The following is a 60948-nucleotide window of genomic DNA, read 5'->3' as shown; positions in this document are numbered from 1 at the left end:
GGCGAAATTACTGTTCATTTTCACCTGTAGACGTTGGGAAGATTTTTCCATATATATATATTACAAAAAAAGGGCAATTTTTTTTAATCGGTGAGATGAGTTAAAGTTGGTCGATCTGACCAGCCAAAACTGGTTGAGATAATGAAGATTGAATTCTTTTTATTTCTATTTGTTGTATCTTTGTTTTAACGCCAATCGTTTCCTATTACAATTAGAATGCAAGTCACAATATTGGAGTTATAAGATCGTAGGTTTTAGTCCTATCAGTACCCACCAGAATACCTGAACCTGATAAGCTGGATCTATTCATCTCCAATTGATTGCTCTTTGCTCTAACAATCATGAATTATAGAAAATGATCCAGATATTCTCAATCAGTCTGTTTACTTAAGAAAAACAGGTTACTAATGTGCTACGGGGACCCAGTCTCTTGTCTAACCCCCACTATTGAGTATTGACAACACTTTAAGGGCATTCCCTTCAATCACAAGTGGTTGCAAAATATGCTGCTCATATCTACATGCCTCTCCAATGATATGTAAGGACCAGAATGGTGGAGAATAGCATTTAGCCCCAAGAATCCTAGGTAAAGCTCTCCACATCTTTGAAGCCTCCCTTACTTATTGAGTCAATCTTTTTATGTTTTTTATTTATTTTTTGAGTCTTTTTGTCTATCTTTTTCTGTTTTTTATTTATTTTTTGAGTCTTTTTGTTTACTTAGGGTTATAAGTCGTAAAATTTAGAGTCTTTTATGTTTTTTTATTCAATTAAATTTTTTTATAATAAATGGCCATGATTAGATTAGATGGATGGTAGGATTAAGTCTTGTTTAGGCTTTTCTTATATAAGATAAATGCTCAAGCATCTTATTATGAACTTTTATTCCAAATCCTAGAGCAACATGTGCTTCTTCTTTTATCTCTAGTTTTTACATCTTTCTCTAGTTTTGGATTGTCCCCATCTTCTTTACTAAACCCTAGCCCAAGCTGGTAGGTTTGCACCATGTTGGCATCAGAATCCAACGATTATTAGTAAGGATGGTATTGTAACACTACACTGTAGCAAGTTACGGTAGCACGATATTATAGCGTTGATTTCTGTGGCTTAGTTCAACAACCACGCCTCTAGGAAGAGGAAAAAGAAGAAATGCGGCAACCTTAGAAGCATGTAATACTAGTTCGCGAGGAGGGATTACAAATATGAGGAGATTGGTAGAAACTCTAGCTCTGCCTTTGGCGCAAATGGAAGTGCCATCTCAGGAGGAGGAGATTGAGGTATATGAGTCGGTGACCAAGTTGGTATCAGATAGGTTAGATTCATGGTGTGATCCTAGTCAAGAGTTCAGTGCACAGTTTCATCGACCAAGCACGAAATCGATGATGAGTTTAGTAGGTGTTATGGAACTCTATCTGAGAACAACCATGGAGAAATTTTGTTCTCACCAAATAGTTCTCAAGATCAGCATATTGTGGACTAGGACTCAATACTAGTCTTTGACAAGTACCTGGATAAAGATTTGGATATTGAAAAAGAAGTAGGTGATCATAACTTTAATGGTAATCCAATTTATAAAGAGGATAAAAAAGAAGATCCTACCATTGGAGAGGATTTTGTGGATGCTGCTATTTTTTATGAAGAACAAAGTGGGTCTCAAGGAGTTGTTCCCAAAATATTGGCGGTAACGGGTTTCTTAGTCCCCATAGAAAGTAGCGAGGAGAGTGGTGTTGACGGAGGTAATGATGATGGTGTTCTTATTCGTGGAGTTTTATCTCAATATGGAGAGTCTCATGAGGTGTGCTCTAAGGGTTTGGTGATATTTTCCTTTGAGTTTTTTGCTAGTGAGTTCGATATAGAAGGTAGCCATCGAATGGTTGCTTATGTGATTCATGGTGTTGGAGTTTAGCTCCAACCATTAGTTTGTTTGGAGTGGAGAGCCTCTACATTTAATCACTATGTGCAAATTGAAGGAAATTATGGGGGTAATGCATCATTAATCTTGAGCTGCTTCAAAATTCAGGGTAAAATATTATTCGATGTGTTTAGGACCAAGTGTGTTGTGCTTATGTACTGCAAGTATGGCAATTGTCAATGGACCCAAGACATGGTTAATCAAATGTCTACGGAGAATGCAGTAAAATGATATGCCTTGATCTCAAGTGTCGTCAAGGTAAGACTATTATTTTTTTTTGAGGAAGATAAATGGAAATGCTTACAAATGGAAGCTTCATAGCCATATTCGTACTTCTTCATCATCATCGTAAAAGCCTTTTTTGAACTAATTGGGGTCAAGTACCCAAATCCAGTCCGCTATTTTTCTCTATTAAGGGTCACACCATCCTTAGTCTAGTTCCAACCGTATCTTTTTGGGCTTACCCCTTGCCTTTTTCGAGCATTTCACTTGAACTAACTTGTAGCTCATAATAGGTGTTGTACTGAGTCGGTGCTATGCATGGCCAGACCACCTAAGTCTACTCTCTCTCATCTTATCGCCTATTGGTGCTACATCTAAATTTTTGCGAATGTATTCATTTCAAATTCTATACCTCTTGTCTTGTTACTCATCCATCTCATCATCCTCAACTCCGCTGCACTCATTCTATAGGTAATTGGGTGTATTATTTTTTGACCGCCCAACATTCCATCCCATAGAGCAAAGCTAGTCTCATAATTGTCCTATAGAACTTGCCCTTTAGCATCAACGGTATGCAACGATCACATAAAATTCCGGTTGCATATCTCCACTTCGCCCACCCTACTTTAATTCTATATACGATATTGTCCTCAATGTCTCAGTTTTTTGATTATCAACCCAAGGTATCTAAAATACGCTCTTTTTAGTATTTCCTGACCATCAATCTTAACTACTTCCTCGTCTTCCGATGTTTTAATGTCAAGTATCTCATTTCAAATCGTGGTGATACCTCCTTCGACGAGTCACCGAATTCGAAGGCAAATTCTTTCGAAGAAAAAGGGACTACTGCAACCTAGAATCGTGCTCTCGAGTATCTAGATAAAAGAGGTTCAAAAAGTTAAGTTTAAGATTCCACCAAGTTTGAAAAGGCTAGGTTTGAGATGATTTCTCAAACCTCTTGAATTTTTTGATCTCAAAAAAATTGAGAAATCCAATGAATTTGTTGTCTATTGCTTCCAATGGCCCTGATTCAAGTTTGATGGGCCTCTTTTCCTCTTCTCGTTCTTGCCTTCTTCCCCCCTTATCCTAAACCCACCTATGGTTTCACCCAACTAGCCTTGGTTTAACAATGACCGTCATCTGCTCTTCACTCAAAACTGCTTTTGATTCTAAGTAAAAAGTGCTTTTGGCCATGGAAGTGGTTTTCTTATACCATGTGATTGGAGATTAAACGGTTGGAGAGCTACAATCACAGGAGATTTGTGTGACGGAGAATTTGGAAATGGCGATTAAGGCACTTGGGGATTGTGCAGAGTGGAATTACGGTTTGGATGTAGAGGAAGGGAAGGATCCAACATGAAGCATCAAAGGTTTGTTGATTGGGTATTCAGTGCAGGTGAGGGCTTTATTGGATCATGAAAGCGCTCTAGGTGGTGGTTTCTCAGAAATGAACTAGATTGGTGCCAGGCTGCCAGCAGAATAAAATCCCTCCTTTTTCTAAACGTTTCTTCATTCTCCATCTGAGTCGCCCACTAAAGGATATCCGTCTGTGCCAAGCCGGGGAGGGTTCCGGCTTGGGTTCTTGATGTGGCAAGTGCGTATCTTCATCTATCACCCAAACTACTTTTTGAAGATGTTGAGTTAATAGAAAAGAACAAAAAAAAAAAAAAACAAAGTTTCTATCGCAAATAAATATGTAAGATATGCTACCAAACAATAAAGATAGAAAAGAAAAAAAAAAATTTCTATCGCAAATAAATATGTAAAACATGCTGCCAAACAATAAAGAAGTCTTTAGATTGAGTATTTCTTTTTATAAGAGTGAACTATGGGCGACAATGGATGCATTCGAATAAGCCCTAAGTTCAATCTTTAATGTGTGGTTCCTTATGCTAATCAGTTCTAAATTTGATCTCTGCTATTTTGGTGTTCACTTGTTATCATTTACCTTGAAGTTTGCATGGGGTGATTCTTGCTTGTTTCTATCAGTTCTGTTCTCCTGTTTGAAGTAAAACATTGATTGTAAATGTTATGCTATTTATAATTTATGATAAATATTTTGGCAAGGTGGAATGTTTATCAAATTATACATGTAACGTGTGGAAAGCTGTACGTGCATGGATATTAATCCCAAACTTTCTTCTCATTAGTCTAGGACAAAAACTTATGATGTTTTGGTTTCGACTGGAAGTTTCAACCCTCCAACTTGCATGCACTTGGACATGTTTGGTAAGTTTATAGTTTGAGTCTCATTTTCTTTCTTTCGAATATTCAGAAGCTTCAGCTCTTATATGCATGGTATTTCAGCGAAAGGCTAACAAGAGATACGCAAAATGGAGCACTTATTGCTTTCGACGTTGGTGATTTATTAGCAGCGCTTTCGGATGAAGGTTAGCTTTTTTTTTTCTTCTGCGCATTAAGAAGCCTATTGAGTATATTTATTTATTTATTTGATAACTGAGGCTAGTCAGATTAGGTGGAGCTTTCAGAAGTGTCAAATGTATGATTTTCTTAATATAACAAGACATTACTATTTTCTTCTCTGAATAACATCATTGAAAATATACTGTCAAATGAGTTGAAAATATATCAACTCATCTTTTTAATGCTTCTGCAAGATCCTCCTTATTTTTTAGTCAGTCAGTCTTTCTCATTGGGAATCTTGCCTAAGTGTTTTGGAAAAGTTGGAAGGACCCTTGAATTTCCCTTTGTTTACCTTCATTATCTGAATCCTGTTCTGGGTGAGCACTGTGAGAGACCTGCTAAGTATCATGTCCAAGTGCTGCCACTGCAGAGGCAGGGGTCAATATGTGGTTCTCTCGTAGGATCCATGACCTGATCAAGGTTGAAGAAACGGCATTACATCTCTATAATGGCCATCTGATGTCATGGTTAAATGCCAATGTAATGGTTGTAGTGCCAGTATTTAGAATTAACATGTTTTATAATGGCTTTTAACTGTTGCTGTTGTAAACAGTCGTTATAATGTTGCCTTTTGCAATTTCAAAATTCTTGGACCTGTGAACTAAGAGGCTACCATACTATCTGTCCATCATGGATTGGTTAATCAAGATCAGAGCAGGGCATGATAGTCCTGAGAAGCCCTTTCAGCTCCGGCCATCATTGTTTGCATTGGGTTGCCTTATTCTCTGGGTTCCCCTGGTTAAGGAGGGTTCCCATGGCAAAGGACTGTGTCAATCACCTCTAGAGTCCCATAATTCTGCTCACCTTGCAGGCATCCGCATCTATGTTTATACTCCCTCCTCTTTCACTCCTCTACTACTTCTCCTGTACTCCCTCCCAATTTTTTGTTTATTTATTTTAGTTATTTATTTGCTGGATTAGATTAGATAATTACCAATGGAGGCAACAAATTCATTGACACCGATTTGATAAGAGAAGATCGATATGGCATCAAACTTGACTTTTTATGTTTGTTTTGGATTTACAACATTCGTTATTTTAAATTTTCTATTGTTTGAAAATATCCTGATTTCGTTTCCTTAATATAATTGAATATTATTAGGTAATGTTTATTTCATTATTGTTTTAACATAACTTTTTTCCCACAGAATTGGCAAGAGTTGCCCTGATTTTTTTGGGCTATGTGGTTATTGGTGGTTACATGTCACCTGTCAATGTTGTGTACCAGAAAAAGGTGTTTCCTTAAATATCTTAATTTTATGTGAATGGCTGTGAAAAGCAAGTATTGTTTCAAAGCAATGTAAGTTTCAGAAATTTTCAATATGGCCTTGCATGCATCATGTAATCCTCATAAATATTCTTTGTAAGAGATACACAATCAGGTCCCAAGTTGTAAAGCTTAAGAAAGGAAGAATCTTTATCACCAGTGAAAATGGCAAGGGCAATATTCCATGCTTAGAAGGCATAAAATATCTGAAATACAATCCGACATTATCCCATGCTTTTCGTTTGGGTGATGTTTTCTGAAGATATCAACAAGCTGAAGCAGGTGGGGATCTACAGGAATGGGGTCAAAATCCGGGCAGTAGTGGAAACTAGACAAGATAGTTTGATGGAAGTCTTGGTTTGATGGAAGTTTTGCAGAGAGGAGTTCATGAAAGGTGCAACCTTGGTTGAAACAACCAAAATCCAATGCAATATAAAGTTTTTTCATCCAAGATGTAAAATGCTTCCTAAACCTCCTGTGCAGTTAACCCAAGACTTTAAAAAATTGGGCCAAAGTAATTACATTTTCGCTGAGGTGGGGCAATAAATGAAAAAAATGAGGCATCGTGTTATACTTTTTTTTCTTCCAAATTTTACACTATATTTTCAGACAATAAGAAATTAGAAAGGAGGAAACTATGAAGTGACAATAAAGCAAGATCAATAGTACTGGCTTTTTGCCATTGCAGGGCAGCCTTAGATTTAAAATATTCAACTGCCTACTGCCTAGTAGATTTAACATAAGCAAACTATAACTCTATGTCATGTTGTAGATTTTGAAATGAGTTACTCATGAATAATGGAAGGTTGAAATGGTAGTAACGCAGCTAAACTGACTGGCAATTCGGAAATTAATTGAGAGTAACTTTCAACAAATCATTGGTATATATCCATGTTTGGAAGGTAGGTTGGTTTTTGTATTACTGTAAAGTAGTGATTATTTTTTAAATAGAAATGTTGAAGCATGTTTTAGTCACAACAGCTCTACATATCTTATTTTTCTTGTGTAAAGCTGAATCTTTTAGAAAATCCCTAGCTAGGTGATTTTATATTGGAAAAGTGGAGCATCCAATCTGCCAAATTGTTAGAAATGGGGTTTACCATCTTGTTTATTTATGCTTACAATGCCATCATTTATCTGTCCTCCGACCCATACTTCACTTGTTTTATCATTTCTTTATCTATGGAATCTCGAGTACTTTAGTTGTGTCCTTTTTATATGCAAAGAATTCAAATATGTGATCTGATGTTAAAAGAAGGAAAAATAAGTATTATCTGACATGAGGTCTTTACTAATAAGTCATAGGGGAAATTTCATGGTGGCCTCGGGTCATGATCTCGTGCTCTGAGTTTCTACCATACATATGATGCATTGTGACTGCATATCGCCATTTCTTAATTTATTTGCAAACGGTTCGTTCTGTCTGTGAATCTTGCCTCTAAAGTCAAAGAACGCATCTTATGTTTCTAGAAAGAGTTACCAATAAATAGAAAATGACTTTAGGAGGCAATCCTTTGTTTGCTTTCTTGTTTCCATAAAATTAGAAGTATTCTAACTGGCTGTCCTTTTTAGGGCTAAATATCTGCCGAGCATAGGATCCAGATGTGTGAGCTTGCTTGTCAAAGTTCTCCATTTATAATGGTAGATCCATGGGAGGTCACGGTCCTGTGATTATAGTTTTGCAATTGATTTTATAGTGATGCCCTATATAATTCATAAGTAGCAAGACATAGAGAACTTGTTTATATGAAGATCTGTTTTCTTTTGTGAAAAATATTCCACCCACTACAATATTATGGATGCGAACAATTCTCAATCCTTAGAAAGTCCATCCAAGTTGGGGTTTCTATAAACCTTCCGTGGTTTCTATATGCCCGCAGACTAGGCATAGGCTTCAGAAATTGTTGCCTTTATATCATATGCATTGATCCATATTGCAAGAAGAATGACATTATTGGCAATGTTGCCTATTAATGAATCTGAATGTGAATACAGATATAGAATGACAAAACTGAAAGGGGAGACTATAACTATGCCACAGTATTTTATGTTCCTAAACTTGTGCCTCCATCCTATGTTTTCATTTGCAACTTGCTAAGGTTCATATCATGTGCTCTGGCACATGCTGAGTTTTTTTTTAATTTTTTTTTTTTTTGGTTTTTTTTTTTTTTGGGGTGGGTGTGGGGGGGGGGGGGGGGAAGAGAGAGAGAGAGAGAGAGGGATCTTTTCTTTGGGGTCTTGCTTACAGTGGTGTCACCTAGAGAGAGAATGAGAGGGGTATTCTGGCTTTGAGGTTGTAAAGTTCTGGCTTTGCTGCCATGGCTTCGGTATCTTAGCCACCATCCTCACTTCCATACTCAAAAGTCTCAAACAATGTAGCCATACCCATCCATTGTTGCAGGCGCTTGTAGCCATTTGTAGAGAGGGGGAGGGAGATTGCATGTTCTATGTATATATATTTGAAATTTAGTTTGTAAAATGTTGGCTGTTGGTACTTGATTCCAATTTAATGGTAGCTTAATCCCTACTTGATAGGGCCTCAGTATCACTTGTAGGATACAATGGATTGCATGCTATTAGAACTACGATCCCATATTGGAATCTAGATGCAGTTTACTATGATCCTTGTGTTACAGTATAATAGAATCTGGATCCCATAACTCTTGTGACTGAGATCCCTATCATTTAGAAACTAGATCCCAAAGAAGCTGGGAACTCAAACACAAGATTAATGGAACTTGTTCAAAGCGAGATCCTAAATTCCAAAAAAAACTTGATACCTGGAAGATCCCTTTCCGAGATCTTAGGATAGAAATCTTGGAAGGGATTGCCTATCAAATGAAGCGATCCATAAAACGATGGTTTTACTGTGTATTTGGGGGAAATTTCGACGCCACATCTGAATCATATCTAGCTATCCAGCATGGACACGCGTGCCCCACATTGTATGAAATTTCAGGAGAAGCTATTGGGTATGAAACTACATTTGGTGGAAACCTCGACAAAAGGATGTCAAAAAGCTTGGTGCACAAAGGCTTGAGGATGCTAAAAAAGAAGAAATTGTTTCAAATGATGACAAAAAATTGCACCCACTGAAGCTAACCTTGAGACCAAGGAGGAAATTGTGGCAAATCAAAATGGTGTCTTGGGCCCATGTAGTATCAGAAGACGAAAAGGTCATAGTATTCCATCTTACTCTGACCATCGAAATGAAAGGATGGGGGCTATCCCAAATTTAGAAGAATGGCCAAAGTTTCCAGTTGATACATCAAATGTAAGGCAAATATTTTACCAAAAATAAGGAGGATGTTCCCCGTTGGTAATTCAAAAAGTGGGAAGTATCCATCATTAGATTTTATTTTATTTTTTCCTTACACCCTTAGGTAGAAAAAGTGTTATTGTATCATTTGAAAAAAGTAAAAGTGTTATCTTAAATAATCTAAAATGATTATATTTAGAGGCAAAAATAAAAACCTGTTTACTCCAATGAGAAATTCTTGATGATTATATGCAAACAAAAAAACCAAGGATTTCTTACAAAAATAATTAGGGTATGCTAATTGGGAGGATTATCTATGCAACTATTCTAAGGAACCAAGTAGCGAATTATTTGCTGATATGGGGATGGAATATTAGTTAACAAAAAACTAATTCGACAGAAAGGGCTCACTACAATATGATTAATATCAATTTTCTATTAGCAGGTACAAAGATGTATCCCATCTCAAAAGAAAAGAAAAAGATTCTACATCCTCCATAAAGAAAAAAATATTGGAAGATACTTGGTGACTTAGAATCATAATTACTTTTTTGGTTTTTTACACATTTATAAAGAGACTCATTTTTGTTTCTACTTTTTGTAAAGTAACGGTTAGGTGTCCTAACTTTAATAGAAGGAGAATAAAGTTGTCTCACTTGAGGTGTAAATGTGTCTTGAATTTTTCTATTAATAAGTTATGTACTTTAAAGCCCATGGTGTTGTAAAACGCTATGATATTTTAAGCGTGATATTGGGCCTTTTTGCTTCTATAAATATACAACCCCCTCATTAGAATGTGCTGAATGGGGAAAAAAAAAGGCTTACTAACTTGGTACTTGAGTGAAAAAAAGTGCTTTGGTACCAAGTTGGGTAAGAGAAGAAAACTAAGGTGTGGTGATGTGGCAAAAGAGCCATGCTAAAGAGACACATTGAAGACAATGACTTTATTTTTGTATTCTCGATACAAGGACTCAAACACAAACCAAGGACAATGAGAGGTCTCAAAACACAAGAAAACGGTCGTTTATGGTATTTTTGGCAGAATAATCAAAACACAAAGGAAAACTAGATATTCCCTTTTTGTAAAAAAATAGAAAATATAGATAGGGTATTTTGGATGGCTACACCAAAGGATGAAAGAAAGTTAAGGAGATGAGAGGTTTTAGATTACCTGGAAGGAATTACGTTGGAAAGTTGGCCCCCTAAATGGTTTCTTTGAGATGAAGTAAGTGAGGGGGAACTTCCCTGGCTTGCTTGAAAAGGCTTACTAGGAGTTAGGCTGGCTACCTATTAGTTTCTTCTTAATTGGACTTGGAACCATAAAAGCTATTGGTCTTATGAAATACGTTGCTGCTATCTAGATTAATATGCCAAAATGAATTGATGGACAATCTCACTTGAGAGACTTTGATAGTAAATTCCAACAAATAGGTGAACTTTAAGTTTTTTTTTTCCACTTTGCCCTTTCAAATGAGATTGTTACGTATTTATACAAGTTAAAAAGCCCAATACCACCCTTACACTATGCCATGGATAGTTTACAAAATCACGAGCTTCAAGTAAACAACTTCTAAAAAAGACAAAGACAGTTTACATCTCAAGTGGGACAACGTTATCCAACTTCTACAAAAGTCAAGATATCTCACCTTTACTTTACAAAAAGTAGACATGAAAAGGAAATCTATATAAAAGTAGAAGACACCTAAAAAGTAATTATTTTGAATCATCTAGTATTTTATAGTATTCTTTTTTATGGAGAATGCAAAATCCTTTTGCTTTTTTTGGACTGGGATAAATCCTTCTACCTATTGATAGAAAATCGATAATGATTATGTTATAGTGGGGCTCTTTTTGTCCAACGGGTTCTTGGTTAATTAATAATTTCGAAAAATAATTTTTTGTGCAATAAATTTTATTGTTTGGACATGCCTGCATAAAATCATCTCAGCTAGCGTATTCTAATAACTTATTTAAGAAACCTTGGTTGTTTTGTTTGCATGTGATTGTCTTCTAAACATGGTTAAATCATCAAGAATTTCTTATTGGACTAACCATGCTATTAATTTTGTCTTTAAAGATAACCATCGTAGATTATTTACAATAATACTTATTCGGCTTGAGGATATAAAGGGAAAAACAAAAAAAATCTAACTATGGATAATTTTTACTTTTTAATTACAAACGGGAACATCCTCCTTATATTTTTGGTCAAACATTTGCTTGACATTTGGTGTATCGACTGAAAAATTTAGTCATTCTTCTAATTTTGGGATGGTCCTCATCATTTTCATTCCTTTCGTCAGATCATCTTCTTTGGTCAGATCATCTGGAAGACTATGATTTTTTCTTAGAATTGTTTTTTAGCATGAAATGGTATTGGGAAAGCAAAAATTGCCACCTTGCATAGCTTTGTAACTTTGGGCTGCTGATAAGCTTTTTTTTCGTTAAATTGGCTAAATTGATTGGGTCTGTTCTTAAGATAAGTTTTCTCCAAGCAGACTATAATGAAACTTTTTCTAGTCATCTCATTATTTTCAACTTCTTTTTTTGTGCTGACTAATAATTTAACTCATGCTTCTTTAGTTGCTGCTTGTTTAGACACAATTCTTTCGTGTTTTCCATCTTTTTTAATGAACACAACCGCCCATGTGTCTGCAGAAGCCTCAATACTCAAGACAAATAATTTGTTGTTTATTGGGTGAAGAGGAGGTTTGGACAAACTTTTTCAATTGTTGAACCTCCTTTGTTGCTTCAGCTTTTCATCTGAAAGGATCCTTATTCATATTTTCCAGATCTCTCCCCCCCCACCCCCACCCAATCCTTGAAAGGGCTGAATAAAATCCCGAATATAATGAAGGCACCCTAGAAAACTTTGGCATTGGAGTTTGTCCTGCAATTGGTCAGGGAATTTTCAATCTTTTAAAGAATATTGGGTTGCATTATGGTTTTTCCTTTGAAATACATACTCCAAGAACGTCAACAACATGTAAAACTTTTCTTTGGGCGCAGAGAGGCCAATCCTGTGCTTCTTTACCACTTGTGCAATAATTTTTAAGTGTTGTTCATGTTCCTGCACATTTTCAAAAAAACTCTAAACACCATCTATATGGTTAGCAATAAAATGTACATGTGGCCTAAAAATTGAATCCATTTGCCTTTGAAATTAAGAAGGCACATTCATAAATTCAAAGGGCATAACTAGCCACTCATATAGTCACTTCGCGGTTAAAAAAGTTGTTTTATGATTCTCTTTTCCAAGGATTTTGACTTGATGATACCCCATATTTGCAGTAAAAATTTGAAGATATCTTTTTCTTAGCTACTCTTTAAATTAATCCCTCTTTGTTAGATAAGGGTCACTTAATATGAACTGTCATATTATTGAGGAATATAATTTATCACCGTCTTAGCTTTTTCTTTATTTTCCTCACTGTGATTCCTAACTTGGAAGGACGCACTAGAGTAGTTTGACTGAGAAGACGTGACCAACCCTGTTTTTACGAATTCTTTATTTGGTATTTACATTTCAATTGCATCTTCTTTGTCATGCCTTATTGGCTTGCTCTGAAGTGGCATCTTGTGAGTAGTGTGACTGTGGCTGTTGGGGAATCTCTACCCATTTTTCTAGAAGGTATTTTTCATATTTTTTAGTTCTTTGACTTCCTTTCTTATAGTCAACTGTGAACTCACCTCTACTGACATGCCCTTGACTCGTTTGGTAATCTATAGTTTTCTTGCTCTTTTTCCATCAAATAATTGTTCTTAATATTTTTAATGGAGGGATTCCCATTCATCTTTTGTATATTTGTTTTTTTTCCTTTAATTGTAAATACCAGAATATTTAAACTGTTATGGCCTCATTGCATCCATTTTAGAGTTCCTCGTCCTACCTAGTATCCTCTATCATTAATTTCTATAGAATTTTCTAATATGCATTTTCCTCTGATTTTTAGAGGAACATCTAAGGAAAAGTCTGTGTTTTCTCCTTCCATTCGTGGTTACCGTGAAATCTCCTTAATGAAGTCTGTCCCGATTATCCCATAATTCTTTAGTGCAAAAGTTTATATAAGCAGCAATGTTTACGAAAAGGTCAACTTTCTTCCAAGTTCCTTTTCATTTGTGGAAATTTTAGCTGGCACTGATAAATTATGTTTATACTTGCACCATTTTGCTTATTTGATAAGCTTATCTCTTTTGAACTATTTTTCACGAGGTTTATCAAATAGGTTTCAAGAAGCACCTTTGTGATCACTCTTAAAACTTTGCTTTATTTTGGTGATTTCAATCTCTCGGTCTGAAAATATCAGCAATTCGTCCTCAGAGTTAGAGAAGATAAGAATTCACACCTTCAATTATTTGATAAGAACATGAAGTTTCACAAAGTTCAACTTTTTTCCTTTTTTCTTTTCCTCTTCTTATACTTCATCGGCCCTTGATGCCATTTTAATTTGCCACATACTTTCCTCCTTGGTTGCAACGTCATTTAGCTTGCTATCAGAGTGACTGGGTTGGTTTTCTTCTTTTCCTGTTTAAGTGAGCCCATTTGATTCATTGCTTAGCGCTAGAGAACTGTGGTGGATTCCAGTGTGCTGTATTTCTATGTTTCTCTTTTGGTTTCTTCATGGTGTTCTTTAAGAACTTTGTTTCCATGGAGAGAGCGAATGATATTTGGTGAGAGAAAAACTTGTTACTATTAAGGTACATTTTCTCAAAGGTGTTCCTAAAAGGTCACATCAATTTAGAACATGTGATTATTATGAGTATGAGCTAGAAAAATATGCAATTAGCATATGTGTTCTGAATTAGTTTGGTGAGGATAAGCTTAACTATATTGTTCCCAACAAATCATATCCCAGTATCCATCTAGCGAGATAAAAAAATTAAGTCAATGGAAAACAGATCCTTTTGCTAGATGAAATTATGGAGTGCGATCAATTACTCTCAGGACTTGAACGTGATGTATTACAAATTTACTCTTCTCGAAGCACTTGATAAAGATGGTTAGTTCAGAACAGTTTTCAGATCGATAAATCTGGTGCCTTTTTTGGTTGAGCAGGAGACAACAACAAGATCTTCAAGCAAAAAGCTTGACCGAATAAGCAGTCAATAGTTCAGAAGACAATGAATCCGAAGTAAATTAGATAATGAGGAGTCTGGAGATTGATTAGATGTTGGATAAATCCCTTAGAATTTGATGATGGAGATCAGCCAGAAGCCCAATGGCTAGATGAGCAGAACCAAATATGAAGGTGAGGTAAAAGAAAAAATCAGTTCTAGACATTCCTTTGCTTCCTCTTCAGACATTTCCTCCTCATGTAACCTTAAAAATCCAAGTTCCATATTTAAGCTTCTTAGAACCTCTTCCTTCCATTCTTTTATCCTTGAACAAGAAGGTTTTATTGATAACATGGAAAATGTAAAATTTTTTACGGTTAAAAAGGAAAATATTTATTATTCCTTTTTAGAAGTCTTGTTTATTGAAATCGGTCTATGTTAAAGGCAAATCTGCATATAACAGTTCTAGGTATTTGTCCAATATTTTTGCTAATTTTGAAAAAAGATAAAGTGGAACGATGGATCCACAAAAAAATATTAGTTGGTTCGATAATCCATGAAAATTGAGATATTGAGGAAGATATCGCATATAGAATTTGAGTTGGGTACGCGAAGTGGAAATGTGCAATCGGACTTTTATGTAATCGTTGCGAACCAATGAAGTTGAAGGGTAAGTTCTATAGGATGACTATGAGACCAGCTTTGCTTTATGCGGCAGAATGTTGGGCAGTCAAGAAAAAACATACCTATAGAATGAGTGTAGTTGAAATGAGGAAGTTGAGATGGATGAGGGGCAAGACAAGAAGGGATAAAATTCAAAATGAATACATTCGGGAGAATTTAGGTGTGGCACCAATCGGCGATAAGAAGAGAGAAAATAGACTTAGGTAGGTTGGCCAAGTGCAGCGCAGACCCAGTACGTCACCTGTTAGGAGGTACAAGTTAGTTCAAGTGGAAGGCCCAAAAAGGTCAAGGGGTAGGCCCAAACGGGTATGATTGGAAGCAGTGAAAAAAGATATGGGGACATGTGGCCTCACTGCGGGTGTGACTCTTAATAGAGCAGAATGGCGGACCATGATTCCTGTAGCTAACCTAAGTAGTTGGGAAAAGGCTCTGATGATAATGATATTTATAGGAGATCACACCGCATTTACATTTAAAAAATGAGTTATACTGAATTTGCTAAAGTATATAGAATTCAAAATATTGTACACTTTTTAGAGAAATTTTAAAAAAGAACCTTTGATAGTCTTCTCTGTAACAATTGTAGTTGTTCAATGATCTTTTGCAATGGTGATGGTCCCCGGTTACTACTTGTTATAGATATCAGATGTAGGAAATGTATACAATGAGAGCACCTTTGTTTGGGGCACAGTCCCACAAACCAGCCATCAAATGTCAATAACAGCTGGGGTGTGACGCTCCTCTGCTTTTTTTTAGACAGACTTTAAGCAGGTAAATGACAACCTCAACCATCCTTGTTGAATCTGATGGCTGGGGATAGTGTGGTGGGTGCATCATCATCATCGGAGTCTTTTTTCAACTAATGGGGTGGTGGGTACATATTGGAAGTTAATGCTCTCATTGTACATGCTCCCTTACGTGCAATTGCGTGTGTATGCACAAAAACAAATGCATGCATGCATGCATATGGCTTTTGGCCTCTCAATTTAACTTCAGTATGCTTTGGCTTTGCATTGTTTATCAATAATTTTTTATCCAATTGGAACATGGTATTGGACAGGATTTGAATAGATGGTTTTGATGTAGGGTCCCTCAAAGTAATGCTTTTGTGTGGTTCTGATCTACTCGAGTCTTTTGACATTCCTGGAGCATGGATTTGTGATCAGGTATGTTTCTTCATTTTACAAAGCCTCAATTATTAAGTATAGTATGTTTGTACTTTCTCACTAGTTATCAATTGGTATCATGAATGAAATGTTGGTTTTTAATATTGTTACTTATGGGTTCTCTATTATGGTACTTTTTTAGCATATGGAAAGGTTGGGCTGATCGGTGTTGTCAACTTTGTCCGAGCCTGCTTTGGTTTAGTTGGGGAAATGAGCCCTTTGTGCTTTGTCCTCTGGTTATTGAAAGATATATAAAAAAAAAAAAACTAAGAACTTAACAAAACAAGGAAAAAATTGAGAGTTAAGCATTATAATAAGATTTGATGGGTCAATCCTCTAGAAGTTGCTATGTTTTGAAGAAAATCATTTGAACCCTAAATTTACCTGAAAAATGGATCTTTCTTGAACCCTAAATTTACCTGAAAATGGATCTTTCTTGGACTGTTTAGGTTGAAATTGGGGTTGCTTTGTGAAGGGAGTTGTTTTTTATGATTTGGAACCAGTACATGATACCTTGATGACATGAAAAATTCAAAGAGGAAGGAGAAAGTAAGAATTCAGTGAAGTAAAACTCTCAATGGAACCCGGATTTTGCTCCTCAGTTTCATCCCTAATTGCCTGAAATTGGGAGAGGGAAAAAATAGATGTTCCTGAACCTTAGAATTGTTACTTGCTAGGTTCAGTTTCAGAAAGTTAAGAGGTGGGGTTCCCTTTGCTTTTGCCTTACTGGCTCAAGCCAAAGCCAAACTTCTCAATCTCTTTCCTGAAGCTAAACAATTTTGCTAGCATTGGTCTGTAACAGTGCTAAAAAACTTGCCATTACTTAGGCTTAGCCCCCTGCAGAGCTTGGAATACCTCAAATCATCATCTGAATTACTGTAGCAACTCAGCAAGTTTTTTAGAGACTCAGCAAGTCCACATAAACACGAATCCAATAAAGAAACAGTTTAAAAGGGAGGAGAGGGCTGGGGTAGCAGCAGAAATCTGACCCATTCTTCCATTTTTGCTCTTGTTTAAGCTGAGTTCAATCTCAAAATTCACACCTTGGTCTCGTTTCACATACTCTCTCAATTGGAAAGATCAGTTTTGAGAGAGGAAAAAAATCGAAACACTTGGATTTTCTAAATTTTTGTTTTTCAACCTAGGTTTTGGTGAACGTTGGTTTCCTGCAAAAGTCCTGTCACCTTGAAATTTCTTCCCTGAGCCTATTTTCAAAATCTTAGATTTGCAAGATTTATTTATTTGTATACATACTGAAAGTGTCAGATGTCTCCTAAGAGCCTCACAGTTGCAAGATATGGAGACCCAAATCGTCCACCCCAAAAACCGTGTCGGATCGGTGGATCGGCATGTCAGATCGGAGAATCGGTCGAATCAACAAGTTTTGTTCCAAATGTTTTTCAAAAGATTACTATAAATCTCAAAAAATAGTGTTCTTTTAGTTTCTAAAAGAAATTAGGAGTGGTGTGTTATGTATTTTCATTACTTTGTAAAAATAAGTGAATATTGAGATACTGTTTTCCTCTATGGTTGTCTGTTGAATTATTAATTATAATATAGTATTATAACATTACATTAAAATAATTTAAAAATATTAGAAAAAACTTCCATATTATAAGATTAAAAAATAATTTACCATATAAAGTGAAATTAGTATCACATCAAAGTATCAAACATTTATTAATTCGTGTGATAATTAATTCGGACAAAAATATAAAATTTAGAAACATGAATTTGCAATCACATTTTAATGAAATTAGAAAAACAAATAAATAATAATGAATTTCAATGAATTGTCCATGCAGTAACGAAATTTAATGAATTCTTTTAAAATTTCAAAAATTCAGTTTAAGAATTTTTAATTCTTTTAAAATTGCTATTTCAAAAAATTCTTGTTGAAATTAGCAAAATAAATAAATAAAATTAATTTCAATGAATTGTCCATGCAGTAAAGAACTTTAATGAATTCTTTTAAAATTTCAAAAATTTATTTAAAGAATTTTAAATTCTTTTAAAATTGCTATTTCAAAAAATTCTTTTTAATTTTTTTTTTTTAAAAAAACTACTATTTTCCTAATGTCAATTTTAAGTCAATGATAGTAGTCTCACATCTTAATTTTCCTAATGTCAAAACAGCTCATCAGATTTTAATTTTCCTAATGTCAAATCGCTTGTCACATTTTTATTTTTCTAATTTCAAAACGCACATGTTAATTTAGCTGTATTGATTTCATAAAGTAAAAACGATGGAGATATATCCCACATCGTAGAGTGAAAGGAGCCACAGGTTCATTTGAAGTGTTTAAGGCTCCCGTCATGATAGCCTGCGCGTAAGTGGGGGGTTGGGGCTATAGTGGGATGGACCCCACTCCACGTGATGGTAGCCTTCCCTCATGTTTTTAAAAAATTTCAAAACCATACGTTTAAAAAAATTCAGTTGATGGGGCCTGTGGGTTTAAAGTTGGCGCCCACTATAATTTTTTTTTATATAATTCATAAATTTTATTTTCAAAAATTTCCTGAATTCTCCCCATTTTTTAGGGATATTTTGTGGTCAACTCACCTGATTTGGGCTGAATTTGGTGAGTCTCTAGTGGACTTGCTCTGGGCACCCATCGAGTCCCGGAGAAAATCCTGGTTCTAGACACCAATCTATACTGTTGTTCATGTATTCCCTGTAAAAAGATGGAAAATGAATGATATAATACAACTCATATACATGGCTTGAAAGGTTATGTAATGGATGAAATTTCTCATTATATTTTGCCTCTTCAGGTCAGAATGATATGCCGAGATTATGGAATTGTGTGTATACGTAGAGAAGGAAATGACATTGATAAGATCATTGCTGGAGATGACATTTTGTTTGAAAAATAAGGTGATGTTTCATTGGTTTGCTATGTTTAATTGGCCTTTTTCTTGTACCAAAATAACACTATGGTCGTGGATGAACCAAATTATATTGGCTCGACAAGAGTAAGGTAAATGCTTGCTTAACACAAACACATACATATGAGTGCATACACACACACACAGACTCTGGATTTTGTCTCGTTATAACAGAATTACGGGAAGTTAATGATTGTATCTTGGATGCATTCGTCATTGAAATCTATTCAATACTTATGGACTAGAACTAGATTTATTTCAAGTTATTTTTATCATAAAAATACAATTCAAATACTATCACTTTGACGGCTTTTTCCCCCTTAGCCTTATTGCATAAGACCAATGTTCTCTTTTATGCTTTTTTTGGATCTGCAGGGCGATCATAAAAAAAGGTTCTTCTGTTACAAATTGGATAACAGACGAAGTTATCAATTACATTGATCGGCACCAGCTCTACCGGAATAACGATGAATTGAAGTCATGAATAGTCTTTGGTGGGATGTTGTGTCATATTTGAATAAGCTATTGGTTAGAGTGACAGGAGATTGGTTTGTCATTGAAGCCAGTTTATCTGTACTTGTCAGCTTCAATTAACACAGACCGGCACGGTAGTTTGATGGTCCGTATTCATTCATCATATTGAATGTTAATTTGCTGTTCTGCTGAGAAAATCTCACACACACACATACATACACACACACAAAAATCATTATGGTTTGGGGTTTTTGACCTTTCCATCTCTTCTACTCTTTTCAACTTTCAAAGGTTCAGATTCCTTCTATTTCTGTCAGTCGCCTTTATTTATTCCTATGTTGCCTATTTTCCCTTTTATGTGAATTTGTGAAACACAAGTTTTAGTCACCCAGCTTAGGATTCTCCCTGTAAATAGACAAAATGAAAGGGTAAAGTTGTTCATAGTGTCCAACTGCATAGAAAGACAAGGAATTCTTTAAAGCTCCGTTAAGCAACAATACTAATAGGCATAGCAAAGAAAGAACCCAGCTTTAACTTTGGAAGCATCCCAATTGCTGTGTTGAAGTCCTCATATTTGAGGTGTCCCTGTTTTGGAATTGTGGAAAATACTTTTTTTTTTATTTTTGTAGCCTTTTGGAGTTTCCACTGAGCTTTGCGAATAACTGGGTTAAAGTAAAACTATGCTCTCCTTTGAATGGTTGCTAAGATTGAGCATCATTATCGTTATCTGAGCTTTATCTAAACTATTTGGGATCTACTTGTTGGGTGGAACACCTGTCGCTTTTAAATGTCTGTACTAAATAAATTTAGGTTTCTTAGAACAAATAGGGCCTAAGCATAAAGTTGGATTTGAACTGTTTAAACTACAGTACATGTAGTTTTTATATCAATGAATGGAAAGCTAATTTCCGGAGTTGCGGTCTTGACAGGGTCTTATTATGGAATTTAACAAAAATTTCCATGCAAGTTTAACCTTGATGGAATTTAACCTTAAAATTCCGAAAGGGTCTTAACGTTGATGGAATTTAACGAAAAATTCCGTTAAGATTTTACTATATTTGTGTATGTTTGTATGGAACGTGCATCATTGATGCCTAGGAAGTGGATTGCATTGTTAATAGCCTCTTTATTCCTTTCCTTGGAAAATCTAGGGTTATTGAGATGCATATGATCATAGAAAATTGAGAATGGCCTGGGATCTTGACGGTTTTATCGTCAAGCTTTATGATTTCAAACTCCATTCTCACCAAAGGGTAGGGCTCAAATCCCTATTGAGGTACCACTTTTTTTAGAAAAGAGCTTAGATTTAATTGGTTAGCGCTTGACAATTTGCAATGTTACATTCGAGACTCAATTCCTAACATAGGGGCTCTCTCCCCACTTACCCAAAAAAAAAATATGATTATAAAAAATCTAGGGTCACAATGTTTACTACCATTCAATCCCATGATTGATGGAGAAAAAAAGGACACCGACCAATGGGCCATGTGACATGTTCTGGTGGGCCCAACACAACCTCCATCACCATCCAGCCATTGATTGGACAATGATGCCAATTTTGAACCTCTGTTTCCATTAGTCATATGGATCATGGTATACCATTCCCAAAAATATAGAATAAGCAAAATAAAATGCTCCCCAACCAATGGTAAGCAACCTTATAGGCACGTTTGGCACTGGAATGATGCAGTTCATGTGTCAAGCACATAAACACTTCAATGTAAAATCTTTAAGGGCACGTTTATTTCTCAAGAAATATCAATGTAAAATCTTTAAGGGCATGTTTGGTTTGTGTGAAAATATTTTTTGGGAAATATTAGTTTGTGAAAAATATTTTTACATAAAAAAAATTCCCTTACATGAAAAGTATGGGAATATTTTCACAACAATTAATTACCAATTAGTATGAAAAGATGCACAGATGCTAATCGGTGTGAATATTCCCATAAGTGAAACGAACGTGATCTAAATAAATCAATTCCAAGCTTATCTGCCTGAAATTTAAAAGAAAGTCCAGTGAACCAAACCGTTATTCTTCAAAGTTCTATGTTTCCTATAGCGAGATTTATTTCCTATAGCTATCATCAAAGAGTGTTTGTACTAAGAAAGCACCAATTGTTGAAAGCTGCCAGATTCTATTTGTATGTCTTATCTTCGGCATCAAGGGGTTACAAACCGACCATATGACCTACTAAGTGCCATTATTCAAAATACAGATTTTACAAACCGACCATATGACCTACTTAGTGCCATTATTCAAAATACAGATTTGGGGTCCAATGACAAGCAAGTTACCTATATAAATCTTTCCTTTTGTTGGGATTTGGACCTTCAACGGCGGTGTTTTAGCGGCATTTATGCCTTAACTGCTAAGCCATGAGTCCAAGACCTCAAATCATGTCTCGACAACAATATTGGAGTAGATTTGCAGATGAAACACAATGAGCTTGCTGTCAAGTTTTCTAGAAGTTTAGAATATGAATCAAATATCTTGTTATACAGATGGGAACATAGTTCCATATTCAAAGTGGGAAGGCTTTTGTCTGAGAGAGCTCTCACCCTAAAGATACCCCTAATGTTGGAATTTTTCCAATAGTAGAGAGCTATAGTCCCTTTGAACTGGAATTTTGTATCACTTCAGGCAATTTGGGAGGGAACAATGGCCCCATATGTACAAGCAAGAACTTGCATATTTTTAGTTGGTGGTGGCACAGTACAACTCACAAGAGACCACTGTCCACATTGGTTTGGACACAAGGGGTCCTATGCAACGATGTGTCGCATTTTCATTAGAGAAATTCCACGCGGAACTCGTTGAATCATCAGGCTGCCAGTTTATGCACCAGTATTGATTCTATGGTACATAAAGTGTGACAATCCATGTTGGAGAAGCCTACATGGCGCGTCCCTTTTTTCTTTCTTCTTCGAAACTCCACATAGGTAGTTGGGTAATCTTGAAAAGAATCAGAAGATTAAAAAGCATAACATGAACTTTGACATGTCTGTTTCCTTGCTAGCAACTGGCATGTGCTGCCTAAAATTCAATAAATAAAAGTTAATTAACATAATTAAATTTGTACATATTGTAGAAAAGAACATGGGCGTTTTAAAAATTATGAACTCACTGTAGTAAGGGGAATGTCATGTCATAGATGACATAGTTATCACTTGTGATAATCTTGAGGAAGATAAATATATTTGATGAAAAACCTTTACCCAAAAAAAATTTGAAAGGAAAGTTATTCATATTATGAGAGGAACATTGAATGAAGTGACTGATGATCCCCGTTACCAGCTATGGAGGCACATGAGCCATATCGAATTTAACATCTTTAGAGAATAACACAAGATATTTTAAAGATATGGGATTTGTTTAACCTCAATATTCTAGAAAATAAAGAATCAAATGTGCATTTTGTTTTGGAAACGTCTACCATGTTCGCACTCGCAAGGAGCTCGTGAAGGGTGCATCTATGTGTGTGTGCGCGAGAGAGAGAGAGAGAGAGAGATAGATGTGATAAAATTTATGTTTGTCATAGAGATATTAATGAAGATATTTATCGTTCAAAAAAATATATTGAAGGTATTTAGGAAATAAAATTAATATGTAAATTTTGATTTATTTTTGTAAATTTATATGTATCATTTAAGTCAAGCTATTTTTTCTATTTTTGAGATGATGTGAAAGCTAACAATAGAAGTTTTGATGGAGGTAGTTTAGGATTAAGATTTTGAGCAACAGTTTTTCAAATATTTTTTTCAATAGAATCAATATGTACAATTCATTTATTGTTTAAATCTAATATTTAAAACATAAGCAATTCAAACGAGAGTATTTTTACTTCAAATTTTGGATGATGTGAAACCCAAAACTGGTCAAGGTCAAAAAGCAATAGGGAGCTAAAGTTTAGAAACATGGATGCTTTTGAATGAAATAGGGGTATTTTCAGAAATAGTATGATTGGAACGAAATCACTTTAGAGTTTGACAAAAGACCACCCCAAACCTACATTTAGTATGTTATTGTTTGTGTTTCAAATAGTTTTCTAGCAGCTCCTTAACTGGTGATGTAAAAAACCAACACATGAGAATAGGGGTGGCAAAGGGTCGGGTCGGGTCGGGTCTAGGTCCGGCCCTACTTGGACCCGAAAAAATATAGTGTGAGACCCAGACCTGGACCCGGATCTGAACTTGACCCAAAAATTAAAATGTCTATCTATTTAACCATATTTAAATATATTTTATACAAGGACCCAAAAAATAGTACCAAACTCGGACCCAGACCAGATCCATTCGGACCCAAAGCACGACCTGAATAGTGTTCGGGTCCCAGATTTGAACACGGAACCGACCCTCTGGATCCAATTTTTGGACCCATACTCGAACCCAGAACGGGTCTATCCCTCAGGTCCCTGGTCGAGTTCGGGTCTATTGCCACCTCTAGCTGAGAAGTGTCATTCCTCCACTAGATCTGATGTCAACACCCCAACCATCTAATGCCATGACTGCGGCGGTTGAGGAGTTGCTAGCAAATGTTTGCAACCCAAATGGTATCATAGTATACAGTCCTTTTTGTTTTTGGGAACCTGTGGGCTCCCATACTAAAGGAAGATAGGGTTTTCTGGTCCTCCCACACTATATTCGGTTGCTTGGACAAATATTCCCTTTTTTTGGAGCCAACCATGAAGATGTTTGCTTTGCTTTCCCTACTTGTTCACATGTTTTCACAAGTGACCAAATCTTTGCACTTTTGTCATCAAAGAGATCATGTATGTAGATGTGTTTAAGAGAAGCCTTCTTGTAACTAAACCTAAATTAAGGGGCAATTATTAGAAGATGTGTTACAAAAATAGGGATTCACATTAGGAATTAGTTTATTTAAGGTTCCAGCCAAAATTGTAGAATTAAGGTTGCAATAATCCTCACCATTCATTTTAATTGAACCATGTAGAGTGGGGTATACATTTATCTGTCTAAAAATATGTACCAAATCTACATTGTTCAATTAAAATGAATGGTGTAGATTACATAACCTTAAATTTACCATTAAGGTTGCAGCCTTACACAAACCGCACCCTTTATATTAATAATTGAATCATTGCCAAAAAAAAATTGAACTTATTGGGATATAAATACCTAAATTCTGCATTTCGGGAAGCTGAGTTTGGATGCTTAAAATGTCTATTCATTTTATTAGACTCAATAATGTTAGTCTTAAGCTGATTTAACTAGATTATTTGGTGTTTCAAATCAACTTAAACATAGTTTAGGTTGTTTGGTTTTAAGCCGGAAAGATCTACGAATTATATTGTTCGTGAGCTCACTAGTTCGATTGTACAAAGCCATTGAAACTGATTTTTGCACGCACCCTGATGCCACACCAAAAGTTAGAACGTTAGAGCGATGTTCTAGAATTAAAAGGTTTTAAATTTAATCATATCAAGACAGAATATATGAAATGCAAGTTTAGTAAAATCCTCTCTCTCACTCTCATATTATGTTGGTAGCACATGAACTTTCTCATTTATTTATTTATTTTTCTTTGGGTAGTTAAACGAAAAAGGAGTGACTCATTCACCATAGGAATGAAACTCAAAGCGTCACATTATAATACCCCGCTACCGAAACCGCCAAGCTTAGAGCCCATTATGGAAGTTTCTCCTTTAGATTGCCCTAAGCTCCTCTACATACCTTGTGCCTATCTCTCTCTCACGTGCATTCCAACACGTGCATCTTTTCCTTTCTTTTTGCTCGATCTGTGTGGACCAGTACAAGGGCTTTCTTCCAAAGCATCTCACTTGTAAAGTTCTTCTGTACCTCCTCTCTCTCTTTCTTTCTCTCTGAAGTCCACACTGAGAATATGTTATCAATATTCAAAATACATAATTGTTCAAAAAATAATAATATTCAAAATACATATCATGGTTGAAATAAACGAAATTCATATATGTATAGGAAGAATGTAACTTGAATCCATACTTAGCAATTCGTTTGACAGCGATATATTGATAAGTGGGTAATTAATGTTTAGATGATCGCCTCGGCCAAAGTACTCAGCTCTTAGCAAGTGCATGTCCCCAAAAAAGGGAATGAGAAGTTAAAAATGGGTAAAAATAATAAAATATTTTAAAAATTAGAAAAGTTAAGAGGATTAATAAAAATAACTAGGAGCATGGAAAAAATGGATTTATACTTTGTATATCTCATATAAATTTTAACAAAAAGGAAAAAATATGAAAGTCTCCAAATAATCTAAAAAAATAGCAAAATCTTCTAAATCAATATTTCTAACCAACATACTAGTGTTTTTTAATTTTTATATTTTTAAATTTTTCATATATTTAAGGCACGCTTTAGGCTTGCCAAATTAGGCACCTAATTTGCCAAACTTGCTCCGAGGCCAAGTTATTCGGCTGAGTTCCACAATACTACAATTGTATGGAGTTTAAGGTTAGCAAAAAAAAACTTGTATAAAAAAAAAAAAAAAAGCTAGTTAGGATTTGACTAAAACAGGATGGAGTAAAAAATAATAAATGTGTGTAAATGAGAATGGATAATACTGGAGTAAGGTACACAAATGGAAATCAAGTTGGAATATAAGATCTACAGTTTATAGTTAGAAACGCATGGTATTAATACACCTATTTTGTTATGTTACTCTTCACACGGAGTACTTTATTTAATGTACTTAACAGTTTTTATACACTTTACACAGTTACGTCGTCATGCAATAACTTTTTTGTCTAAGGGTATTTTTTGTAATTAATCAAAAATAGAATAGAACTTTTAATAGCAAAAAAACATTTATTAACCATAGTAATATCACTTATATACATCACACACATGGAGTATTAGTTATTTTTTAGCCCTAATAGAATGCCAATAGGGCAAAAGTATGGGAAAAAGGTGTTTTCTTCATTTTCAAAACATTCAGGACAACCTTTTAACCATTAATTGTATTATGTGGGAAGAAGGTGTTTTCTTCATGGTCAAAACATTCAGGACAACCTTTTTAACCATTAATTGTATTATATGTGAAGAAGGTGTTTTCTTCATTTTCAAAACATTCAGGAGATGCTTTTCTACTTCATTGTGAGGTTTACCAACTGTCATCAATGAAAATTGAAAATTTGAATGTATAATTTTAAAGAGACGCCTTCATTTAATTTTCAACTTCTTTTTCCAGCAGGCATCTGAATATATTTACGCCCATGGTTTGTTCTATTATGTGACTGTTTTAAAAATGTGGTTTGAGCTATAGAGATATTTGAGAAAAAACATGAAAAAATTATGAAAGTTTTTTTAAATAATATTCACCACTCTTGTCAAAAAAAAAAAAGCATAAAAGTTTTCATGCACAATGCCCGGGAGCTAGGAAGAACCGTCGGAATACTAGCGATGCCAATGGGTAAGATGACAGGTGCACAGATAAACAATGGATCATTCTCATTGTTATCATTACACAATGCTCAGAAGCCTCACAAGCTGTATCAAATATGCATGATACCAAAGAATTGGATCTTGAGCTTTACTTCAAGGCTTTTGAATTTTTTGAGGAAGATGTGAAGGCTCATACCTTTTTATCTATGGATATGCAATTTGGGAGAATTTAGGTATGGCATCAATAGGCGATCATATGAGAGAAAGTAGACTTAAGTGGATTAGTCATACGTGGCTCAGACCCAGTACAACACCTGTTAAGAGGTGCTAGTTAGTTCAAGTTGAAAGCTTAAAAAGGGCAAAAGGTACGCCCAAAATAACATAGTTTGAAGTTGTGAGAAAACACATAGAGACTTATGGCCTCACTGAGGGTATGACCCTTAAAAGAGCATAATAGCAGATCAGGAATCATATGATGATGATGGCATGGGAAGGAATTTGCTTAACACAAAAGGTAGTGGCTTTTGAATTTTTAAACCCTAACCCTAGGGTTCAGAGTTAGGGTTTAGGGTTTCAAGTTTAAGGTTTAGGGTCTAAAATGGCTCATGAAAAATAAAGGGCACATGAGCCACTTTTGATTTTAAAATGGCTCATGGAAAATAAATGGTGCACAAGCCACTTAGATTTGAAATCAAGTATTTCAAACACCCCATCTTAACTCTAACCGACAAGGATAATTATGTAAATAATCTCATTGTATGCATTTCCATACTTTATAGTCACTTCCAAGATTTCAATGTTTTCTATGATCCTATTTACAAACATCTGCATCCCGGGCCCATGGTGGTAGGATGACTATGCAAGTTTCTACTTATTATGCCCGTTAAAACACACATACACACACACACAAATGTGAGAAATAACCATTTAATGTATTTCCATTCATCCGATCATAATACAATACAATGATATTTTTATAGAGACTGTACAACCAATACTTAAACTGTAGGATACAGTTTCTATGTAGACAAAGTATACAATTAGATACTGGCAGGTCTAGGATACAATTTCTATGTAGAGAGTTGCCATATTTGTTCACACTTTCCCCCAAACTCGAGATGATTTGAGAGAAATCTTGGAAAGTTTGAAAACAAACTGGGAGAAAGGATGCGGGGGATGAGACTTAGTAAAGATATCGACGAGTTGTACTACAATAAGCACATATGGTAAGGAAATTGTGCTTGCGACATATTCTTGTCGGGCATAGTGGCAATCAACTTCAATATGTTTCGTGTGATCATGAAATTCTGGATTTTTAGAAATATAAATGGCACTCTTATTGTCACAATAAAGCGGAGTAAGAGTGGAGATAGTGACACCCATGTCTGCGAGCAGCCAACGAAGCCAAACAGTCTCGGTGGTGGTTTGTACCATAGCCCGGTATTCAACTTCCGTAGTTGAATGAGCAATTTGTTTATGTTTCTTGCTTTTCCAAGATATTAGAGAATCACCGAGAAAAATACAGAATCATGTGGTAGATTTGCGATCACTAGGATTTTCGACAAAATTGGAATTTGTATATGCCTGCAGCTCAAGTGAGGTAGAAGATGAGAAGAATAAGGTATGGTGATGGGTACCCCTTATATAACGAATGATACGCAAAACAGCAGTAAGATGCACAAAACGAGGGGCATTAAAAAACTGACTAACCATATGTACGGCATAAGCAATATCGGGGCGTGAAATGGTTAGATATATCAGTTTCCCAATCAGTTGCCTATAAAAGGTTGGGTCAAGAAGAGCTTTACCCTCAGTAACCCAAAATTTGGCGTTGACCTCAAGAGGGGTATCAAACTTTTTTGTATCATTATGGAGTCGAGTTTTAGAAACAATCTCGGAAGCATATTTGAGCTGTGACAACAGATAGCTACGAGGAGAATAAACAACTTCGAGTCCAAGGAAATACCGCAAGAAACCTAAATCTTTAATTTCAAATGCGCTATTGAGCTTCTGTTTGATTTTCTGAATTGTGCCCATATCATTGCCAGAGATAATCAAGTTGTAGATGTATAGTAACAAAAGAACCCGTTCAGCTGAAGTTTCAGACACAAAGAGCGTTGGATCATGATGACTTTGTCAAAAGCCAACCGAAAGAACTTCATTACGAAATTTCTCAAACCAAGCATGAAGTACTTGTTTGAGTCCATATAATGGCCGTCAAAGTTTACACATGCGGTTGTGAGGATCCACAACGCCAGGAGGTAACTTCATATAAACGTTTGTATCAAGACCACCATTGAGAAAAATATTTTTTACAACCAATTGATAGAGAGGCCATTGATGAACAAAAGCCACTGAGATCAGTGTACAAACTGTAGTCATATGAGCAATTAGAGCAAAAGTCTCTACAAAGTCCATGCCATATTGTTGATTGTAACCTTTTGCCACCAGTCGGGCTTTGTATCGTTCTAGACTGCATTGGTTTTAATTTTATATGCTCATCGATAACTTATAGTAGTTTTTCCTTTCAGGAGAGGTACCAGGTCTCAAGCATGCATACGTTCGAGAACGTTCAACTCATCAGTCATGGCTTATTGCCACTCAAGTTGACTTGCAGCGTCTTTGTAGGTCTGAGGTTCAGAAAAAGAATGAACAGAGGCAAGGAATACTTAGTGTTGAGGTAAGAAGGTTTCATAATCAACAAGTCATGAAGGTGGAATAGATACTAGAGTGCTCCGTCTAAGAGCAGGGAGCAGCAAAGGATCAGCAGGTGTAGGGTTCTGATAAGGAATGTCAGCATGAGATGATGGAGTTTCTTCCTATACTTTAGAGGGAGTGACACAGGTGGAATAACCAGAGGAATGAGGAACAAAAGCATAGAAGGGGACCAAAAAGAAAGGCGAGAAGGTGGAGAATTATTGTTATTAGCAAAAAAATGAATGTGCTCAGAAAACACCATATGTCGGGACACCCAAAGTCTTTTGGTCACAGGGTCCTAACATCTATATCTTTTTTTATGATCAGGGTAACCAATAAAGCAACATTTGATCGACTTTGGAGACAACTTATATCTCTTAGTTGGAGGTAACAAAACAAAACAATTGCAGCTAAATACATGTAGGAGGGAATAATAGGGTGACCGTATAAACAATTTTTGAAAAGGTGTTTCACCAGATAAAATGGAAGATAGCATGATATTGATGAGGAAGACTAAGGTACGCACAGCTTCTGCCCAAAATTCTTTTGAGACAGATGTAGAAAAAAGAAGGGATCTTGTAGTTTCTAATATATGACGATTTTTACGTTCAACAATGTCATTTTATTCTGGTATATAAGGACATGTTTTGTGGTGTTGAATGTTGTGATTAACTAAAAATTGTTGAAGCAACCCACTGACATATTCCCCTCCAGAATCTGAGCGCATGGCTTTGATTTTACTAGAGAATTAAGTTTCGACATACGAATAAAACTGAGTGAAGATTTTAAAAAGTTCAATGCGAGTATTCATAAAGAAAACCTATGTATAACGAGTATGATCATCAATAAAGGTTACAAAATAGCGAAACCCTCCTTTAGATATAATAGGTGCAGGATCCCACACATCAGTATGAATAAGATCGAACATAAAAGGAGAAACAGAAGTACTTCGAGAAAAAGGTAAAGCATGAGACTTAGGAATTTTGCAAATTGCACAATGTTAGACATCAATAAAATTTCTATTTTTAACAGTACCAAGCACATTGAGGGAAATAAATATTGTAAACGAGAAGCAAAGATATGACCAAGATATTGATGCCACAAAGATGTATCATCGACAGTAGATACAACACAGACATAAGAGTTTGACATATGCAGATAGTCCAGGTAGTACAAATTACCAATTTTACGCTCAGTCTCAATCAATTGCTCTGACTGCTGATCTTGTATGTAACAAGAAGATGGAGAAAAAACAACATTATAATTGGAACGGGTAATTTGACCAACAGATAATAAATTCATAGCAAGAGAATGAACATGGTAAACGTTGGAAATGATGAATTGACTATAAGGTCAGAGGTAAGGGATATAGAGCCCATTTTTTATACTTTCATAGTGGCCCCACTAGTAGTATAAATAGTATCAGAAAAGGCTTATAATCAACTAGAATTGACTCATTGAAGGTCATATGGTGAGAAGCGCCTAAGTCAAGCAGCCAAGAGGTAGAAACAGAGTTTCTTGAAAAGGAGGGAGTGTGTTCTGAGGCCAGTTGTGACCGGGAAAACATAGACTGTACTTGTTCTAGGGTAAATGTCAACGATAGTGAAGCAAAAGTAGGACTGGGACCTCCAATTTGAGTTAGTGTGTGTTTGATCAATGGTGACTTGTATCAGCAGCACTAGTAAAGACGAGTTTCTTCTTGTTTGGGCAGGTGTACTTGAAATGTCCCAGTTTTTTACAATAGTTACATCTGACTGATTGCATGGTCTTGGCAGGAAGATAAGACGAATTGCGCTGATTCTGTTTAAGCATATTGGACTTCCGAGGTCGGATTGCCACAAAATGGTATCTCCTTTAAAACTTGAGTTAAGAGATTTGCTATTGGTTTCTTCTGCAATTAAGCTTAGAAAGAGCTTGATTTAGAGTAGGGAGAGAGCTTATGTGGACCAGGCCATTTCTGACACTCTTAAATTCTGGACGGAGTGCCATTAAGAATTCAATAACTTGAGAGTCCTCCCGAGATTTGGTGATTATTTCTGCCCTAGGACCATGTTCAATTGCAAGTTCAATCATTGCTAGAGCATCCCAAAGTGATTTCATAGTGGAGTAAAAATCCTGAATTGCCTGCTCACCCTGTCTGAGGGAGCGAAATTCCTGTACCAACTGGTACTTTCGTGCTCAGTTAGTCTGATTATAAATTTCCTCAAGAAATTTTCATGCTTCTCGAGCAGTTTTGAAAATGCTTAAATTGACCCCTATATTAGTTTCAAATGAGCCCATTAATCATACTATAATTCGCGCATTATTTATGCCCCATTCTTCTATTTTTCCAGGCTCATCAGGTTTCTTCTGGGTTCATCTATGTATCCAAGGAGGCCTTTTCTATGAATGACATTCCGCATAAAAGAGGCCCAAAAAGTATAGTTGGTGCCATTGAGTTTAACGGGTACAAGTTGAAAAGACTCAAATTTTTCCATTTAAAAAAAAATGAATGAGAGAGAGAGGTTAACGAAGATAGGTGAAGGAGTGAAGGCAAAGAGATAAGAGACAAAGAGAGAGACCAAGAGAGAGGGATAGAGAATAAAAGATTAAAAAAAATATATATATATATATATAGTGGGTCACCAAGAAATAATGGGACCACCAATTTTATTTATTTTTTTTTTTTTTAACCAAGGCTCTTTGACCTGTGAGAAATAACCATTTATTGTATTTCCATTCATCCGATCATATTACAATACAATGATATTTTTATAGAGACTGTACAATCAATACTTACTAAAACTGGATGACACAGTTTCTATGTAGACAAAGTATACAATTAGACACTGACAGGTCTAGGATACAGTTTCTATGTAGAGAGTTGCCAAGTATGTTTCCATATCTGTTCACAAGAGAGAGAGAGAGAGTTTCCAAAAAAAAAAAGTGTATGTGTTATAATAGGAAAAAATACAATAAGACAATTTAACTTAGGTACAAAAAGGTTACAATCAATCTTGGCCATCAGATATTGAATCAACTCATTAACAAAGAGTTATCATAGAAATATATAATGAGACAATTTAACTTTGGTACAATAAGGTTACAATCAATTTCAACCATTGGATGTTGAATCGGCTCATTGACAAGACTCATGTTGACGACTATAGATGATTGCGGCCTCCTTATGACAAGTGAAATAATCATATATTATAGCATAACATCTCTTTTGCCCTTGCGGGTTCATTACCGTACACTTACTCTCTCAGACAGAGGACGTACTTAGGAAGAGTTTCTCGATCTAAAGTTTGGTAACCACCTGATGATCACTACATGATTATTTTCAAAATAAAAGATGTGGATTTTGAGCTCTCTAATATTTAGATCTCACTTTCTAAAAATTGGATAGTCTCTATTCCATCTTGAGACATTATTTTTCTCAAGCCCATATAGAGCGCAATTTAAAAAATATATATATAAAATGAATCGATTTTAGTCTATAAGTTGAAAAGGTCACATCAACAAATTTTGAAGTCCTAAAATTACTCCTGTATTGAGTTTTATTCTAAGGAGTAAATGGACAGTATACTCCTGTAGGAGCACACATTCTTTGGGTACACTCCCACTTATTGCAAAATACCCAAATTTCCGTGCTCCTACCCAAGTATATTGTTTATTTACTCCCCCGAGGAAAACCCAATCTAGCTGGAGTTACTTTTAAAACCTCAAATATTGGGGAAGTAACCTCTTCAAACCATGGACAAATCTCAACAAAAAATTCACATCGCATTATGAATGTGCTTGAAAATATATTTTCTTAATATTGAGTAAACCTCACAGCAAGGGATGGAGTCAAGGCACATGCGGTCAAGGTAGATGATGCCACAATATGATGTCTTGAGTTTCTACTACGGGCAGGGAACCCTTTCCCCACTGAGCTATCGAAAAGAAAAAGAGTATACCTCCTGATAAGGCCTTTTTTCATAGGAAAAACTATCAAAGATTAACAATTTAATACTTATATTCTTTGATTTAATTTTAAAACGGCTATAAATGACACACAACCTTGAGTTACGATAGTTTCATCTGAAAGAAAGACCTATGTGATCTTTTATCGGAGAATACATTTTTTTTATTTTTTTTTTCCTTCACCCCTTTCTTTTGGTAAAAGATCACTTACATGTGATTTTTATTATAATAAGATAAAATTAAAAATAAAATCAGCCTAACAATAAAACCAAGATCCTAACAACTTGATACCATTAAAACAACTATGCATTATGCTTGAGAATAAAAGATAAAATTGCAAGAAATAGAAGGAAGAGTGCCGGAGATTACTTCAACCGGGCTTATTACACCTCATATCGAGTCACCACCATTTGATGGCGTGGGATCAACAGTCTAGCTTCAATTTCGAACTGGGAAAACAAATTTCAACCAAACCACACTAATAGAACATGAACCCCTTTGATCACAAACTCAAACCCTAGGTGAATTCTCTTAGCAACCTAGTTTGAAATAGATGGATTCTCTTTTTGCTAAACCATAAAACCCTTAGCCATAAGTCCATATTTGAGAGATAAGAGAGAAGAATTTCACAACCTAAACCCTTAAGTTCTTTCACAATGTGGGAGAGATAGATCAAACATGAGAGAGATCAACTTTTTTAAGAGAGAGAGATATAAAGATAATGTGTAAAGATTTTTTGGTAGAGAAAATCCCTTTTTATAGGCTTTGAATAAGATTAGGTTTTTTAGGGTTTTCTTTGGCTTGCCTCTTCTTGTAAGATTGAACATAGACCATCGATCAAGGGTGACTTATGAGGTGAGAAAAATTAAATAAATGTCGGAAATAGAAATTAAATAAATTAAATCTAATCAAAATGTTGTGCATTCCATAAAATAGCACAAGTCTACTCAATCTTTCCACAAAATCTTTCAAAGATATATCAAGTCAATATTTAGTTAATATCTTCCAACCATATGGCCACATGCCATATCACCAAAAAATGGGGCATGCCACCCAAGGGAGGCAATCATGGGCCCCACCTTCTAAAAATATGGCGGGTCCATGTGCACAATGGGCCTCCATGATATATATATATATATATATATATATATATATAAAATAAAAGGATTTTAAAGTATTATTTGAATATTTAAACAACTATAAAATCAATATCTTTAATTTTATAAATCCAAAAATTATAAATAAAATATCTAGAAGTTCATAAAAATTCAAATAATAATATTAAAATAATTTCCATTATAAAACAAACAAAATTAAATTACTTTGATGTGAAAAGAATACATATGGTTTAGGAATCAACAATCATGGGGCACTCCACCTTCAACTGTGGACTACAAACTACATTTGCTTTATCAGACCGACCCAGTATTTCCTATGACTCACAGTCCAAGCAGGGGCTCATTAGCGAGTCACCAAAGTCCAGCCGATGAGCCAAGGGATCGCAATCCCAGTCTGTGGATTCAGGTCCTCCCCTAAAGACGAGTCAAGATCATCTAGACCCGATGCGACCATAGCTCCTATGGTGCATAGGGGCATCTCTCGCACATGTATACGCTTCACCCTAAAAGGTGGATTGTTGGCTTTCCCGAACGATCTATCGATATGCATGCCGTGTGATGGCACATGGATGAGGATTTGGCCCCTGTTTCTGCAGGCCATCATCACACACAAGGGTCACACAGTCCCTCAGCTCACTCATCCGAGCATATTCTCGGACCTCATCAAAGGCTAACCCATTAGAACCCTTCTCGGTTTGTTCTTTATGCCCAGGTAACATAGGTTCTTCCCAACCGACTGGCCTAGATCATCAAGCAAAGTTCAGTATCTACAAACATCGTTTGCTTAGTATGGCCCACGAGGGACCACACTCCCATTGAGTTCACGTTCCACTCTATCATTTCATTTTACAAGCACTCATAAAGCCTTTAAAGGCCACATGAACCCAACATCATCATCATCACTAGACCATTTTCTCAACTATTTGGGGTCGTCTATACAATTCCTAGTCCGCCATTCTGCTTTATTAAATGCCATACCCTCAATGAGGTCATAAGTCCTCAATATTTTCTCTTTACTTCCAAACATGTCTTTTTGGACTTGCCCTTTACCCATTTTTAGCCTTCTACTTGAACCAACTCGCACCTCCTTTTTGAGTAATTTTCCTTTCTCATTGGACCCATTATCTACCCTTTGCCGTACAACACCATGCTTTTCCAAAAGGGTGTGGTTTGTATAAAGTAGAGGAGCTAAACAATCAAAGTAAGGCACAAATTCAAATAGTACCGAAATATATTAAGCACACATCTTTATGATAGCTTGGAATTTTATTTTCATCTCTAATTACAAAATTTAAAGATTCAAAACATCTTGAAAATTGACAAAATTGACGATCGAGATAGTACAACACAAGATGCGTTATTTCCAAGAGTTGAAATCTATTTCTTATCATGTCCGTATATCTTGACGAGACCATCAAATTGAGGGTTTTTCAGCATCAAAATAATTCCTTCTAGCAAATTTTTGAGGTACGCCTCAATTTGATTGTTTGTAGCCTCACCCTTATACAAACGCTTTCCTTTCCAAAAATCACCCCTATGAATATGAATATCCAGGGTCGTGTTTCAATCCTGCGCCCCAAACGGCTCACCGCAAAACATCTCTCTTTCTTCACTTCTTTCTCTCTCTTCTATTTATACCACGAATTCTTCTCAGGAAACCGATTTCTTCGCTTTAGGTCTCCACAAGTTCAAAAGGACAGCTCAAAATGGCTTCTTTTTCTTCTCTTATCAAAGCTCCTAAAGCCGGAAAATGTTGATGACGTCGCCGGAAAAGCACCTTTTTTGCGGGCCTGCAATTCTTTCATGGTCATGGAAAAGGTTTCAGCAAAAGAGCCATGGCAAGATTGCACCTTTTTCTTCTCTTATCAGAGCTCATAGGTCCTGCAATTCTTGAAATAAACCATTGAGTATGCACTGGCCTTTGCATTCTCAACATGGATTGTCTGGTTTTTAACCATCTTGCTTATTTTTCCTGTTTTTCTTAGTGGGTTCATGCATATAAGTCTCTTCATTTTGGTTTTGGTTATGGTTTGAAAATAAATTGGAGATGGGTTTCTACTTGTGATTATAAATTGATGGAATCTGGTTTCCAGATGTTGCATTCCCTTCCACCAATTGTAACACTTCCTGTACTTGAAAGCAGTGGCTTCCAAAACAGCATTAAATCTCGGATGCCGCAGTTTCCATCACCCCAACTAGAAACCGCCGCTCCAGAACGCGGCTTTGCTTGGAGTTTGCATAAAGAAATTTTTTTAAAAAAAATTAGGGGTTTTTAAAAGTTTTGCATATTGACAGAGATGATTTTTCAAAAGAAATTGAAAAATTAGGGTGGTTTTATTAGAAGGGATGGATGAGGTTTTATGTAAAAATGGAATGCCGCGTGAAATGAGAACTAACATGATTTTTCTTCTTTTTTTCTCCTTGAAATACCCAATTTTAGGGGGTTGACAAAAATATTATTAAATAACAGTTTTTTAGAAAACTAAATTGGGCTTCATGATTATTATTAAATAAAATATTGTTTTAGAAAAACTAAATTGGGCTTAACAACCCAAAAATAGAAAATAAAAACCAACTTTTGAAACGAATTACTCTGTGAAAAATCTTGTTTTCCGTTAAAAATGTAGTTTTTCTGGCATTTCATTAAAAATAGATTATGACTGGTTTAGCCATGCTCTCTCTCTAAAACATCTGTATCTCTTTCATGCTAAAAATTGCTATCTTACAGGCTAAAAAACGGCTGTCACACGCGCACAAATCTCTCTCTAAAAGTGTTGTAAGCTCTCTTTCTCACTGTCACACTTCCATATTTATCTTACTCTCTCTGTAACTGGTTTCATTCTCTCTCTCCTCTGTTTCTCTCTCTCTCTCTCATTGCCGGCAGTCTCTTTTCGGCTTCAGCTCCGAGTGGAAGTTTCTCCGACACATTCAAGGCGTCGGACGTCTCCTCCTCCATCGCCTCTATGATAACACCGTCAAACGAACCTTGACGCCGACGTTGCTAGCCATCACTGCAGACTATTAGGCCGTCCACTTTCCCTCACCCTTCTCTGTCCCATTCCTCACTACGCCGTCAGCTCGGCCTTTGTCATCGCCCTCCTGCTCGCCCCATTCAACTCAAGATAGCAGGAATCACTTGGTTAAGGAGGTGATGGCCGGGTGTAACGGGATCACCATGTTTGATGGAGCCGTTACGCCGCCATTACCGTGTTTTTTTGGGTCGCCATTTGATGCAGAGGAAGAATGCCTTTCGCCTCTGCCCCAGGTTCGGTCTTCGGAGTTCGAGTTCGGGCCGGCAGTGATCAGGCAGGCGATCAGCTCGGGAGATTTACAGGTAGCTTATTGAAATTTTTTGGACTTTGATTACCTACTGAGAACGTTACTTTTCTGAAAGATGATACATAAAGAAGTGTAATTAGAATTTGAGGTTGAGTTTGGGTATCGCATTGCAATTTGAAAACATGTGCTTCCATATTGCAACCATGTAATGGCAACACGGATTACGTACGGATCCGGTTTGGATCGGAACCGGTGGGGACCGCTCGTTTCGAAATTATAAATGAGAATGTAAATCACAACGCAGTACCTAGGGTGTGGGAGTGCTGTCGCCACAATCCAATTCCTTTCCCAACTCAAAATGTTTTACCTTGTAAATTCTTTTGTCAATGTTAATGTTATATAAATTAGCTTACTCTAAATAGTTGAGAGAAAGCACAAATAATAATGATTGATGTCATATAAATATGGGATTGTATATTATGAGACCATTTATCTTTATTACTCACGACTAATCCTAACCATTAGATGTCCGATTCAATGGCTTGGGATGTATTACGAAGTTCAAGAAGTTTTTCGTTAGGGTTTGAGTTTACTTACAAGTACACTTATAATCATCTGATTTGAAATTCGATGGACAAAAATGGTTGTGATCTCGTTATATTAAAAGTAAATAGCCTCTTTATAAATTTTCCCTAAAAATATTATTTAAAGTTATTTGAGAACTTAAATCCTTCTTTAAAATAAGGGTATGGTTTGTATAGAGCCCAGGCTATAAACAATCAAAGTAGAACCTACCTCCAAATAGTGTTGAGAGATATGGTTTTAATACTGAAAATATTTGTGATAGCCTTAAAATATATTTTCATCCTTATTTTTAAAGTTTAAAGCTTCAAAAATAATGTAGATCGACAGATATATGAAAACTTGAAATTCTTGAAAATTGACGATCCAGAAATACGTTACAAAATATACTACTTCCAAAACTTCAAATCCATTTTTTTCTCATGTCTAAGCATCTTGATGTTGAGATGATCAATTTGAAGATATTTGGGCATCAAAACACCCTCTTCTAGTGAAATTTTTTCGGTAGGTTTTAACTTGATTGTTTAGAGTCTCGGCTCTATATAAACTTTTCCCTTAAAGAATAATTGAAGGTACGTCCCTTTTTTACGATTGGAATAAAAGCTCAAAGATGATGAACATTCTATAACAAAAATAAATAAATAAATAAATAAACAATTAAAATTTAAGTTTTACATTTTTATGTTTTTTTTTTTGTTTTATGTTAATTCATGAAGTCGGATTATCCGACTTGGAACAAGTGGGTAACTAGTTTGATCGACCAGTTTTTTTCTAATCACTATAAAATAACTTAAGAATAGGCGAACGATTTCATACACATGTTGCGGGAGTATTCTATCTATTGACTCCTTCAATTAAAACCCAGCCTATAAATAATTTTGGGACACCAAATTTTGAGATGTAACACGTTTAATTCATCGAGTAACGTCCATTTACAAACCCCCAAATTGCATTTTTTTGTGCATTTCGAAAAATAATGTCTCAAAATTAAACAAGTACGTGTTACAAAAAAAACTCAATATTCAATTTTTTTTGAAATATAATGTCTCAAGAGGAAGCAAGCGTTAAAAAATATTCAATATTTAATATATATATATTTTTTAAATAACCATTTAGTTATTCTTAAGTAGATCTCTCTCTTTTTCCCTCTGTTCACCACACAGGATGGCCTTACATCTGCCGTTAAGGCCCCACTTTTCGACTTCAGTCCCGACGGAATATTCCCCGACACATTCACGGCGTCAGATGTCTCCTCGTCCAACGCCTCTGACGAGGCGGCGGCCACCTTCCTCCACCAGCCTTATGGTAACGCCTTCACTCATGCCTCAACGGCACCGTTACCATCCGTCAACCAAGGCCCTAACGCCGTCAACTTCCCCTCCCATTTCTCCATCCCCATGCGCGCCTCGCCGTCAACCCACCCTTCCATTCCGTCGACGCCCTCCTTCTTGTCCTACTCTCCCGAAGATAACGGCGATTCTTCACTTAACGACATCATGGTCGGATTTAACGGGGTCACAGTGTTTGACGGGGCCCTTACGCTGCCGTTGCCTTATATGTTCGGGCCGCCATTTGATGCAAAGGAAGAGTGCCTCTCGCCGTTAGTGGGGTCGGAATATTCCGTTTTACCCTGTGGTTCCAGTTATGTTGGGAGGGGGCAATTCGTCACAGAGAGCATGGGGACATCAGGCTTGACGGCGGGGTTTGGGAATATTCCGTCAGAATTTGGGAGTATTCCATCCGTTACAAGCCCAAGGGTTCGGTCGCCGGAGTTTGAGTTTGGGCAGGAAGTGATGCGACAGGCATTCAGTGCCGGGGACTTACAGGTAGCTTTTTGAGATTTTTAGACGTAAGTAGTAGTCTTTTACCTTTGGGTGGGGGATCTTAAATTTTATGATCTTCTTTTTATTACCGATAAAATATTTTTGTTTTAGTTGATAAACACTATCGAACAACTGTGTCAGTGCGATGAAGTTTGGATGGTGATAAACACAGATGAAATTACTGTTTATTTTCACCTATAGACATTTTATAGTATTTATTTACTCAAAAAAAACTCTTTACAATGCCTATAGACGAAATTTAACAGTAATTTCACTTATCATCTTCACCCTCCAAAACAATCCAAAATATAATGTTTTTGTAATGTTCATTGCAGTACAATTACCGGTTTGGAAGGTGATGGAGAGTGCTTTGAAAGATCGGTAGTTTTTTAATGTCCCACAGGTTTTAAAGTGTCCAAAAAAAACCGTCAAAATGCTGACATGTGCGTATCGAATTATCGATGCATCAAATACGACACAAACATGTATACATCATTGACACAGAATCCAAGTGCCAAGCAATTGGGCGCAATATGTGCCGAGTCCGAGTTACCCGGGGTTGGGTGTCCGACTTGGAGATATTAATAAAAATAACAATCATAAAAAGCTTCAAAAAAAAAAGTAATTTATTAGTGATGTTTTTATGTTTTGAGATTGAGAAATGTTTTTGGCTATAAATACTTATTTTTATACTCTCCCATTTTTTGGATTATTTCGAAAATACCTCAAGACTTTATAATATTTATTTTTTAATTATCTTCTATTCCCCTCTTGTTTATAATTTATGTAACGAAGAGTTATTTCTATGCAAGGAGTTGGGCTTGAGCCTGAGTAGTTAGCAATTGATATTAACAATGTTACTTCTTAATTTGATTTTTATTGTTAAACTAAAAAAAGAAAAAAATTTGATGGTTGGTTTAGGTAATAATACCCTAACTAACCCTGAATATTATTTTTAACTCCTTTCTTAATCCAAAATCATGAATTTTGGGAAGCCTTTTCTTCTGAAATTTCACATTTCAATGAGAGAGGAATTGAACTCCTTGGGATGCATTTTCTTCTTAAATTTCACATTTTAATTAGAGAGGAATTGAACTTCTTTCTTAATCCAAAATCATGAATTTTGGGGTACATTTTCTTCTAAAATTTCACTTTTCAATGAGAGAGGAATTGAACGCCTTAATCCAAAATCATGCATTTTGGGATACATTTTCTACTGAAATTTCACATTTCAATTGTAGACGAATTGTTTTCTTAAAAATCTAATTAAAAAAAAAAAAAACCAAATTGTCGATTCCGGTTATGTAGCTAAGCATGCAAATATCCGAACAACCAAACGTTCCCTATAACTCTAATGGGGGATAGACATGTAGTTGCAATCTTGTTGCTGTTTGTTTGCATAACTCTAATGGGGGCTATACATGTAGTTGCATCCTTCTTGCTGTTTGTTTGCACCTTACCTACAGAAAAACAGATTCCATAAGACACCACGATTTGACAAAAAGCTTTTGGATATATATGTTGGGTTTTGATGTACAGAGCTTACATGAAAGCCATATGGTGAACGGTTGTGGGAGTCCATTAGGCTCAGATGTGAACGCCACCTTGGAAGAAACCAACTTCAAAGTGGGACGCTACTCTGTGGAGGAGAGGAAACAAAGGATCAACAGATACATAAAGAAGAAAAATGAAAGGAATTTCAACAAGAAAATAAAGGTAACATTCACTTTGTTTTGGAACCAGTATGTTGGTTTTTTTGCGTTTTCTCTCTCTTTTGAAACTTGTTTTCTTTTTCGTTTCTTTTTTATTTGAATTCATATCTGACTATGAGAGAGATCACACAGTATGCATGCCGAAAAACCCTGGCTGATAGCAGACCGCGAGTGCGAGGGCGATTCGCAAAGAACGATGAATTCGGAGATGCAGTGATGAAACCCAATGGAGCTAAGCATGATTATGGGGATGAAGTAAGCTTTGATCCCAACATTTCGAAAATAAGATAATTGTACATAAGCAAAGCACAGTGTAGCTTTATTAGCATTTGGTACTCCTGCAGTTTGCTAGCACCTCCCAACAGTCAGATGTTGCCAAGGGACAGTTGAGGTAATCCCATTATTTCCGAAGAATTTTTGACAGACTTTTGAGTGCAGAAACAGAAATACACAACTGCCCATTGTTAACATCGGATGGTTGGGCATGTACTAGCAGAGCGTATGAAACCCAGATGCATAGCATAGTACAAAACCTTGTACATACACCTCTTTGGTGAACATGGGTTTAATTGGTTTGGTTTTTGCTGTCTAGGCAGATCATGCCGAGAGAGAAGACGAATTTGTTGACTCAGACATATTCTCCCACATCAGTGGTGTGAATTCCTTCAAATCAAACCAGCTCTTCCAACCTTGGATTTAAATCCCTACGCCCTCGCTTGAATATCAGGTATTTGTATTGGTGAGTTTGTATATCTTCATTTGGGCTTCCAACCCCAATCGCCAGCTTTTGAAACAGATGGTCCAGATCCAATTTTGTTAACAATGTGACAAGGAATTTGGGAGCTGTCGGATGTCTCGAGAAAATCTGGACCATCAAGACCAGCACGTAACAAGGCTAATATTGCTCAGATACCATGAAATCATGTGCAACCGACTCTTGTGTGTAAAGAAATGGGCAGAAGCTTTCTCTCGTCAATAAATCATTCATTCATTTGTCACACTCTCCCTGATAGATAAAGCCCAGCGATCTATGTTAAGTATCTGTCCACAGAAGAGTAGCAGTTTTTTCTCTTGTATCCTGAAAGCAGTTTTCTCTTGTATCCTGATAAGATCAAAAGAACATACTTTTTTCGCCAATAATGAAATAAGGGGATTGCTATTATGCCCAGGTTTTTGAAATAAGCACTTCCCAGTAAATTCGCAGAATCATAGCCAACCCCTGTTCCACTATTTTGAGCCCATGTTACCAGTAGGAATAGCAAAACCACCTGTTCAGATGGCAAAACAAATGGGCGCAACTAATTATCACCTTTTAATTATTATTACAAAGTAGTAATTTTTGCTGTAACAATAATAAGAAACAATAACTCATGATAGTCTTTTCCTTTCCATTAATAATAAGCATCAATACACTATAAAGGATGTGTATACGGTAAAATCAATGTTTCACAGTGGTTTTGCTAAACCAATGTATATGGCAAAACCAATTGTTCAGATGGCAAAACAAATGGGCGCAACTAATTATCACCTTTTAATTATTATTACAAAGTAGTAATTTTTGCTGTAACAATAATAAGAAGAAACAATAATTCATGATAGTCTTTTCCTTTCCATTAATAATATGCATCAATACAATATAAAGGGTGTGTATATGGTAAAACCAATGTTTCAAGAAGTGGTAGGCAGCACCTAGTAGGCCAGGCACCAGCAACCTCGGTCCGTATGTAATTAGTTATATATTTTCTATAAATCAAGTGTATAATTAAAAAATTTGAATGTTAGGAAATTTTCAAAATTTGAAAATAATAAGGTAATTTCTGTCAAAAAAATAATAACACAAATATTTAATCACATTTCACATAATACATGTAACAAAACCACAAAGATAATAGCATCCCTGATGCCATCTGGCTAATGACTCCATGTCCAAGATCCTGAACTCAAATAATTAAACACAAGTCCACAATATAGAATCAAATCTCCTCTTGTAACCTCCCCTGATATTTCACAGAGAACCAATTCCTTAAGACATGGATTTGATTTGATTTCTCAAAGATTTTTCATGTGTTTTGACTTGAAATTTTCAAAAAAAAAATGAAGCTTTTCTAAATGAAAAACATCGTTATGGAGCAATCTGGACTCTTGGGCTGATATTGTCCCAAAAGCCCACGGGCCAATATCCTTCCAAATAATAAAGATAACAACAGTAATAGATAATCAGTATAAACCCCTTAAAAGCTTTAAATAATGTTCCCGGTAGTCATAATACTGAATAAGGCAAACATGCGGGCGTGTGGTGTGTCATAAGACCATATTGAAACATACATGTAAAACAAGACCCAAAAAATGTGCATCAAGATTCAAGACGGACCCATTGAGCCACAAAATCATCCGTTGGACTAGGAGTAAGCTCTTTAAAAGCCTATTTCAAGTTGTCAAAGTATCCTGAAACTTGAGAGTGATCATAAACCTGATCTCAGGCCAAAACTAAGAACCACTTCCTAAATGAGAAAAACCTGATCTCAAGCCAAAACTAAGACCCACTTCCTCAATGAGGAGGTTTCCTCCAACCAAAACGCACAACCTGATTGGAGGACTCAAAAATCAGTACCATTCATGACCGGTCAAAACTCAGGCTCAGCCATATGCAATTTTTTGAAGATACAATAGTTTCATGTCTACGTTATACTCTTATTGGTACAAAAATGAATAAGCCATTTTCAGTTTAAAAAAGGTTAGCATAAGACCTAGGCCTTATGAAAAAAGTAAAGTAGCACCTCAAATCTCATCAGAAATTGAACTCCATCGTCAGAGAACCCTCAAATTAATCATCTCGACCTCGAAAATTATGGATGAAAATAACGGATTTCAAGCCCTAGAAATAGTGTATCTTGTAACACACTATCTGGACCATTCATTTCAAGAATTCACAGATCACGATATCTGCATCATTTTAAAAGCTTCAAATTTTATAATCAAGGACTGAAATAGATTTTAAAACCATCATATGGGTTTCCAATGCTGGAACATCTTTTCCGAAGTTGTTTTGATGTGTGGCTTTACTTCTTTTCATATGGCCTAGGCCTCATATAACCTGCATCATTTAGGTTTTAACAGGTGTTATACAAATTTCTCTCCACCTTATGGGGGGGGAAATTTAAGTCAACAATCATTTTTCAAGATAATAATTGAAGATTCTTTAGCCAAATTTAACCGATCCTCACAAAATACTTCAATTCTAGTTATTCACCCTCTCCTACTACAATCCAAGTCTCCAAAATCAAAATCTTTGCTCCAATCCTCTAGTCTTTGACATGTATATTGTAAAGGCAAATTTGTCGAGACTTCCACATTCCTGCCTCCGTTTCCCCTTTCCCCTATCTCCATTTTGTTTTTCCACAATACTTGGAAACTAGTTACTGACTCGACGTCCTTTTCTCATACTCCTTTCTTAAGCTTCAAGCACAATCCCTCCCATTACAGCCTACTAGGATTCACTACACCAATACTATCTTGCAAACTATATGAAAGAAAGCATTAAAATAATGTGCTCTATCTTCCATATTCTACATGTCCAAATGGATCATAAAGTCTCCCCCCCTTTATCACACTCTGTTGCATACTTCTTTTGGACAAAGAACATGTCCTTGGATTTTGAATAAATAATTCACCTAACGATTACTAGGTCCTTCCATTGACTAGAATTTCATCACCCAACTCAGTACAGTTCCTGAATCAACATGAAATCCAGCTTTAAAGGGAAGATTTCCACCATCACATGTGTATGCAAGCTAGTGGCAACACAAGCACCTTGTTGTTCCTTTGTCCTCCTACTTCGCCCACCCTTGAGTCAAAAGCACTCCTCGCTCCACCTTTTTTCTCCTATTCCACCAATATCCCTAAACTATACATCTCCAAAGATTTGGGGTGCCCCTCTATTGACCATAACAGTAGCATCTGCCTTGTATATAAAAATTTTAAATGATTCCCGTAATATCATCCCTGACATGAACATTTTTTTCCCATCTATAGAATCAACTCCATTTTCATTTCCCATTTAATGTACTTCACCCATGCATGCATGTACACATGCGTGTGTGCACACACATGCACACACACGAGTGCACGCACACACACACACACGAGTGATTCGCATTTACAGGTTGCATGCAATTCAGTGTAGTCATAACACAAGCAAGCCTTCTAGAAACAACATCTGCCAGAAATTGACAGCAATTAAAAGGAAATCAATACGGAAAAATCCAAACCAAATCAATGAGGGATCCGTTAGATGTCACAAGACTAATGGGGCAAAAAAGCACCTCCTTTGAAAATTTCTGGCGATCACTTTCTGTGGTTCCTCATCTATCATATAAACATGTTTATCTCAGTACATGAAGGTATTAAACAATTCCTATCAAGCGATATAATATTATCATGGGCACTTGGTTATTACTGAAACACCATAAATGCATTCCTCCAAAAAAATTGACTATGTCTTGAATCCAACCTACCCCGTCAAGTAGACATATACATTCTGACTGGACCTTTAAACTTTATTGATCCTCATGGCTTGGAAAGTAATTTATTGAAAAAATGCTCATCATCAAGGTGAGATAGTCCCCATAGATCATGCTTACTAGTAGTTTATCATGTATAAAAGAAAACTAGGGAATCAGCTTTCTTCTTAACACAATCTGCCATCATGTCAACACTTCACATTCATGATCAGAGTCCATATATGCATATAATAGTACAAAGAGCGCACTGTCCATAAACATAAGAGAATTTTTACATAAGTAAAGCAAATTCCTATTTATGTTATTTGTTGTTTCAAAACAAAACAAAAAAATACATGCTCACAAAGCATATAAATTTTGGTACTACATGCTTCACTTTATTTTTACTAAAGACATTATCAGGTCTGTGCTAAATTGTCTCTGCTCAGGTATTTGTTCATGATAACGACAATATGCTGTTCATAATATTCAGTTGCTGTAGTCTTCAAGGGTTTTCTTCAAAATTTCAATTTGGTTCCTCTGGCCCAATACATGAATTTCCACAAATCTAATCTGGGTATGTAAGTTTTTAAAGGGCCAACAAAAGTACAATGCAACCCATAACTGCAAAATCAACAGAAGACCATTGAATCTACTCTGTCCCAAAGATTTTCTCATTTAACTTAAATATCTACAAATACATCGATTTACATTCTTTACAACAAAATTATAATACCTTTACAAAAATAGGAAGTGACAAGCATAGTACTTCAGAGATACATGGTTCTAAAGACTCTCCATCAGGTGCAGGTCTTGAAGGCAAAGGATTAATGAACTCAAATTGCACACAATTAGGAGAAAGAGAGAAACAATGATGTGATAAACTAATCCAATTATTTGACTTATGAGCCTTTGTGACTCTAACAAATGAACCATTCAAAGAAACCTCATTATTTTCTCTCTCTTCATCTTTTCCTCTCTCCCCATCCTTTCCTTTCTCTGTAAATGGCCGCTTTACGGATGCAATCCTAAAAGCTTCAAATACACCATGGCACATAAAAAAGCTTGCAACTTGATAGAACTGTTTCGTTAAAACAAAAGCTTTAGCGATCAATTGCACAGTCTCAAAACTCTTCTTAGCAGAAGACCCAATAGTTTCCAAATGGATGCCCATAACCCCCTCCAAAACCCTCGCTAAATTCTTCGACAATTTGTAAACAGTATTCAAATAGCCAGAAAACCCAAGTTGCTCAGATACCAACATCATAGAATGAGCATATCTTGCCAAATTCAATGCGCCAAAGTAAGCTTTCAATCTTTGGCTGATCAGGGAAGAGCTCCTATTGCTGCTATTCACTAAATTCAAGCGTTTTGACACATTGTACCCCTTGATCAGGGCTTTACAAGCAACGACAAAGGTGTAAGGAGAAGGATATTGAAGTTTGTGAAGGGTTCTCATACCTTTTAGAGCTTTGTCTGCAAGTTTAATGGTTGTGGCTAGGTATCTCATAGAGTGGGCTCTGTAAAAGTAGCTGATGCCTAATCCAAGACCAACAAAGCCAATAGTAAATTGGGTTTTCTTGGGAAGAGGAATTTCACCAGTAAAACCATGATCTTGGAAAAAGTTGATCAATTTTGGGGAGTTTTTGCATGAATATTGGTCTTTTTTCGCCATGACAGGGAGAAAAAATTAGCAGGAACCGGCTCAATCGAGGGTTACATGGTGCCATGTAGAGAGAGAGAAGAGTCACTGTAGGTCTGGAAGTTGGATTGGGTCGGGTCCAGCACCCGAGGGGACCAACCTCGGAAAATTACAAAAAAAAAAAAAAAAAAACACATTAAGATGGATTATCTATGCAACTTGCCCCATCTTCAATTTTTTCTTTTTCTTTTTTCCTCTCATTTTTTTTTTTTTACTCGAAACAATCTTTCCTTACAAAACCCCACACTTTCTTCTCTTACAAACCAAATAATTCGTCGGTCCAAGTAGTGTACTGCCGAAGAGCCTCTTTTCACAGTCAGTGCGCGTCTTTGCACTGCTGGACCGCATTCTCATAATACCGAAGCGTTGTGGCTCAAACCTACATTGTCGGAGTGCTTGTGTATACTGTAAGAGCGCGGTCCTCTCTTGCCAGAGCGCTATCGCTCCAGAAACTTTATTGCCGGAGCGGAATGCCTAATGCGGGAATATGTGTTTGTAATGCCAAAACAGGAGAGAGAAGGCCGTGTAAAAACAAAAAAGAGTAGTTTAGTCTTATTTCATGTTACTTTTAGGTTGGGGGTTATTTGCATAAGGAAAAAAGTAAGAAAAGATTGAGGTGGGGTAAGTTGCATAGACAATCCATTTTAAAGTATTTTTTATAAATTTTTCTCAATTTTATGTATTTAGCTATATTTAAACATATTTTATATATTGGGACCCAAAAAATATTACAGGACACAAATCTAGATTTGGAACCAATCTATAAAAGGTTTGGAACCAAACCCAACCCATCCCGCTCAATTTTTAGATCCACATCTAGACTTAGATCAAGTCTACCCTCGGATTCAAGATGGGGCCTGAGTCCATTGACACCCCTACCAGGTGAGGAGTTGGCTTCTGTTTATGAACAACAAGAGAAAGCTTGGACATGGTAAAAGTAAGAGAGACATTGGGCTTGAAAGGGAAAATATAGAATGGTATGATTCATGTGATCATAACAGGAACAATGAACCAGATAGTTATGGTTGTCCCCATTAGATGCTGGGTTGGCAACCAGGTCGAGCAAACTCGGCGGTTCGACTAGACTCGGTAATGGTATGTACTCTAGTTTTTTTATGGACGTTGTTGGTCGGGTCTGTGTTCATCCAGAAGCCAGTCACCTCTGGTCGGGTCCAAGTTGAGATTGAAGTACTATAATAATCAAATTTACAATTTCATGTAACATTCATGTAAATTTCATGTGATCAAATTTTCAATTTCATGAAAACAGTCATCATCAAACTTTTTTCATATAAAGACTGTGGTTGCCCGTATTTGATTAGTTAGACATATGAAAACTTGTTCAGAGTGAAAGAGTTTTACCACAAAAAAGGCTTCATTCATGTGAAAAGAATTTCCCACCTCTGAGGTGGAGAAAACAAAGCGATTTTAAAAATCCAAAACCACCTATTTTTTTGGACGGGTTTGACGTGAAAGCATCTCTCTCCCAACTCTCTCTCTCTATGCAAATGCACCCTTTCCCTTCTGTTGAAGATTGATGCAAAAAATTAAGAACGGGTCATGTGTCTCTCATTATCTCTTTAAGTGGAGTCATATTAGTTATTGTTGGTTAATAGTAGTTATCCTCTATTCTGTCTCAAAATGCATATGGGTAGTTACTGCTAGTGAGAAGTTATATTAAGGGAAAAGTTTATCTAGAGCTGAGGCTCTGAACACTCAAATTTAAGCTTATAAAAAAAAATTCACTAGAAGAGGTTGTTTTGATGCTCAAATATCCTCAAATTGATCATCTCGACATCAAGATGCATGGACATCAAAAAAAATTAGATTTCATGTTTTGGAAATAGTGTATTTTGTAACGCATTTTTTGGACCGTCAATTTTCAAGGTTTTCATAGATTAGTTGATCTACACTATTTTTTAAACTTTAAACTTTATGAATAAAGATAAAAATATATTTTAAGGCTATCACAAAGATTTCCAATATTGAAACCACATTTCTCGATACTATTTGAAGGTAGGCTCCAATTTGATCGTTTAGAGCCTAGGCTCTATACAAACCGTACCCTTATATTAATGGTGGAGAGTAGTTAATTCACAATAGGTGGTTAGCCAAACATCCACCTCTCTATTGGTTCTTTGTAAAAAAAAAAGAATTTGGGTAAGTAGTTCTTTGTAACTATGAGCAAAGGTCACTTCTTACCTCTTGCAAATGTCAACAATTTCAAACCAAATAGATCTTAGAGAGAACAAGATTTTGTGTTCCTTCTTGCACTTTTTTTCAAACCAAATAGATCTAAGAAAGAACAAGATTTTGTATTCCTTCTTGCACTTTTTATTGGCATTCAAAGAATCCCCCTCTACATTTACCACCAGGCCCAACTCCTTCTGCCTAACTATATAGTAAACAACTTTGAACTCTTACCTCATTAGCTGAAGAAACTCCACATGGCTTCAAGAATGTAACAAAAAAATAACACTCTACCTAAATGATCTCTAAAAAGGCCTCCAATACCATGTCCAAGATTACCCAAAGAACTCCTATCGAAGTCTGACTTTACTACACCATTTGTAGGTGATTTCCAATACATAATTGGTCTTCTCTTCAGGATATGCATCTTCACTATGTCCTCCAAATTTTTTATAAAATCTAATCTCGATAAACCCCGAGCATTCTTTCCTAACAAGCACCTACATGATCATGGGCTCCATGATTCGAGCACCAATTTTATCTATCTAAAGCACCAACCTTCAGACACTCTACTATTTCTTTCATCCTAGAGCTATGAAATGATCGCCGCCATAAAAGCCCTCTGCACCACTGTAACAGTCCTAAAATTTCAAAAAAAAAAAAAAAAAAAAAAAAAAAAGAGAAAATATACTTTTAAATAGGTGATGGTCTGTTTGAGTATGATGGTCCTTGGTGACCATCACTATTTTCAAAAGTTTTTACTTGGTTTAAACTTTTGCTTGCTGCTTGCCACGTCCTTTAGTGGATGTGGTTTTCATATGTTAAAAACAGACTCTTAACGCGACACCTCAGGTATGAGGTAGAGCCTAACAAAATAATATAATAATACGTTATAAGAATTTAAATAGGGAGGTGAGCACTCCCACCCTAGAAAATTTTGAGATCTCTCTCTCTCTCTGGTCGAAACACAGTGAACTCCTCTCTCGAACCGAATTTTATATCGGAAGCCCCCTCTCAAATATTTGTGGGTAAGTGACATCGTCTTCCTGAAAAATAGTCTGTTTTTAATAAATAGTGATATTTCCTTCTAGGATCTTTATTTTATAAGTTTTGTGTGTAAGTGACCTCATTGTCTCGAAAAATAATCCATTCTTTTTAAAAATAAAATGAAATAATTATTTTTGCTTATTATCATGAATTTTAGGCGCGATAAATTTTATGCGCACGTGACCTCATTATCTTGAAAAATAATCTTTTTAATAAAAATTGTGATATTTTATCTATGTTAGAAATTTTGAATGCTGTAAATTAGAAAAATAAATTTATTTATTTTTTTTGTCTATTGTTAGAAATAAATTTGATATTTCTGCTTTTAGTAAAATTGTGATATTTCTTTCTACTGTTTTGAATATTTAGACATTGTAAAATTCATGCGCAAATGACTGCCTTATTATTTAAAAATTGACATTTTTGCAATTGATTATAGTATTGTTGTGAAATGTTTATTTGTGGATTGATATCCCATAAATTGTGATAATTCCGTATTCTTGAATTTCTATAAGAGTTTTTCTATACATATTAAATTGGCAATTATACTAGAATGCATTTACAAACTGCTACCTTTCTAAATTTGAGCCCAAAATATTTGATTGGTTATTTTTGAAATGTTATAGAGAGTGACTGTTATTAATGGTTTAAGTGAAATTCATATTAATGATTTCAGTGATATGTTGAGTACATGATATTGCTGCTTTCGAATGTTTAAAGAGATTTAGAAATAATTTAAGTATGCAAGTGGACTCATCCGGTTCGCCGGTGAGGTATAAGTGGACCTATCTGGGACGTCGGTAGGGATTAAGTGGACTCATCCGGTATGCCGGTGAGGTATAAGTGGACCTGCAGGGATTAAGTGGACCTATCTGGGACGCGGATAGGGATTAAGTGGACCCATCAGGACGCTGATGGGGTATATAGGTGACCTACTTGGGACGCCAGTAAGGTATTTTGTGAAATCCTTTGAATTATGCACTGCCGTTAAAAGTGTTATAAGCATTTCAATTACTCGGATTATACTTAATTATGCATTTATTGAAAGTGAAACTGTTGATGCATTTCTGTTAATAGATCTCATTTTGGAAAATATTGATATCTTTCAATCATGATTATTTTTAGGATTATGATGATCACTTACTGAGTAGCCAAACTCATCAAACTATGGTAAACATTTTTTCAGGATAACTGCGGATTTATTTTGAGTGCTAGTCAAGATCAACCTTTGAAGATATTGTTGTTGTGCTAGCTTTCTTTTGTTACTTTGTAAGACCTCGCCACTGTAAATTTGTCCTATCAATAGTTGTATATATGTTTTGTCTGTCACATCTCAGGAATAACAGTATTGTAAATTCTTGGGGTGTGACAATTATGGTATTAGAGCAATAGATTTAAGATTCTTAAGAATGGAAATTTAAAAAGAATGTACTTAAAATGACATTTATTGTGTGTACAGACCGGGACAAAGTCAAGATCCAGAATAGTTGAGGCTAATATGGAAGGAATTCACAAAGCCTTGGAAAATATGGTTACTCTAATGCAACATCAGATGGAAAACAACAATCCACCCAGGCAGTCAGTTACAGGAAATGGTGGGAGTAATATCGAACAATTTAAGAAATTGAACCCACCTTCTTTTAAGTGTGCTGTAAACCCACTGGAAGCCGAGGGATGGATTATGCAATTGGAAAAAATATTCGAGGTTATTGAATGTCCTGATGATAGGAAGGTGGCCTTGGCAGTTTTTATGTTAGAAGGTGAGGCACAACACTGGTGGAGAATGGCAAAATGAGTATTGGTCAAAAAAAATAAAACCTTGACTTGGGAAGTATTTCTAGAGGCATTTAATGAAAAGTATTTCCCAGATTTTATTCGAGACCAAAAAGAAATGGAATTTCTAGAATTAATCCAAGGAAATAGGACACTAGCACAGTACGAGGCCAAGTTTACTGAATTGGCCAGGTTTGCACCACATATGATTAACAATGAGGCAAGAAAGGTGAAGAAATTTGAAAGGGGTCTCAGGCCAGCTATTAGAAGTAGAATATCAGTCTTGAAATTGAGAACTTATGCTGAAATAGTGGATCGAGTCCAAATTGTTGAAAAAGATTTTGAAGATTACCAAAAGACGAAAAATCAGAACAATCATGTTAGACCTACATCATCTAATCGACAACAGTTTGAAAGGCCAAACAAGAAGCCAAGGCCCTCGCCATTTCAAAACCCAATAGAACCATGTAGAAAATGTGGGAAAAATCATGGATCAAGCCCTTGTTATTGGAATACCGGAGCCTGGTTTAAGTGTGGAAAATTGGGACACCAGATTAGACAATGTCTTAGCTTACAGACACAAGAGCTTCCAAAGCAGGGAGAGATAGCTCCAAAGCCTCAGATGAAGGGAAGAGTATTTGCGATTACCAAGCAAGACGCTCAGGCCTCAAAATCAGTGATCCAAGGTACTCTTACTATCTTCCAAAAAATAGCTCATGTTTTGATTGATTCTGGATCTACTCATTCATTTGTGTCACAACACTTTGCATGCCACTTAAAGGTAGAACCAGAACAATTAGAATACATTCTAGAGGTAGCCACACCGATGGGAGATTCAATTAACACCAATATAGTGTACAAATCATGTGTAATAAAGATAGAAGAAAAGGAACTGTTGGTTGATTTAATATTCCTGGAAATTCAAGATTTTGATGTAATCTTAGGCATGGATTGGCTTTCTGCATACTATGCAAGTATTGATTGTTATAAGAAAATTGTTACCTTTAGTATTCCAAATCAACCAGTATTTTACTTCAATGGTGTCAAAGAAGACTCCCCATCATATTTAATCCCTTGTATTCGAGCTAATCGCCTCCTTCGAAAAGGGTGTCCAGGCTTTCTTGCTTATATCAAAGAAGATAGGAAGGAAGAAATAAATTTGGATACCACTCCGGTTATCCGAGAATTTCCCGACGTTTTTCCAGAAGAATTGCCAGGATTACCGCTTGACAGGGAAATTGAATTCTCCATTGAATTATTGCCAGGGGTAGCACCAATTTCTAAGGCACCTTACAGAATGACTCCTGCAGAACTTAAAGAACTGAAACAACAATGGGAAGAATTATTAGATAAAGGTTTTATCAGGCCCAGTGTGTCACCTTGGGGTGCTCCAGTACTGTTTGTCAAAAAGAAAGATGGGACTATGAGATTGTGTATTGATTATAGACAGTTGAACCAAGTAACAGTGAAAAATAAGTATCAATTACCTAGAATTGATGATTTATTTGATCAATTACAAGGATCACAAGTGTTTTTAAAAATTGATCTTAGATCTAGATACCATCAGCTTAAGATTAAAAGTGAAGATGTTCCCAAGACAGCTTTCAGAACAAGGTATGGCCATTATGAATTTTTAGTCATGCCTTTTGGATTAACTAATGCACCGGCTGCATTTATGGATTTGATGAATCGAATCTTTAGGCCCTTTTTGGATAAATTTATTGTGGTATTCATCGATGATATTTTAATTTATTCCAAGAATCAGCAGGAACATGAGCAGCATGTAAGAATGGTATTGCAAATATTAAGAGAAAAGAAATTGAATGCCAAACTTAGTAAATGTGAATTTTGGCTTGAACAAGTGATATTTTTAGGACATGTTATATCAAAGGAAGGTCTATCAGTTGATCCTTCAAAGGTTGAAGCCGTTGTTAATTGGAAACAACCAAGTAATGTGAATGAAGTTCGAAGCTTTTTGGGATTGACAGGATATTACAGAAAATTTGTAGAAGGATTTTCTCGAATCGCAACCCCATTGACTCGATTGACACAGGAAAATGTCAAATTTGAGTGGACAAGTGAATGTGAGGAGAGTTTTCAAGAACTAAAAGTTCGATTAACTTCAGCACCTATTTTAACTATTCTTGAGGAGAGTGGGGGATTTGTGATTTATAGTGATGCTTCACATAAAGGTTTGGGCTGTGTATTAATGCAATATAGGAAAGTAGTGGCATATGCATCCAGACAGTTGAAAGAATATGAGAAAAAATATCCAATTCAGGATTTGGAGCTAGCTGCAATAGTATTCGCTTTGAAAATATGGAGGCATTATCTATATGGTGAGCAATTCGTAATATACACGAATCATAAGAGTTTGAAATACCGTTTCTCTCAGAAGGATTTAAATATGCGGCAGATAAGATGGATGGATTTCTTAAAAGATTATGATTGTACAATCCATTATCATTCAGGAAAAGCTAACGTTGTGGCCGACGCTCTAAGTAAAAAATCTACGGGAGTCTTAGCTCATCTAATGATCCAAGAAATGCGATTGTTAGAGGAAATAGTGGATTGGCATCCAACTCTGTCCATTAATGGTGTGGTAAGTATGATTGCCAATATTAAGGCGGAACCTCAATTAATCCAACAGATTCGATTGGCACAAAAGAAAGACTCTCAGCTTATAACAATATAGAAGAGGTGAAGCAAGGAAAGAGAGATGAATTCTCTATATGTAGTGAGGATTTGCTAAGATTCAAAGGTCGAGTTTGTGTCCCGAATGATGAGAGTGTAAAGAAAGCTATCTTAGAAGAAGCACAGCATTCTTGTTATACGATACATCCCGGAAGTATTAAAATGTATCAGGACCTGAAAAAAACCTTTTGGTGGAATAATATGAAAAAAGAGGTAGCACTATTTGTGTCTAAATGCCTAACATGCCAGCAAGTAAAAGTTGAACATCAAAGGCTCGCTTGGTTGTTGCAGCCTCTACCCGTGCCAGAATGGAAGTGGGAACACATCTCTATGGATTTTGTCTCTGGCTTGCCTAGAACAAATTCAGGACATGATAGCAATTGGGTCATTGTGGACCGGTTGACCAAAGCTGCCCACTTTCTACCGATTCGCACGACGTACACTTTGGATCGGCTGGCTCAGTTGTACATTAAGGAAATAGTACGGTTGCATGGAGTTCCTGTCAGTATTGTATCGGACAGGGATACTCGGTTTACTTCTAAATTTTGGGCTAGACTACAGTCAGCCATGGGGACGAGACTCACCTTTAGTACTGCCTTTCACCCCCAAACTGATGGACAATCGGAGAGGACCATCCAAACCTTAGAAGATATGCTGAGGGCCTGTGCTATTGACCTTACAGAAAGCTGGGATGACCATTTACCCCTGATTGAGTTTGCTTATAATAATAGCTTCCAAGCCAGTATTTAGATGGCACCTATGAAGCCCTGTATGGAAGGAAATGCAGGTCACCCATATGTTGGGACGAGGTTGGTGAAAGAAAGCTTTTGGGGCCAGAAATTGTCCAGATAACCACAGATAAAATAGCATTAGTTCGTGAAAGACTCAAGACAGCTCAGTGTCGGCAAAAGAGTTATGCCGATAACCGAAGGAGAGATCTTGAATTTGAGGAAGGTGATCGAGTTTTCCTAAAAATCTCACCAATAAAGGGCATTATGAGATTCGGCAAGAAATGAAAGTTGAGCCCACGTTACATCGGACCATTTGAAATCCTGGAAAGAATCGGAGGTGTCGCTTATAGACTTGCCTTACCACCCGAATTGGCAAACGTCCATAATGTCTTTCATGTATCTTCACTACGAAAATATCAGCCCGACCCATCCCATATCTTAAAATATGAACCTTTACCGATCAGGAAGGACCTATCCTTCATTAAGCAGCCAATTTTGATACTGGATAGAAGGGTGCAAGTGTTGCGTAACAAAGAGATTCCTTTGGTCCGTGTATTATGGCAGTACCATTCAAGAGAAGAGTCAACTTGGGAACGAGAAGATGAAATCAGAGAAAAATACCTCTATCTTTTTCAGTAATCAGGTACACAAATTTAGAGGACTAAATTTCTTTAAGGGGGGAAGAATGTAACAATCCTAAAATTTCAACAAAAAAAAAAAAGAGAAAATATACTTTTAAATAGGTGATGGTCTGTTTGAGTATGATGGTCCTTGGGGACCATCACTATTTTCAAAAGTTTTTACTTGGTTTAAACTTTTGCTTGCTGCTTGCCACGTCCTTTAGTGGACATGGTTTTCATATGTTAAAAACAGACTCTTAACGCGACACCTCAGGTATGAGGTAGAGCCTAATAAAATAATATAATAATACGTTATAAGAATTTAAATAGGGAGGTGAGCACTCCTACCCTAGAAAATTTTGAGATCTCTCTCTCTCTCTGGTCGAAACACAGTGAACTCCTCTCTCGAACCGAATTTTTTATCGGAAGCTCCCTCTCAAATATTTGTGGGTAAGTGACATCGTCTTCCTGAAAAATAGTCTGTTTTTAATAAATAGTGATATTTCCGTCTAGGATCTTTATTTTATAAGTTTTGTGTGTAAGTGACCTCATTGTCTCGAAAAATAATCCATTCTTTTTAAAAATAAAATGAAATAATTATTTTTGCTTATTATCATGAATTTTAGGCGCGATAAATTTTATGCGCACGTGACCTCATTATCTTGAAAAATAATCTTTTTAATAAAAATTGTGATATTTTATCTATGTTAGAAATTTTGAATGCTGTAAATTAGAAAAATAAATTTATTTGTTTTTCTTGTCTATTGTTAGAAATAAATGTGATATTTCTGCTTTTAGTAAAATTGTGATATTTCTTTCTACTGTTTTGAATATTTAGACATTGGAAAATTCATGTGCAAATGACTGCCTTATTATTTAAAAATTGACATTTTTGCAATTGATTATAGTATTGTTGTGAAATGTTTATTTGTGGATTGATATCCCATAATTTGTGATAATTCTGTATTCTTGAATTTCTATAAGAGTTTTTCTATACATATTAAATTGGCAATTATGCTAGAATGCCTTTACAAACTGCTACCTTTCTAAATTTGAGCCCAAAATATTTGATTGGTTATTTTTGAAATGTTATAGAGAGTGACTGTTATTAATGGTTTAAGTGAAATTCATATTAATGATTTCAGTGATATGTTGAGTACATGATATTGCTGCTTTCGAATGTTTAAAGAGATTTAGAAATAATTTAAGTATGCAAGTGGACTCATCCGGTTCGCCGGTGAGGTATAAGTGGACCTATCTGGGACGCCGGCAGGGATTAAGTGGACTCATCCGTTATGCCGGTGAGGTATAAGTGGACTTGCAAGGATTAAGTGGACCTATCTGGAACGCGGATAGGGATTAAGTGGACCCATCAGGACGCTGATGGGGTATATAGGTGACCTACTTGGGACGCCAGTAGGGTATTTTCTGAAATCCTTTGAATTATGCACTGCCGTTAAAAGTGTTATAAGCATTTCAATTACTCAGATTATACTTAATTATGCATTTATTGAAAGTGAAACTGTTGATGCATTTCTGTTAATAGATCTCATTTTGGAAAATATTGATATCTTTCAATCATGATTATTTTTAGGATTATGATGATCACTTACTGAGTAGCCAAACTCATCAAACTATGATAAACATTTTTTCAGGATAACTGCGGATTCATTTTGAGTGCTAGTCAAGATCAACCTTGGAAGATATTGTTGTTGTGCTAGCTTTCTTTTGTTACTTTGTAAGACCTCGCCACTGTAAATTTGTCCTATCAATAGATGTATATATGTTTTGTCTGTCACATCTCAGGAATAACAGTATTGTAAATTCTTGGGGTGTGACAACCACTTCCCAACCTTAGATAGATATGAAATATTCAAGGGGTAAATTACACCCACAGCTGAGCTTGGAAGATTCATAGACAATCCCACACTATTAAAGGCCCACATCTAAATACTATGAGTACGGGGGCAATATAAAAATAGATGATTAGTTGTTTCTTCATTCTCTTTACATAACAAACAAACATTAACAACCACAAGATCTCTTCTTCTAATAGAATCAACACAGAGTGCTCTATCCAAAGGAAAGCTTGAACTTTATGGGGGCTAGGCCATTTCTATGCCTTCACCGCATAGGAATTTGACCATCTATATCTACCATGAAACAAATACATTAAAAAGGGAATTAACCAAAAATTCACCATCAATTTGGAATTCTCAGACAACTTCATCATCCCTGCTATAAGAATAATAAAACCTTTCGAAGCCCGCAATTGGTGATATAAGTGAGAATTAACCACCTATGCAACCCAGTTGTATCTACATGTAATATTCCTCGAAGTTTGATATCCTTCCCTCGAAACCACATCTGCCGCCAACACATTTTGATTAGCTACCTCAGCAAAAAATTTAGGATAAATGTATTCAGAGCACAAACTCTCATCCATCTATGCAAGCAGAATCTGGCTTATCCCCTCTACCAATTATGGTCTACATATTTCTTTCAAAAATAGGTTTGCATTGTACTATCCCCCCTCCACACCTAAGACATCATCTTGTCACTACCATCACCACCGATATGCGAAGAACTACAATGTAAGATATATTAGCCACCAAAACCTGTTTCCAAAGCTAATATTCATCCTGAATACTTATCCACCACTATTTTGTGACAAGCGCTTTATTGGTAACTTTCAGCTTATGAGTTCCCAAACCACCTTCTCCTTTTGTAGTGCATACCTTATCCCAGTTCACCAACTGGAAATTCCTCTTCATTCCCACCCTAAAGAAACACTTTCATGAACCTTTCCAAGGCAATCCTAACATTATTATGCATACAACAAGAGAGAAAAGTGAGTTATCAGAAGATCAAACTCCAAAAGCAGCAAAGAGTGGAATTAAATGGCATGCCAAAATCCAAACTTGTTTGGTAGTTAATAGCACATGCTTATGAACCAAGTTATACACCATGGGGATAAGTGGCAACTGCCATGCATGTGGGTAATTCCAATGCACTAAACACCTAAGTTTTAGTGGTAATACAAATGAAAGCAACACCAAGTTCATGCTCCAATTGCATGTTAAACGAGGGTGAACTCAAATTATTCTAGCACTAAACTACTGCACAATGTTAAGGTGCTAGTAATGGTATCAACAGAGCATTCATTTTTACTTTATTTGGGTAGTTTAGTGGTAGGAATCAAACTAGGATATAGCATTACAAAGGAGAATAACTAACCAATCAAGCCCAACCCAGATAGCTAGAGGGACCGATCATTTGAAGAGACACAATTGCAAACTATGGACAATGTGGAACTTGAATGAACCCCGAAATTGTAAGTTCCAAAGGGTGTGATGAATGCCGTAGTAAAAAATCCAGCATCAAAATATTTAGGACATGAATGGCAAGAGAGTTCTGTTATCTTGCGATCATGGTCCCTGGGTCTGTAATCGCAGGAAGCCTTCTAAGGGACTGATCTCCCTAAAAGACTGAGTACTTAGATGCATACAACTCTATAGCTAAACAATCTTTTGGATAAATATCAATATCAATTAGATGAAAAAAAGGAACGGATGATAAGCACGCTACATTTCATATTTCTAAAAATACAGTTTTCCGGACAAGTCATCAGACAAAAGAAATTGATTTCTTGAAAAGTTTTGATCAGTAGACATAGGTAAACACGGGCGAAGAAAACATTTTATAGGAAAAAAGTCTGAAAGGAAATGTTGGTTCGAAACACAAATGTTCCATAGAGGACATTGGATCCGTTAAATAAATAGGGAACATTGAATCCATTCATTT

The 60948-nt window shown here is 36.0% G+C and overlaps 3 protein-coding genes across 12 annotated transcripts; 2 read left to right on the top strand and 1 right to left on the bottom strand.

Annotated features, from left to right (window-relative positions):
• Window positions 1–1204: 1204 nt before the first annotated feature.
• LOC18444236 (nicotinamide/nicotinic acid mononucleotide adenylyltransferase) lies at window positions 1205–19546 on the top strand. Of its 6 annotated transcripts, XR_016058853.1 has the most exons (7): window positions 1205–3725; window positions 4407–4521; window positions 5704–5789; window positions 15577–15690; window positions 15907–15986; window positions 18762–18864; window positions 19251–19546. XR_016058853.1 is itself a non-coding variant. In XM_020673520.2 (5 exons), the coding sequence occupies exons 1-4, from the start codon at window positions 3717–3719 to the stop codon at window positions 18861–18863; spliced, it is 306 nt and encodes a 101-aa protein (XP_020529179.1). In that variant the 5' UTR covers window positions 1205–3716; the 3' UTR covers window position 18864; window positions 19251–19546. The 6 variants fall into 6 exon arrangements, 2 of the variants coding, with proteins under 2 accessions (XP_020529179.1, XP_020529180.1); XR_016058855.1 differs by lacking the exon at window positions 15577–15690; XR_016058854.1 differs by lacking the exon at window positions 18762–18864.
• Window positions 19547–36152: 16606 nt separating this feature from the next.
• LOC18444237 (uncharacterized) lies at window positions 36153–43067 on the top strand. Of its 4 annotated transcripts, XM_020673594.2 has the most exons (8): window positions 36153–36399; window positions 37221–37268; window positions 37377–37826; window positions 39517–40179; window positions 41716–41892; window positions 42021–42143; window positions 42481–42615; window positions 42685–43067. In XM_020673594.2, exons 3-7 carry the CDS (start codon window positions 37644–37646, stop codon window positions 42586–42588), a joined length of 1254 nt encoding a protein of 417 aa, XP_020529253.1. In that variant the 5' UTR covers window positions 36153–36399; window positions 37221–37268; window positions 37377–37643; the 3' UTR covers window positions 42589–42615; window positions 42685–43067. The 4 variants fall into 4 exon arrangements, with proteins under 4 accessions (XP_020529253.1, XP_020529252.1, XP_088727323.1 ...); XM_020673593.2 differs by having other exon boundaries at window positions 37394–37826; window positions 42481–43067; XM_088871197.1 differs by having other exon boundaries at window positions 42481–43067.
• LOC110008106 (uncharacterized) lies at window positions 41349–48506 on the bottom strand. 2 transcript variants are annotated; one of them, XM_088871199.1, is made up of 4 exons: window positions 47124–48506; window positions 42422–43156; window positions 41723–41815; window positions 41349–41636 (listed from the first exon to the last, which is right to left on the bottom strand). In XM_088871199.1, the coding sequence occupies exons 1-2, from the start codon at window positions 48060–48062 to the stop codon at window positions 42917–42919; spliced, it is 1179 nt and encodes a 392-aa protein (XP_088727325.1). In that variant the 5' UTR covers window positions 48063–48506; the 3' UTR covers window positions 41349–41636; window positions 41723–41815; window positions 42422–42916. The 2 variants fall into 2 exon arrangements, with proteins under 2 accessions (XP_088727325.1, XP_088727326.1); XM_088871200.1 differs by having other exon boundaries at window positions 42433–43156; window positions 47124–48490.
• Between the last annotated feature and the right edge of the window lie 12442 nt (window positions 48507–60948).

This window comes from Amborella trichopoda, chromosome 7 (assembly GCF_054954075.1).
Source record: "Amborella trichopoda isolate Santa Cruz 75 chromosome 7, AtrichopodaSantaCruz75HAP2 v2.0, whole genome shotgun sequence".
Lineage (NCBI taxonomy): Eukaryota > Viridiplantae > Streptophyta > Magnoliopsida > Amborellales > Amborellaceae > Amborella > Amborella trichopoda.
The sequence above is the reverse complement of the archived record's forward strand: the minus strand, read 5'-3'. Positions and strand labels throughout refer to the sequence as shown.

What these genes read in the sequence shown, in the direction of transcription:
- LOC18444236 (XM_020673520.2), top strand. An exon ending in AGCAGCGCTTTCGGATGAAG is followed by an intron (nt 4,522 to 15,906) that starts GTTAGCTTTTTT and finishes GTTTTGATGTAG; the next exon opens with GGTCCCTCAAAGTAATGCTT. An exon ending in GAGCATGGATTTGTGATCAG is followed by an intron (nt 15,987 to 18,761) that starts GTATGTTTCTTC and finishes TTGCCTCTTCAG; the next exon opens with GTCAGAATGATATGCCGAGA.
- LOC18444237 (XM_088871198.1), top strand. Translation starts at nt 37,644, where the DNA reads ATGGCCGGGTGTAACGGGATCACCATGTTTGATGGAGCCGTTACGCCG. An exon ending in TCAGCTCGGGAGATTTACAG is followed by an intron (nt 37,827 to 39,516) that starts GTAGCTTATTGA and finishes TTCACCACACAG; the next exon opens with GATGGCCTTACATCTGCCGT. An exon ending in ATTTCAACAAGAAAATAAAG is followed by an intron (nt 41,893 to 42,020) that starts GTAACATTCACT and finishes GAGATCACACAG; the next exon opens with TATGCATGCCGAAAAACCCT.
- LOC110008106 (XM_088871199.1), bottom strand. Translation starts at nt 48,062, where the DNA reads ATGGCGAAAAAAGACCAATATTCATGCAAAAACTCCCCAAAATTGATC. An exon ending in CACTTCCTATTTTTGTAAAG is followed by an intron (nt 43,157 to 47,123) that starts GTATTATAATTT and finishes CCATCTGAACAG; the next exon opens with GTGGTTTTGCTATTCCTACT.